Source organism: Hippoglossus hippoglossus, chromosome 20 (genome assembly GCF_009819705.1).
Source record: "Hippoglossus hippoglossus isolate fHipHip1 chromosome 20, fHipHip1.pri, whole genome shotgun sequence".
NCBI classification, from domain to species: Eukaryota; Metazoa; Chordata; class Actinopteri; order Pleuronectiformes; family Pleuronectidae; genus Hippoglossus; species Hippoglossus hippoglossus.
This window is the reverse complement of record NC_047170.1, coordinates 988,882-1,060,970: the sequence shown is the minus strand read 5'-3', so window position 1 is coordinate 1,060,970 and position 72,089 is coordinate 988,882. Positions and strand designations below refer to the sequence as shown.

The window sequence follows — 72,089 nt, the reverse complement described above, 5'->3', positions numbered from 1 at the left end:
CTCGACCTCCCTCCCCACTTAATAAATAATGCAAAGCTTGGTGCCCCCCGGAGTTGTGAAGTGTTTGTTAATGGCCGTACTAATTGCAATAAACAGGAGTGGTGTTTGAGCCCTCTAACAGGCACAACACTCCTAATTAGGTTGGCTTGGCCTGATGTGACATGAGGAAAGAGGAAGGAGAGGACAGAGAAATGGAGCAAAAAAGGGAGGTCAGGCTGAAGGAGGAGGAGAGGGCAGGAAGATTCAGATTGTCCTCACACACAAGCCATTCACAGGAAATAATGCATGATCTACACCGAACCGATAAGCCACACCATTACAGGTCATATATGTAACACATTACACGTTATATTTGTAGTTTGACTTCCATAAGAAAATATATTTTTGTTTTTTAGTACAATGAAAAGCATCAGTGGGGTGATGCATAGACTGTATGGAGTATGGAGCCGATTAAAACATGTTATTTGACCAGGTAGTGATGATCGTATCCATTCCCATTGCAGACAAAAAACAGATAGTGGGTGTTAGTGGGGTTTTTGACCAATGGAAAAGGGGCTTGAGTTGCTCTATTCCACCATAACCCTTTCACCACTACTGGCATCTGGAGTCTGGGAATCCAGTCCTGACATATTCACATGCACATACACTCCAACCTATCACATGTAAAACCTTCATACATACACTAACACACAAAGTCACAGGCCGATCATACACAATTGTCTGAACCTATACAAAGCACATGGTCATACACACAATAACACCCTAACAGTAGTGTGTCTGACACGTGCATACGGTCTACAGAGCTCCAGGCTATTGACGTCTAAAGGCTTCTGCTGTCTTTTGATGAGCACTCTGCTCAGTTGCAAGTACCCGCTCTTTCTAGTGAGTCTGGGCAGGTAACATCACATGGCTTTTTGGCTGAGTGTTTGAACTGTGACTTTTATGTTTAGGGCAGCCTCCAAACTGAAGGCGACACACTAATGTGAGCGGTTGAAAAGCATGGTCCATTTGTCCTGTAGTCATGTAATACTGGATATACCATTAAAAAAAAAGGGTTAGGGTTAGGGTCAGGTTGTAAAATACAATATTCACGAAAGCTTTTTGGAGATTGGATTTAGAATCTCAACACATACAGGTGCACAGATGTGTAGGTGTTTCAAAGTTGGCTGGAGCAGGAAACAATTTGTCGTTACATAATGACTTAATAACTGTGGCTAGCAGTTATAGAATCATGTTGTATCCACAGTTTCTGTTATTCCCGTCTCCTTTACCTTTATCTGTTGTAGTTCTTCATACAATGCAATCATGGGGACATTTGGTCTCTTAATATTAGACTGGTATTCTTGGCTATGGTAAAGTCTGTATTTATATAGCGCTTTTCTAGTCTCGATTGCCACTCAGAGCACTTTACAGTACTATATAGGAAGAGACAGAATTTGTGTTGGAATGACCAGCCAAGGCAAAGGAAATGAGTTCAATCAATGAATTCTATGCAGAAAATTGTGTTTTTACCATTGTTATCAATAAAGTACAGGTAGAAAAAGTGAAAAGTCACTGTTAACATCAGTTCACACAGTTTGAGATGCATTTCTCCCATCATATCTATGTAATCATATCAGGGAGAGTTGTTAATTCGGAGCCTAGACGCCAAACACTAACATGTTCTACTGTTGCAATAAACGTTTGAACGTGAGTTGTCTGACTGAAATAAAATTAAACTGAATTTGCTTTACTACTCTTTAATGTGTGATTTATAAATGAGTCTGAATAATTTAATAATTCTATTGTTAGCGGCTATTTCAGAGGTATGTTGAACAATCAACACATTCTTCACACCCAATTTCACAACCTTTCAAAATAAAATTTCTGTAATTGAGCTCAGTTTAAAACATTGCAGCAACACAACAAACGTGCTTTCACTTTGAAGACAAATTGCCTAACAGGAAAAGATTTCATGAATGTTGTTGCCACGACGGGAGATCTGTACCAGGTATAGTCTGCTTGTGTCTGTGTCTGTGTCAGTCCGATATGTCGAAATAAGAATGATTGAATCCCCAAACGATCTGGCAGTGATTTTGACCCGTGGTTTGATTCAGTCACTACTCACTGCTCTAGTTTATCAGAGGACATGGAGGAAGACATGTTCAACGCGGTCCACAGACTGACGGTCCACTGTCCTGCCCCCACTGACTGCTACAGAGTGCTGGTAACCCTTTTATAAAACTTTTATTCATATTGAAGTTATGGTGTGTCAAAATCGCATCAAACTTGGCACTGCTCTTCCCCAGGACATTCACAATAGACATATGACATAAAGGCGATTAGATGAGTTGTTCGCGAGAGATGTGTTTCACATACAGACTGACTGACAGACAGACCTTTGTGGAATTAGTAGGTAGATGGTTCCATTGGCTCTATCCAGAAAACTGGATTTGATGTTATCAGTCTGAGATGTCCCTGCCTTGTTGGCCCTGGGGTCATCCTGGTATGATTTTCAGTTGTCAATCTGGGATGACGAACTGGATGAAATCTCATGAAATCTCATTCAGCAGACCTGTCTTCCTCACTAATGATTGTTCTTCCTCATAATCTGGACGACATTCTTTGGGTTTCTTTCTTTTTCAATGCATCGTCACCGTCAGTTTCATGCTGCTTACTCTTCACCTCAGGAACCTTATGCAAAATCACTTATTTGTTCACTGTGATGAAACACAATCAAATGTGCACATTGCTCCAGGGAAGCATTATATAACAAAGCAGCAAGACTGAAACTAAGATGTGATTGTTTGTGAGAATGTGAATACAATATTCATATAACATGTTATTATAATAATATGTCTGTAAGATGTGTGGTGAGCTGTATGTTTGTGAGTGTGTGTGTATTAGGCTCTGAGAATGTTCATTTGATGGATACATATTCTAATCCCTGATCTATGCAGAGGACATCATGATGCCTTACCTCGATCTGATGAGATTCAAATTCATTTTCAATCAGAGAGTAAGATTATCTCTGCAGTATATATTTAATGTGCGCCGCTAAAGACGTCTGATCTTTGTCAGATTGCTGGAGGAGAAAGTCTCATTTCTGTCCGGGTTTGTCAGTCATCAAATAATCGGTAGGTTGATCAATGGCTCCCCCAGTACACATGTCAAAGTATCCTTGGGCAAGTCCTACACAGTGAACACATCCCTGCTGGAGTAGAGAGGAAGTTTACAGACAAAATAATGGAGACAGAGCACTACTTTGCTGCTGAAACGAGTTTATAGATACAAATTTTACTGGCAAATATGTTGTATCTGTATTGGATTAGCTCCAATCAGGAGGACGTATGAGTCTGAAATTTAATTAAATAAAGTTTAATTGAATCGACCACTGAAATGATTGGTTTTAGTTTATACATTAAAGTTCATGCAGCTTAAAGTTAAAAATTGTTATATTGAAAATCAATGCTGTTTCAAGAGGATGTGACATTGGCAAATACATTCACTTGAGGGTACTAACTGCTGGAGTGGATCCATCACTTAAATCCATTCAAAATGTTATTACCATCACATACCATCAACGATGAAGTCAAAGGCAGGAAACTGAACCTGTAAATACTAAGGACAGAGAATAAACATCCAAGTAGTTGTTTTGTACTTTCATCAGAAGAAGCTGAAATGGAATTGGTTTTCTGGCATCATCATCATCATCACATCTTTTCAGGATAAATGTTTAAATGCTTAAGTTCTGCCAAAAAAGAGCCCAAAATAATTTTGCCGTTTTTTACAGAAAGAAATGCTGCGAAAGAAAACAGCTCACTCATACTGAACAATACATTTTTATGCAAACAAAATATTACCATTCACTTTCATCTTCTGTGCCGTCCTGGCAGGTCGCTTTTTTTATACACAGTCTCTGTGAAAAGCCTACACAAATATCTACTTAAGAAGGAAATACTCCAAACAAATAGATTGATAATGTTGTGATTGTACCTCTGAAACATTATGGAGATTAAACATAGCTGAGTCCTCTGGAGATGGGACTGCGGCACTTTTTTCCTAAATAATTAACAAGCCTCCTGAAGACATCACTACAGTGTGGTTCTACCAGACTCTGTGTGTGTGTGTGTGTGTGTGTGTGTGCGCCCCTGCAATACAGGACAATAAAAGAGGCTACCATATAATGAGTCCTTGTGGATGAGGAGGAACAGGGACAAGACAAAGAGGGAAGAGTGTGACTGAAAGAAAAACAAAAAGGAAAGGACGAGGAGGAAAGATGGGAATAGCAAAAGCAAGCAAACACAATGAAGGAATTAAGTAAGAAGGGATGTGGCAGAACACGATGGAGGAGAGGTAGAGGTAAGGGAGACAGAGAGAGCAGGAAGGAGGGGAAAAATGTGGAAATTGAGGGAGGGTGGTGGCTAATAATGAAATATAGGAATGAATAGGATAGAGGTTGAGGGGGGATGGAAACAGAAGGTATGAAAAAGTACGTATGACGGGAGGAATAAGACAGCAATTAAAGCAGGAAAAGTGTATATACCAATATTTATTGGCAGGAAGGATGAAAAGAAATGGAGGAAAGGAAACAGTCTGGTTGTCTGCAGTCTTCTCCTGTTTTTGAGGAATTTTAATTTACATGTAGTGAGGGACTGCTGCATCCCGAACCTTGAGCATTCTGCAACATGTTAATCATTACTACTAACATTATTATTAATGATTTAGTCCTACTTCTCCAGTGCTAATTTAGGCACTTCATTTTGATTTACCAGGTTATGTCCATTTGCTATCAGATTGGTCATGCATGTTTAAATTTTGGTTATGGATTTTGAGTCAAGCATTTCTGCAGTCAAGTAACTGCACCGTCTTCATTCCGTACAGATACACAGTTACCATGCTCGTAGGTGTGATTCTTGACTATCATGCAACATTAGTGGATAAGTAGTCTGACTCAGCAGACTCAGTAGACAGTGGGCACAAGCCAGCCATTGGGCTCCTACTTCAGATGTTCCCCTTCCAAGTGGCCTGTTAATGAAGATTTGGATCTTGCAGTGATACTGTCTCTAACATATTTTATGTTTTACAGTATGGTGCTTTCTGGATGGGGAATTAGCCATTTTTCTGACAGAGCTTGCCTCCTCATGTGGAAATGTTCCACTAAAACAAGTTCAATTCAATTCAAGTTTATTTGTACAGCACTAAATGACAACATACAAGGCACTTCTTGGGGTTAGCACTAGCCAGCATCATTTTTTTAAAACTGTGCAGACACATCTGGCTAGTTTGGGTCTCTCTAATATAACAGAATGACTCATCTTAGTAAATCCAGTCATAAACTCATGGTGTACTCATTGTGATTATTTAAACTACAACCTCCAGCTTCAGAAAGACCTGTAGTTCCTGCCAACCTAGCGTTAGCATTAATATGTCAACCACCACCACCAAATATGAACATAATGGAGGTCAATAGCCAGACCCACAATAACAGTCACTTAGTACAATTCCTTCCCTTTTGTCAACAAACAGAAAAAACTAAATAACATTTAAAATGTTTGTCTCAGCAGCAGACAGGGAGCAAATTAGCACTGGAGGAACATTCACTGAGCTAGAAGAGATTAAAGTCATCTTAAACAAACAACAAACCTTCTAATCAGCCCCTTCTTATTTGATTGATGTTGACAATACTTTAAACACAGCAATACTTTTCCCAAATCCCAAATAAAGGCGTGCATGGAACTCCGGAGATCTTCCGGACATAATCCAGAGGGTGTGTACCAGGGGCGTCTGGCCAATAGAGGGCGATAGGGAGCACCCCTCCATAAGGAAAAAAGGAAAAAGATGATAGTGATAAATTTTGTCAATTATCATCGTAATCGTCATTATTATTTTTGAAAAGTATTAAATTATACAAATTCTCAAGACACTGTGTCCTGCCTGCTGCCTCTCAATATCATAGTCCAATCAGCTACAGCGTCAAGCCCTATTCAATAGAGTACGGGCGATTTCAGTCAGGTTGAAAATCGCCCACATCACTCTGATAGACTTTCATACTTAGACGTTTTTTTCAAACTGCAGGCAATGCAATGCAATCTCTATGGCTTCCAGGTGGGCTCGCACTAACGTGTTTTCGTCATTTGTAAGCTGTTGCACTTGCACCTTGGTGGTCCAATCACGCCGTGCCTATGATCTCGCAACTGTCACATTCAAGATCAACATGGCTAACGAGAGGAGCAATGTTGTGCACGCGTCCATATTTGTTGTGAACGATCATATGAAAACTGAATGAATCAGTTTTCATATGATGAACGTGAATGTGAGCGACGTTCACTCCAGTGAGAGTTCATGTTAATTTTTTAAATCATCAACGTATCAGGCCATCGTGTGAAATACCAGGAGGGGGTGGAAATGTGTGTGTGTGTGTGTGTGTGTGTGTGTGTGTGTGTGTGTGTGTGTGTGTGTGTGTGTGTGTGTGTGCTCCCAGACAGCACAAACACACACAGGCCCCACTCACTCACTCAGAGATGAGAGGAGCGTTCACAGTGACCTTGTTGAAGAACAGTGGAAACAGTGAAAACTCAGAGTTTCTCTCTGGTCCACAGCTGCTCAATGATCAGACTTTCTCCCAGTAAAGTCTGATCTTAGTCCCCCAGTAAAAGTCAGCAGAATGTCTGAAGGAGCCAATGTGAGAACACAACTCTAATAACAGGCGAAAGAAAGAATAAAAAAGAAAACAAATACCTCCACACAAAAAGCTGTGCCATACACGTAGAAGATGTCAAGAGAGCATGACACCTGTGTTGCTTTGCTCTAAACAAAAAAACAGTGATTTCTGAAGCAGAATTAATACATCCTGCCTCTGCCTGCTGCACCACCCCTCACCTCTGGAGATACCTGCATCTGAGCGCACCTATAGTCACGTCTATGGTCTCAACTTTAAAAATAAATACATCACTTTTATCCTTACAGGCTAGGTAGGCCTGCCCCCCTCGGTCAGATATGCAGAAAAATGATAAAGGAGAGTCGAGGGATGAAGAAGACGAACTAAAAAGGGAGGAGGATGACTCAGGATAAGATGAGAAGGCAGGAGAGGAAGTGGCGAGAAGAAAAAGAAGTATGAAACAACAAGGAAGGATGGGAAACAAGAAAGTCTCCAAGGAAGATAGGGTTGAGGATTCACAGAGAATAAGGAAGTCAGGAAGATGAAGGAAGAAAAGAACAGGAAGACAACGAGAAGAAGAGGAGGAAAGAGAGGAGAAGAGAGAGAAGAAAAAGTGAATAAAGAGGTAGGCAATAGAGGGATACCATGTGTTAAATATCAGCCCCACTTGGCCATGTTATAGAATGGAGATATCTTTATTACAGTCACTCATTAAATTCATTTGAACTCATCATCTTTATTAATGCCACCCATTCATTTGGCAGATGGAAAATAAATTCTTTGTCTTGGCGCACTGAGCCACGCTGTGCCAAGTCTTATCAGCTGACAACCGATGCGTTCATGCAGAATTTTGTTATTAGGATCTGTGATGGTAAGAAGTGACGCCGAATCGTGGGGATGAATAATTCTCCCTGTTGTTAATTATTTCCAGAGGGGATTCAGAACAAGAGGCTCACAGGTTCGGTAAAAAATCGACAAGCTGACCTGTCAACCTGGTGAAGTCAGCTGCATCATCCCACAGTGTTCTCCCTGCTGCATGAGTGTATTTGGGCCACGGCTGATACTCAGACATTGTCATGCCCATGCTCACACACACTGTCACTAAGCACACCATACATATTCATATCAGTGACAAATATTTATCCCTCACATTTCTACACCTCTAGTGGAGAGAAAATTACAAGTCAAAACAGATAATTACTGTTACATTTATGGTAAATGGTCAAAAGAATGAAGTTGTTTCATGTCTTTTCAAGTCTTAACAGCCACTCAAAGTGCTTTACAGTACAAATCCCTTTCACACACACTTTCATACAACGCTTCCATACACAGCACTTTTCCTATTGCACATCCTTCACACTTTGCACACTCCCAAGATTTATATTCATGATACAGATTTCTGATAAAGATATTACATCACAGATTAGTCCAACTATATTCTTATTTGTTTACGTGTGCAGTTTATATGGGTGGGATTTCTCCAAATGGATTGGCATCACTACAGCCTCCTCTGTGTCCCTACTGGCGAGTCAGCAACACACCAACTGGCAGGAGGAATAATCTTAGGAATTATTTGATATCAACATGTGCACCATTGTGTTTCATACCTTCTTCAGGCATCCTGGGGGGCACACATGAACCATATTTCATGCAAATCTGACTTAATCAATTTCCTTAAAAAAATGTCTCCATGCCCATCAAAGATTGTGCTGCTCACACACACACCAAATAAGGAGGAAAATGACTACTTTTCTTTACTTGGAAGTTAGCGAGCATCGACACAGAGATTGGAGGTCATATTCATGGCAGGAGGTGGGATTTGTCAACAGTGACGCCAGCAGAGTGAAAGCTCTGTCTCACAGCAGACTCATGCCGCTCGCTCTCACTTTCTGCCCTCTATGACATTATTGTTAGATGACAATTAGTGGCCGTAGCAATTATGACAGGAGCAAGGCTGGTGGTCACGGAATCTACACATGACACACAAGATGCTTCCAGACATGCAATGTCTAGAAGCATAGCTAATGTCTGAGCCTGTGGATAGTCTCCACAGTTTCTCCTGCCAGACCACTTGTAAAACTCTGAATAATGTCAGAGTGAGCCCATGTGAGAATACAGCGGGAGATTCTCTGAAATATATTCACAGTGAGCAATTGAGCATGTTGATAAAGTTTGTAATATGCAATGGCCAGAGACAAAAGAATAAAAATATCTCAGCATGAAAAAGAAGAGCGATATACAAGACACCAACGAAGATGTCCACTTGGAAAGACAACGAGATCAAGAGCTTTTGGCGATTTACGACCAAATCCCAAACCGTTTACAAGACCTTATATTGTACTATTGAGGTATTTTACTAAAGGGACTCAAAAAACAGTACCACTAGGCATTGACTACAATGGCCGGAGTGGCAATAAGTGCCATATCTGGTGCTATTATGTGTTGTGTGAGCAGTCTGGGGTTCCAGTCACAGTGGGTGTTTAACCTTTATTGCTCCTATTCATCACATGATACAGTGTGGAACAGAATATAACAATAGCTTCTTTTCTACTGTTAAACTATTGTTGTTCCTGTTGTATTTGTCTGGTGTCGTTGTGCTGTGCCCCATCTAAGAATAGGAGTTGGAGGAACCAGACAACTCAGAAAGAATGGCTTTGTTTGTTGAAGCAGAGAGAATATGAGAAACGGGTACGGAGAGAGGCGCAAGTAGAAAAGCCCATCTCCAGTAGATGACCTCTCTGATTGGACAGATGCTTCAGCAGATGCCTGCCACGCAGTACCCACATCTACCACACACCTGGATATGGGACCCACACTACCACTATGAACAGAGGCAGGGTCTTACTTTCACCCACCTCTGAGGTTTTTTTGCAGTGCTCTATTACACACACTATTCCCCCAAATACAATGGCATAGACGCTTTGCTATGACTGTTCAGTTGTTGTTTGAAACAAAAACTATAATGGTACGTATTTCAAATGAGTATAGCTCATGACGCGATGTTGACTTGTTTGTTTCCTTGCATGTACATTGAACACATGGAAAGTATTCAGCTTATTATGTCCAGTGACCGTGACCTTTCTGGACGTGAACCATTAAATCATCTTCCACGGTTCATAACGTATCAGTCATTATAGATGCACCTTTAACACGGGATGTATATCAAACATATGGACATGACCAAGAAAAGAAAGTGCGTCAAAATAAAATCTCATTGACATTTAGGTTGGATGACTTGTTAGTTGTGTACTTTGCCCATGTCCAACCAACTGGGGGCTGGGGCAGCAGATTTGATCCTCGGACAGATATGCATATATGTCAACTGAGGAATAAGAAGTGTCATAGAAATTCAAGTTTGTCTTCTTCAGTTATTTTTGAGCCAACATCAAGTGATCCTGATGTTTATGTTATGTTTTTTATAAAAAAGAACAAATTTAATATTGACTATGAGTAACATTTTTCGAATCATCGAGTTTAGAAGAACCCAAAGTTAGGTTTAATACTACTACAGTTTCAGGTAAAGACATACAGTATATATTAGAGAGAAACAGAGCTCTAAGATAAAAGGATAAAGATAAAGTGAAGTAGGGTGATGGAGTGTCAAAAGAATTAACTAAGAAAAAGGTCAAGATGACTGGATAGAGTTTATAAATAATGCATTGAAAAATGAATACAATAAATATGTTATTTAATGAAGCTAATACTGATAAATCTTATCTTGTTCCAGCAAAAAGACTTGAGCTGAAGTGAAAAGCGAGCGAGAGAGACAGATGGAGAAAGTGTGTGGGTGGGTGGGGTGAGGGAGTGAATGATAATATGATGGGGTATTGTTGGATACACAGGTAGCTTGTGGACGAGTGGACATACAGCCTCAGATGCTTTCAAGTCCCTGGAAGGACTGAGGCTGGGGACAGTCTCATTATCAGCAGAGGAAACATTTCTAATCCCTGCGTTGTTGTGATACTTCATTAATCCATTCTCTGTAGTTTAAATGCACATAAATTATGACTGTGGGTTTCAGTGTGTAAGCCTTTCTGAAGATTTTTCTATTCATAATTGTGTGTGTTTATATTATGGTTGGTTTCATATTTGTATTTCAACTGGATTCTTTTGTATATTGTGTTTTTATGAGATGTTGTTGGTTGCATTGTATGCTTTTATTTTGAAATTGACTGTTTCATGCTTTTATGTTTACTTTCTGCGACATTCTTAGCAGTGAGATTTACACCTATGATGCCATTTACCATCAACCAATGGGGCAGCTGGAAGTAAGATCAACAGGTGCAAACTGAAGAATAAAAGACTGACAGCACAAGGCAGCTCCAGAATGATGGTATAGTGAGGCAGAGACAAGCAGAATCATACCAGGAGCTACAGACGAGTCTGCCAAGAAAAGAGCGAGCCCACACCCTCCTACTCACCTTTTTTTCTTTTCCCTCATTGTGTCCATAATATTTACATCATAATTCCCCACCAGATAGTCCATCATGTGATATATTTCACTCCTACAAGGTTGGCAAATTGCACAGGAAAAATATCCCTCATTCTGTGTTCACTATTCTGAGTGAGCTGTAGAGACCGTTTTAGTTGAAAATCACAAGATTTTCTTTTTCAGCAGTGGATCAGAAATTTCACAAATACTCAAATCACAGCAAGTCAGGTGTTGAGAAACTGACTTGTGATAATAATGTATTATCTCAATCTGTATTGTAATAGGTGGAAAACTCTACTGACTTGGCTTTGAATTATCTTCTTTTCTATCATATTTGCACATTTGTGGGCCACTAGTTGAATACAACTGTATACCCTATCTATTCTAAAGTTTCTTTCAGACATGAGTCCTGCCTTTCTCAGGAGGGGCTATATGTGTGTGAACGCAAATGTTTGAGTGAGATCCTCCAGAGATTCTGTGGACTTTCTTCACCAGGCCGCCTAGAATAGACTCCGCAGAAAGTCTGGAGGAGCCGCTGTGAGGACACAGTTGGAGATTCACAGTTGGATTCATCACGATTTTGTTGCTGTTGTGAACGCGTCTGATCAGAGAATCTCATGTCGCATCATGCACGTGTGAGAGGAAAACTGCAGAGAAAGTCCGGACCCAATTCTCTGGACCCAATTCTCCGGAGCTCTGGTCTAGTAGCCCTCACATCATCTGATCATCAGCCTGATTGGATATTGGAATGATAATGTCCGACTGTTGTTTCAGGATCAAAAGTCAAATAGATGTGTATCTGCAAACCTATAAAACAACATTCTACATACACACTCACACACTGGACATTAATTATGGACATTTTATTCATTCAAAATACCACCCATGGCTACAGATCACCTTACAGAAAAATGGATCCATAGATTTAATCTAAACATTTGATCAAAACATTTTTCACACAATACACCATACTATATTATTGTTTCCTTAGACCCACACAATTGGAATAATCAGCAACCTTTCACACATTGGAAGCACTTTGGGTCAGATTCATTCTTTTCACCATTAAAATGGAACCAAACCAAGGGGAGAATGCATAGATAAATAAAATGCTAAATGTTACGCATGAATCGGACCAGAGGAAACTGTACCTATTGAGTTTCCATCAAGTCAAAAAATTCTTTCAGGCAGATAAATATGATGTGTGCGTACGTATCAAATCTGGCTCCGACCACATATTTCCAGATAATATTCTAAGGCTGTGATATTTATACATTGTTGCATATTGTTATACTGTATATTGTGATATTGCTTTTAAAATTATGGGAATGCATAAACAAGTGGCTGCAATGCACGCAACGTTATTAAAATACTTTCCTCTGTATTTTGTGTGTACCTGCAAGATTAAAAAAGTATATCTGCAAGAAGGAAAATCATTGCAAATCATATGTGGCTGACACCAGAAGATAATCTTAGTATTATCCAAAAAGTCAACTTAATAAAAAAGGCAACACAGGTTATAACATTGTCAATGTCAACAAGACAGCAAAAATGTTGTCAAAATCTGCCACTAATCTTAGTGCACATAGTGCCCTCAAAGGTCCAGAATTTTAGAATGTAAAACAGACCTTTTCAAGCCCATCCATCCATCCATCCATCCATCCATCCATCCTCTACAGCTCTTACACCCCTGAGTGTTGCAGGGGGCTGGAGCCAATCCCAGCTGACATTAGGCGAGAGGTGAGGTACATTCTGTGGGGTGTTAACCATTGTTCCATCATGCTGCCCTTTCAAACCCGACATATATCAATCTTTTTAACAAAAAAAGCATGTCGTTATTCCTGCTCTTCAAAATCCAACCTCTCCCTCTGCTGGGAAAAAAACACGTAGGTGTTTTAAATTTTTACTCTGAGAATATGTGTTAATGCAAATGTCCGAGTGGGAGCCTCCGGAGTTTCTGGAGGAGTCCATGTGATAAGCCGGCAGGAGATCTTCTGCAGGAGTCATCGCGATCGAGTGGGGGGGGGGGGGTTGATCACGTTTCTAACACACTACAGATGCAAAATTTAAAAAAACTAAAAGAAAAAAGAAAACAAATGTGTCCTTATGAAAAGCGGTGGCACACACGTAGAAGACAGACGAAGATGTCAATAGAGTTTGTGGTGATGAGAGCCAATGCCAGTGTCGACGTACCGTAACCAAAACCTAGTGATCTCCACAGCGGAATTAATGTTACATCGCCTTTGCCTGTGCCCCACTCCTCATCTGAATCCTATAATAGCACAATTTATTGAAGACATGTATGAAATATCCTCTGAAGGATACAGGATGCAGGATGCTCATGCAACTGTTTACTAACTATGTTATACTCTTTTTGGGGTTGCTGCACAAGTGGTTCATTACTGCTACAGACAGATGACCTACTCTGACCGAAATGACAGATCCTCTGCTCAGTGACCTCAGGGTAAAAAACATTACTAAGTGAATCGGTAAGGGCCTTGAAAGCAGCTCTGCATTTTAACCTAATGTTGAGAACTTGTTATATACATGGGCCTACTCAGAAAATCGAGTTTTAAAAGCCATTACTAATTAAATCATGTACAATTGAGTCCATTTGTTTCCAATAAAATTACTACAAACTATCACTTACTTACCAGAGGAACACCTGACAAGGTGGTGTGCTATAGCCTAACCACGTAATAACATATAAATGTTTTTTTGAAAAGTAATAATTAATGTCTGCCTTATCCTTTTAAGTGAGATTATATCAATTTTGAATAAACAGCAGCCAATGTGGCCATTTTGATCAGGATACTGCTACATGTGCAAAAGAGTTTAAAGCTCCTACAAGGAACTTTTCCTTTTCATCAATTTGGGGCCTCTGTGGACAAAAGCGATAGTGTTTCCACTTTCACCCGTCGTAAAAAACCTTGGTCCAGACAGCATGTGTCTGAATTTATCTGCTCTCGGCTTCTCGGGTGGATTAAAAAACACAAATGTCAAGTCGGACACTTTTTACTTCTTGTAGCGTCAGTGAGCGAGGACATTGTGACGTCATAGAGACGACCCCAAGGTGCTGCAGCTGTAGGACAGCAACTGCGATGTTTCAAGGTCACGTGACCTTGTGATGTTTTGCAGTGCTGGATGGAGTCAGACAAAATTTAAAAACAGCATGCGTCACATTTTGGTGATGCTCGTGTTGCTCTTACCAGAAGAGTTAACCCTCTGTGTACAACCTTACTGCACAGTAGGTTCATTGTCAGTGTTTGTCATAGCAACAAGCTTAAACGTGAGGACCAGGTCATATTCTCAGACAGTACACATTCTGTGGAAACACACAGGGAATCTGGTTAGAAACAGATTATCCACTCATTTGCGTTAAGCAATGATTCTGGATTTTGGTCCTCATGTAATCAGACTATAAAGGAATAGCCTCAGGGAGCAAGATTTATTTCCACACACATTTTGAAATGTGAAAATTGTAAGACAGAGTTGAAAAAAGCATTGTCTTTCAACCAGGAGTAAAATCTCCATAAATCCTGGGACACAATGATTATTCTAATGAGATATCATCATTAAACTGTATAAACTGACCGCTGAGTAAAAAACAAAGATCTCGGGTAAGCAAATTATATCGGCTTGTGCAAATCTATCCCATGTCCCTTCTGCACTGTAACATGCAGTAAGTGGGCGGCCATGCTGGCAGCTCAGAAAGAGTCTGTTGTCTTACATATAGACCTCTTCCTCATGGACTGGTTCTCAACGTCTGTGTGGTGGGCAGAGCACAAGCACTGTATAAAGAAAACACTGATGGCTGTGCTCATTGCAGTGTGTTTCATTCATCGTTACAGTGATCACTGTTGAAAGAGGCATGGGGATTGGCTGATCTGATTATTGTGCTGCTGGTGGCTGTGCAGAGATCCTGATTCGGTGCCAGATATCTTGTGAGTGGAGAACATGGAGAGTCTGTTTTAGCAGTGTTACTCCAACAGTCCACCACTGACATGTTGAGGTTCTGCCGTCATATTAGCAGGCAGACAACAATGTTGTTGTAATGTCAGAGATTATAGGACAGGAACCTGCCTCACTCTACCTTCAAGGCCCAGTAATTGCTGTATGTTTCAATGAAAAGAACGAAAGAGACAGACCACACATCGATAAATAAGCATGAATTAATTACACAAGGATAAAGTGCCCCTATTTGCCCTCAGGGCTGCAGCACTCATTATGTAATTAAAAAAAATGGAATAAAGAACATGCTGACGATTGTGCTATTGTAGAGATTCATCACTATAGAGCTCAGCTAAGCATGCTGCAGGCAAGGTCACGGTGTCATCAATTTGAAGGGATTCACCCGTTAGGTATCATAAATGTGCCAAGCTAATTTCATGTTCATATATTTTAAATACAATACTAACATTTAACTAAGGTTGTTTTTTGCGTGCAAGTGTCGTGATTATGGTCAGACGCCAGAAACGTTACATCAACATCCCTTCAGGTTAGTGTGGGCATCACAGGTAAAGCACTGTTGTAACTGTTTTAAATCGTCTGTGTCAGTGGACTTCAGAATTGTTGTTTGATTGTGGAGTTTGGTGATTTCACATGATACATATAGATGCATAAGGTGTAATTGGGAAGAATAAAAATGGATATTAATGGTTTACCAATGATTCCTTTATTATTCTTGTTCACCTATTTCAAACATGTGGGACTAAACGTCATAAATGTTTGCGAATTGACTGCCTTAAATATAATGTTGCTGTAAGTTATTATTTTTTTTCTAATATGAATACAGTGGTTAGTAAGACAGTGGAAACACAGCAGTCTGTCACTGTGACAGAATCAATAACATGGCTCCGATACAACGTCACCAACTGTCAGACAAAGTGCTGGAGCAGCCTTTTAGATCAAAGTTAAAATGCTTTTATTCCCACTGCAACATTTATGTATTTGTTGCTACGAGCTTTATTCCACGCGGGCACATTGGGACACTGTCCTCTCCATCAGAATGAAGAGTGGTCCAAACACTGCACACCTGCTGAGAATCAAAACGCACGCCGCTCCATTTTGGCAGATACATTTAGGCCTATTGTGCTCGTCCGTGTCTAAATAATACACTATTTACTGCTGCATTATCATTATGTGGGCCTGTAAGCAGAGGATGAAAAACAATGAGATAGTTAAGGGGGAGGGAAACATTAACACAAATATGAAATACTGTGTGGGAAAAAAAAAACAGTACCCTTCAACAGAAAAGCCCCTCTGGCCTGCAGGCAGTCCTAATTAGAAGGCAAAGCTTTTTGACGGTAAATTGATTTTTAATTGTTCAGTCCCTGCATTCATCCAGGTGGCCAAGTTCTCTCTGTGTGTGCCTCTCTCTCTCTCCCTCTCCTTAAGTGGAACATGTTTGGAGCTGCCTGCCACTGTTAGCAGCGGTTTCCTGAACAAGAGCAATTCATTCCACATTAGACAGATAGGATGGATGGAGATGAGGGGGAGAAGAAAAAAAAAACGGAAACCGACAATCACAAGAGTTGTGCCATAATTGTCAGTAATGCTTTTCTACTTTAGTCATTTTGGAACGTGGTACAGGGCAAACAGTCACAGTGAATGTTTTCCATTTGCTCAGATTTCTTTCCCTCTCTGTCTTATAGAGAAGCCACTCAGGCCTGTGCAGGCTAATGGCCGTGACAGTGGGTAAAAGCAGTTTGACAACGGTGATCTACTAAAGCCATCGTTGAAAGAGGCATGGGGATTGGCTGATATGATTATTAGGCTGCTGGTGGCTGTACAGAGATCCTGATACTGTGCCAGTTATCTTGTGAGTGGAGAACATGGAGAGTCTGTTTTAGCAGTGTTACACCAACAGTGCTCCATTCAGATGAGGAGGTTCTGCACATCGACAGGTAGACAACAGGATGTTAGTGTTGCTATGTCAAATCAAACCATTTCATCATTGTTCTGTGTCCGGATTAAGCCACAGAAACCTGCCTCACCATACATAAAGACATTTTCTTTTTTGATTCCAGCCTTATGACTTACGACTGAACAAGGCTTAAGCAGTGAGTGGAGGGGAGGTGGAGCGGTTAGATCCCAGTCTCCCCCATTCCGCATGCCGAAGTGTCCTTAGGCAAGACACTGAACCCCAAATTGCCCCTGACGGCTGTGCCAGCAGTGTGTGAATGATGTGTGATAGAAAAAAGTGCTGCACACAGATGCACTGTATGAATGTGTCTGTGAATGGGTCAAGGGCAAAAACTGTAAAGGGCTTTGAGTGGTCATCAAGACTAGGAAAGGGAAGATACAAAATAAAGACGATTTACCATATTAGGAACATAATTCTGCTTGATCATTTCAGAAGGATTAGTATATGGTTAAAGGAATATCCCTTGGGGAACAGGAATATACCCAGCACATTTTATTAACATCTGGCCACTATCGTTGGTGAAAAATGTTTTTGTAAGCATTGTGTGAATGACTGATAAATCCAAGCTTATGTTATCAGATCAAGCAAACTCAAATGATGTCAGCAGATTAATGATGAGCTATCCAATTGACCCACACTTACCATACAGAGACCACATAAAATTAGGTGACAGGTTCTTCTCATAAAATGTAACAATAAAACAACTTAAGCAAAAAATAAGCACTGCGTTTTAAGATTTAGTGTGAAAATGATCAAGTAATAATTATTATACTCAAATCAAAAATTGCATTTATGAAAATTGTCTAATGAACAGATCTTGTCTCGTCCTCTGGGCTGGAGCGCAGCAGAGAGAAGGCAGCACCATGCGCCACACACACAACACCACTTTAAACCCCCATGTTAAAACCAGGGCACTGGCCAAGGTGATGTTTGATCACCTTCTTAAATGTAAGTGCTCATCATCACAGTGAACCACGACAGAACCCCGCCACCCACACAGCACCAAACACTCGCCATCATCATCAGAGGCACGACAACTAGATGTCTCTCTTCAGGTCGAAGACTCAGAAATGCTCTGACAACACACCCTCCCTTCCTCCCAGCCTCTACCCCACCCCCGCCATCCTCCTCCGTTGTCGCTGCTCTCCCTGTGAGAGAAACAGCAGCCAAAATGAGGCTTGGAGGAGGTGAGGCTTTATTTAAAAAAATCAATCAGACAGACTGAACTGGTATGAAATGGCACAGAGATAATGCGATGGTTTGGCGTCGTGACCTTTTAAACACGGCCTACTGCTACATCCCAACCACTGAAAAACCCTGACCTTTGTAGAACCATTACAGAAGCCTCTAATCTGAAAGGTGGGGGACGGGGAAAATATACACACACACAGACACACACACACACACACGCATGCATACACATCACATGCAACCATGTAGATAATATTTTTACACGAGCGCACACTTGCATTTGTGCATAAAAACAATTAACACACACACCCAAGGTTAGGAACATACAATAAGACTGAAACATGCATGCAAACACACTGACGCAAACACTCACTCAGCAGCCTTCCTGTTGGCTGCAAAGGCCATATGTGATAATGGCTTCCTGTATGTTAATGCCGCTGGCCGTAGCGCCTCCTCCTGCTTCTCAGTATTCTGCTCAGGCAGCGCTCACATCATTTTGAATTGCAAAGTGCCAAAAGTGGAACGACGCATTGTTTGTAATGCTATTGGCACTGTGCATTTAGAAAAAACACAAGAAAAATATCCTGTGGAGTGTTTGAATAGATAATTATGTGTGGCGCTGTGTGTGTGTGTGTGTGTGTGTGTGTGTGCGTATGTGAGTGTGTGCATGCGCTGACTGCAAACTGAACAATCTGACTCAGGCAAGTGGAAGACAAGCAGTAATTGTTACTGTAGAGGAGAGAATGGATCAATAAATATAGATTATCTTCTGTCCATTAGGAATAATTGGTGATGTTTCGGTGAGCGATGTGAAGACACATCGACACAAGTGAGCTGGGAATAAAACATAATCGATTTCAAACATAATGCACAGTTTGACAGTTTAGTTTATGTATCACAACTTGATCATCCACAGCTTTGGTTTCTTGGGATTAGTCAATACATTATTTGTCAAATAACTGAATTTGAACCCAAACCTAATTCAATCAATATGATATTATATGTATATATGTATATGTATTATATAGCTATTGTATAGCTATTTATATATTGCTAACAAAACCATTCCATTTTTCATTGGCACAAAACAGCATTGTTTCCTGGATTGATTGCCAGATATGCACAGGAAACCTTCTCGATCTCTTGACCCTATTATTTCCTTACAAACCACTGCAAAAGCAATAATTCCTAAAACAAAGATTTAACAGAAAAAAGAAAGGCTGCAATATCCCCCCAAATCCCCCCCATTTCCTTATATCCATCTACAACTTATCAAACCATTTCCCCCAGCCAGCCAGACGAATAAAGACTGCTTAAGATAAGACAACATGTAAGACGAACAAAGAAAGGAAATCAATATTACCAGCACTGTCAGCAATTACAAGTACATATCATAATGCCATGCTTCAGAAAAAGTAATAAAAATAGGATCAACAAAACAAACAAAACATTGCTTTCCAGGAGACCTATTCTCCTGGAGGGAATAAAATACAAGCAAAGAATGTCTGGCTCCCTCAACCTTGAAAACATTTCTCTCTAAAAATATGTGACAATGGTTAAAAGCACTTTTTTTCCGGTGCAAGATTGTCTTTCTTGTCAGGATGTGTGTTTGCTGCGGAGTGAAGGAATGGTGAATGTGTGGGGTAGCAGCAGATGTGGTGAAGTGCAGCTTGTGATCATTGGCCAGGATGCAGTCTATCAGGGACAAGCTGAGGCGTGACACACAACATGGCTTGTGCAACAGTGACATCTGTAGGTTTGTCCTGTGCTGGTGGAGCAGGCGCGGTGAGTCAGAGCAGCCTGCAGGCCAGCCACACTCCTGTCTATACAGATGAGGATCACATGTGACCACTCTTAAAATTCATACTGGTCTTAAACATTTTCACTTAATGTAAGTTTAGTCAAAGTCTGTTCAATTGTACTTTGAATTTTCAGACTTTAGGCGCAAGTTGTTTCTGAATTGAGGTCCTCTGACTCCAATTGCTAGAAGCATCATTCACTCATTGACACACATTCACACACAATCACAACCGTTCATACAGAGCTGCTGTATGCTGCATTTTTTCTATCACACACCATTCAGACTCTGCCAGTACAGCCATCAGGGGAAATTTAAGGTTCGGTATCTTGCCCATGGACACTTTGGCATGTGGAATGGAGGAGCCCAGGATCGAACCACAGACCTTCTGGTAAGTGTACAACCTGCTCTAGCTCCTTAGCTACATAATGAGTTAATAAAATAATAAATAAATAAACTCTTTATAAAAAATTCAGTAAATGAAGTCTTAAAAGAAAACAAACTGCCACATTAATATGAATGCATTACTTGTGAGTTCAAACTCCAAAGCGAAAGGGAACAGACATGATGCAAGCTTACTGTGTGTGTTAAATACATGTGAAGATGATCATTTTCAATATTAAATTCAGTACGAGATATTTTGTAAATATAATAGCCATTGGAGTTTTTGAACATCATTTTGCAGATACAGAACAACATTCTCTGGGCCTAGAATCAGAAGTCAATCAATTCGCTTATCACTATTTAGATCAATTTTGAGTAAGGAAAAACTGCAAAAAAAACTTTAACAGATATTAGTTAAAATATTAAGTTCAGACCTATTTACAGTGAAGCTAAATCTTTATGGTATCATGAGGATTGGTAGAATACAGCACTCTTGTAGGCAACAATGTTTTTGTGAAGCTTAGTGTAAGACAATGTTGCATTTATTCACAATTCTCTGATATTCTCTTTGCCTCTTCTAATCTGTTTGGTGTTTATAGTAATCCAATCAGTTTTTTATTGTGATCTCAATAAGCCAATAATGTCATTGCTGCCTCACTTCGAATCTGTTCGCCTCTCCTTCACTGTCAGCTGTCCTCCTCCCCAATCATCTCTGGTCTCCAGTGCCCTGGTCCAGCTGAGACTAAGCATCTCAATTCAAATCCTCATTCACTAGATTCCATCAACAACCACCACCCAGTGTCTAGTCCCCCTCATGTATTCATGTTCTGTTGTTCCCTCACAGCTGGTTAGTTTATGCTGTCTTTGGAGACATTTATTCTCTTGGTCTCATCTTCTCTGGTGTATCTCTGTAGCCTAGTGGCAAGAGCTGTGAACTTCTGCTTGGCAGTCTCCAGAGCCTCACATTTTGACATCTTGTTGTACTTGTTTTCCATCCAGGACCTGTCTTTAATGAGACCTTTCTCCCAATTGAGACCCTCTGTTATACCCTCTGCCACATGCTTGCATGTTCCATTCTTGATCTTATCCCCATGCAACACAAGGATTTATGATGTGGGGGTGTATGTTTACTGGTTTCGATGGCGGTGATAGTGGGGAAAGTGAGTTGAGTTGCCTTTACATCTGCTGTTCTAATATCTGTCCATTCATCCTCAACTGAGTGGATGAAGCTGTCATGACTAGTAGTGGGGTACCATCTTATTCTTTAACACTGCTCTCCTCTACTGGGGTTGGCTCAGTATGTCCATGCTGCTTAGTAGTGTTCCTAAGGGGAAATGGGATGGTGTAGTTATACGGTTTAAAAAATGTTTTGTTATGAAAGAGAACTAAATGAAACTGTTTTTTTTTAAATTATAATAAGTTTTTAACCCTTTGTCATTGGTGCCACTTCATATATCCTACACTACATTACAAAAAAGACAATTTTTTTATCGTAATGCACAGTATCCTAACATGGGAATCTAACTTTGAATTTTTAAACTTTTGCATCTAAAACTTTGCAGAGCAGGCTAACTGTACAGGATATATCTGACATAATTTACTAGTGCACATATCAAAAATATTAATTAAATAACTATATTTATGTGTTTTTTCATGTGTAATTCAGTTGGTTTTGAATTTCAGTCAGTCCTCTGTTTGTTTTTTTCCATCTGCCCAGTAACATTCACTTCTGCAATTTTTACACCACACTGGGAAAATGAGGACTTATTATCCCCTCAGAGCAGAGACATGTTGTCTGTCAGTCTGTCTTTGACACAATAGCGACATCTCACTTCGTGACATCTCACTTTCATGTTTATCATTCCTTTTCCATAGTTACTTTACTTTTTCACCCCAGGACACTCTCACAGTGCAGATCATCTCCACCATGGATTCCTCTCAGTGGGTTGACTGCTGTGGAAAACAACAGTACTGCAGCCTGCCGCCGGCCCTGGCCAGTCTCTCCCACATGAATCATACAGGGAGTGAATTCTGCACTGATCCTTCCGCATCTGCGCGCTCAGGCCTGCACATGTATCAAGAGCAATAATATCACCAAAAGTACACCAGAAGTACTTTTTTTTTTTGTGAAAATAAAAGCATTACTTTAAACTACTAATTAAAGAACATGCCTCAAGTTTAACCAAAGATACTCAATAGTTAGCTAGACTGAGTATCCTTTCTTAGGGCAGATCCTCTTAAATCCTACACACTGGGACTGGACAGGTCAATCCCTCAACACACACCAAATTCACTTTTTATCATTTCATCACTTCATATGAACCATTGTTTCACTCTGAAATCACATTAGCCTATCAAATACAATAAAACATTCTAAAAGGAAAATATGTAATTCCTCCTCTACTGAAAATCTTAAATGAACTACTGAATATACAAATTTGAACCCAGAATTCCCTGATGCTGTTTTTTTTTTTATTGGAAATAAAATGCTGTGGAAAACCACCCGATTTCCTGCAATGGTTCTTAAGGTACAACACAAAATATTGTCAAGAGGTAGCTCTGTCAACTGTTGTAGTAAAACATAAACTTTTAAACAGATATTTTTGTCCTGGTATTTTGTTTCAAATTAAAAAAAACGGATACTTTGATTTTCTATTGTTAGAACGTGTGTATACACTAGTAGTATCCCATTACAAGAGCCTGCACGACAAAAACAAACAAACAAGACAAATAATTGAGGTGACTAATGACTCGTTGCACTCGGATTGGCTGTGGCTGGGTGGCTTTTATTTTGAAGTGCATCCGAGGAAGTGCAGCCCCCAGTCGCTCCCCGTGTGCTTCCGCTGCTCCGAAGTTGTGGTAGTTTTCTCTCAGGTCTGTCCGATGAGTTCACTTCATTTAGAAAGTTTGAGAGCGCGATGAGCGGACAGACGGTCCCCGCGGACTTCACCGGTCACATGTTGGACCTGGACGAGGACGAAGACCTGGAGGTTTTCAGCAAGGTAAACACACAGAGCTTCAGCGGAACCCGAGAGCTTCGGACGCTCGGATTGTTCCGCTGGCTTCGCTGCTACGTGGATTCGACTCACCTCATTGACTCGCCGCTTTAACGTCAGCTTGTAGAAGATTACAAGTTACTCCTCTCTTGTGTGTGTGGAGATAGTTTCCGTGTATCGTCACGTAGAGAAAGACGGAAACCACAGGTCCTGGATCAGCTGATGAGCTGACCTTAGGACCCGACTGTCCTGTCTGCTTATTGCTGTGAAGCGCCTTTATGGAGAGACCAACACAAAACTCCATTCGGTTTTTCAACAGTTTTGTGTTTATTTGACATGTAACACAACTTTGCACATGTAGAAACGCACTTAAAAGTACCTTGACCAATGTTTAGGTTCTCCTTTTCATTCCGGCTTTAGTTTTTTTTAACTCCTCGCCCAGCTTTACCTGTTAGGCAAATGGATTTGAACCTGAATCCCCACGGTTGGTTGAATCGGTGGTTGTTGGTAGATGATGTAGCTGCAGAATTTAAATGATGTAATACATCTTCGAAAGGCCAAGAGTAATGTTTTATATGTCAAGTATAATGGATGTAATTGTTGACGTCATTACTGTATTATACTGAATACAGGTACACATGCCATTTCTATATGGAATTTGAAAGTAGCCAGTACTTCACTTAAACAAGTAATAAGCCATTTTTCCACCAGTGGCTTCATATTCATGTATTTTAGGGTCAGTATGTCAGAGACATGGATCAAAAAGTTGTTAAGTAGTTTGAAATTATATCCTAAGAACACATGCCTTGATTTAGATATCTACTATGAATCAATAAATTCCTATAGTGTATTCGATGTGATAATCGCTATGAATGAACATAGTCTGAGGGCTTTAGCAAAGTTGCAGGATAAGGGTGAATGGCTTTATTCAGTGTATTTCTTTGTGTGTGTGTTTCTTCTGAGCTCGATTTACATGAAGGTCAAAATGTGAACAAAGGGAGGTCTCAAACAAATCTTGATCAAAACTTGGTCACAAATCAAAACTCCACTGGCTCCAAGACCAGGTACAGGGTCACAGTCCTCATGAGGGGATCTTATATTTAGTCTGGAAAACAATAGACAAGTAAAACAAGTGTCAAATGTCACCACTGTGAGAAAAGGTTAGTTAGTGTTGTCAGTGGCAAAAGTGATGGTTGGCAGGAAATGTACTGCCGTTTGGTTGACCACCTAATCTGCAAAGCTCAAACTTGTGGCCACTTCTATGTAATAATTAAAAAAGCAGTCAATGTTGTCAACAGATTCTCATCTGTTTACTTCACCAGTTCTCACCGCATTTATCACAGAAGTGCAAAGTCATGATGAATATAGTAGAAAAATAAATACACGCAATATTTCCAGATTTTAGCTGTTCCATGAACCAAATTCTTTTTACACTTCTCATATTAACATAAGACATCTCTAACTTGGTGTATTTAGCGCTATTTGCAGCACTATTTGCCACATGTTCGCGCTGTGGTCCATAATGTTTTTACCTTCCAAGCAGACAGTCAGACCTTATAGCTTCATCTGCAGTTTTGGCATCAGTGCAGTTCTCTCTCTCAAGTAAGAACTCTGTGTACCGTTAAAAAAATGTTATCAAGATACTTTATATTTCAGTTGTTAGCAATAACTATCTGTAAAATGTCACTTTATTATTTCTTATGAGTGATTTTTGCTCCTCAGTCAGGGTTGTGGTTTTAAACCCTTGTTTTTGGGCAGAGAATTACTTGTTAAACAGCAACAAATTTTACCAATCTGAGGTAGATAATTTATGAATTATAACTCCTCACTTCAGTTGCACAATGCATAAGCAATATATCGATATATCATGAAACTTTTTTATATTGCTATTGATGAAAATTATACTGTGATAATTCTGGATATTATTTATTGCCCAGCCCTAGACTAGCATCCTTCAGGTTAGTCACTTCTGGCTGTACACCTATCAGGTCACAGATGAACACCTGTCATTTCACACAAGCACCATGGGGACTGGCCAGTAAAGAAAAGTAGCTGCAGAATATTGGTCTTTCCAAAGAACTGACAAATTATATTTTTTGTAGTAAAAGATAGGGCTGGGTATTGCCTACAACCTCACGATACGATACGTATCACGATACAGAGGCCACGATACGATACGTATCACGAAACACGTTGCTTTTGAATAATGACCATGTCCTGCACAGAATTCACTACAACAGCTGTTCTTTATTATTCCATATAACAACAAAGGCAAAGCCTTAACGATCGCACTACTCAAAACACTTACAATTCTACAATTTAAAAAAAAAAAGCGATGCACAGAAAGGATCTGTCGCTCACGTATCTCTTCCCAAGATCCCCGGAGTGTTTTAATGTCCCTCGTAAGTGCAGAGTCTGTTGCTTGGACATGAGCGCCCGTTGCACAGCTGGGCATGCAGCGGTGCTATAACAGACAGCGTAGGGGTCTTTTCTTCTGTCATTACGAGTGTTGCAACTTTTAGCGGCTTCAGGGCTTTAGGCACATCTTCAGCACAGGCCAGGTCCGCTTCAGTTAAGGTCCACAACTCCTTGGCATTCTTCCGCACCTCAGTGGAGAGTAATGCTGCGCAAATTGCTCTAAGAAGCGCTCCAACATTTCACAGGCGCTGTTCCATCTTGTAGCTGCATCTGTCATGAGCTTGTGCTCGGGGAGATTAAGTAGCTTCTGATTTTCATTCAGGGCATGGCTTGCAATTGTGCTTTTCCTAAAAAAAGCAATGATGCTGCGAATTCTTCCCAGTTTACGGGAAACAGTGGGTGTCTTGAGTGCACTTTGAGCGGCCAAATTCAGACTGTGCGGAATGCATTTCACGTGCAATAACTCTGCCAGTTTTTCACTGTTTCCTTCCATGTTTGTTTTGAATTGAGACGTGTGCTGTTTTTGCCTATGCTGCCACCTATTGGCATTATTGTGCACTGCACCATAGGTGATGTTTTGTTTTCAAGACTGCCGTCACAGCATTTGATGCTGTATCGATACAGTAGCATCTGCATCGATACATGCATCAGCAAGGAGGACGTCACGATATATTGCCATATCGATTTTTTGAGCACAGCCCTAGTAAAAGACAAGTCAGTGTGTCTAGTAATTATGAAAAAGAGAATCCAGAGTGTCAGCACAGCTGGAATCATTCAGCCTTTCTCCCAGTGTCTGGTAAATTAGATGAGGTGGAGGCACAAATGCTCTTGGTTTAAATTAACGCTCTTCAACTGAAATTGGGTGTCCTGCAAGCAGCTTTCACAAGACCACATTCTGAATTCTGATTCTGAGCTAAGATGCTGAAACCTCATTCAGAAGGAGAATTTGTAGGAGCTAAGTTGCTGCTGTGGAGCTACTTTTGCTGTTTAAAATAAAAGTTTACATTATGTGCAAACACTATGCATTTGTCTTACTCTGCAAGAACAGACACCTGCCTTGACATTTGAATATTCAGGTAAAAGTGCAAAACCCCTTCAGGTATTTGGCGATAGGTGTCAGAACATGGAAGGTAAACATAAGACAAGGGAAATATTTGTTAAGCTATCAAATGTGGAAAGAGCTGATGCTCCTTACAACATGAAATCATGAAGCTATAAACAAACAAATTATGCAACATCTCAGGTTCTATAAACTGTATGTATGTAAAGTGTATGTACTAGATGCAAGTAGCATCATCATTGCCATCTGACATCAGATACCTGACAGACAAACAGCAGCAGATTTAGCCATCACATTAGATAGGTTAATGACGTGTCCAATGTGATCCTCAAGGACATGATAAAATTGAAATGCTTTCCTCACCCTGATAGAAAAAAAAAAACTAGTGTTGACAGGATAACTGGAACGGTTAGCTATCCAGCCACATCTCCCATGGCCAAGTTTGTCAAACAGTACCTTCCTCTTTGCCACTGGCAAAAAAGTTAGGGTCAATATTTGCATTCATTTGCATGTTAGCAAAATGGAAATAGGTCTAGCTGATGTAGTGCTGTAACTAATATGCACATTAATTATCAATTTGTTCTTATTTCTATAGTGAATCAATTACAAAATAGTCAAAATGCATCACTGCAAATTACAGTCTTCATAAAACATAAAGAAGACCCAGTGTTAACACCCCAGTCTCATTTTGTCAGACAGCTGTTTTTATAGAAAAGCTTTTAAGATCCTTTGTGCACATACCTGCTCAGCAGTAAACAACAGTTAGTAAGGGAGCAACTGGTGAACATGTAGTAGCTGAAGTGTCAGATATTTTCCTAAGAAGTTTGTGGAAGCATAGAAGAGCCTACCTTGCTTATCTATTGGACTTAGATTCATCAAGTGGATTTAAACACCCGTCCAAATGTTGGAGTTCACCATAACAACTCAAAAGTGCTAATTAGCAGCAACCTCTGCGACGACCCTATTGAAACTCGAGGAATCATTATTTATGTCTCCTCCCAATGATATTTGGCGGTTTAAACATGCATCACATTTGCTGAAACTTTGGACAAAATTCAGATGTTTGAGAGATTTACATGTGAAATGGTTTTCAGGTATTGGAGTGCCCAATTAACACATCAACAGTGCATGAACATTTTGGGTCATATGTATGACGTACCAGATGTACAAAATGTCTAGACATCCCCTTTCCAAACAGGAAGTCAGCTATTTTGGATTAAGTGGTCATGTTTTATATTGTGATGTACTCCTCCTAGCAGGTTGACCAAATCGAGCTGAAATTTGGTCAGAAGACCCTTTAGACATGGTCGATGATAGGTTATGAATATTGTATGAAAATCGGTAGGTATATGTATCATGGCCAGACTTACAAAAAGGCTTCTTGGACCAATACCCTAAATTTACAGGAAGTTGGTGAAGTTGACTAACATATTTGATGACCTGGAGTGAGGACATTAACATGTCAAAATTCAGCATAGTCATTGCACCACCTACTAGCATCAGGATATATGCCTCAACAGTGACATTAAAGTCCTTCATGCAATGTGTAAACGCATAATTCAATACCAAGCCGTGTCAACTAACCTTCAACAACTACACTGCAGCCGCAGCACTGCATGCAGACTGCGAGGGCCTGACCATCGCTGCTTGCAGCTTGTTCATAAGTTCATAAGAATTGCTCCATCGAACGTCAGTCAAAATGTACTCGGACAATACTTCCTCAGACAAAACTTCTTCAAACAAACTTCTTCAGACACAACTTCCTCGGACTAAACTTTCTCACACAATTCGGTTTTTTTCAGTAAAAACAGCATTACACAAAACGTCCTCAGACAAAACTTCTTCGGACAGTACTTCCTCAGACCAAATGGCATCTGACAAAATGGACTCAGACAAACCAGCATTAGACAATTCTCCCTCAGACAAAACCACCTCCGACAAAACTTCTTCAAACAAATCTTCCTCTGATCAAACAGCATTAGACAAAATGGCCTCAGACAAAACTTGCACAGACAAAACTTCCTTAGATAAAATGGACATCATACTGAGGGGAGTAATGTGAGAATTTGTAAACATAACCTCTGCAAAGTTGTAAATTATTGTGTTCTATTAATCATTTTACACCGCTTAATTAACCTTCATAATCCTCACACTCTGTAGAGGTCAGTCCCACCCCTTGCTCAAACTAGCTCAACATTGGAGAGCCTCACTCTTTTGAGTGGTAATTAGCGTTAGGTACTGAAATTCAGTGTCAATCTAGTTCCTAGACAGCCAGTACCGACCGGACCGAATCACAGTGTAGATTTCGGTGCCTCATCTTGGTGTACTTAAATAGTTGCCCATCTTACAGGCAACATAAACAAGTGCCTAGTTAACTTTACATTTAACTGTGGTGGCAACACACTCTCTACATGGCTCTGGCAACACTTAACGTTAGCCTACAGTAGTCACCTTAAACTAGGGTAGTCTAACGTGTGTTAATATAATGTGTGCAGCAGGAAGCTGTAGCTACCAACATTTTTCCACCTGCTCTGGTCACATCTGCCACACATAGCAAACACATCTGTGGTGTCTGAAAACAGGTAAAATCACTCTTTGCCCCTCACCTCAGACTGTTACCATAACAACCACTTAATCCCAAAGACACAGATGTTGGTCATGGTTACTCTTGAATATAATTTGGAAATTTGTTGCTGTTTTCAGTAAAGGTCAACTATACAACATATTTCTGCATTTCCAACAACGCTGATGGGAGACTGTGGTTTTTTCAACAGGAGATAGAGTGAGAGATCCCTGTTGCATATGTATGATCACATGATAACCAAGTTATCAGGGAGAGAAAAGTCATGATGTGTTTGTCGTTGTGGAGCGAGGCATGACTGCTGACCTCAGCAGCTTCTTAGCTGTTGTTACAGGAAACAGGCCTGCAGGCAGCTCACTCTTAATTCACCACTGTTTGCATAAACTGTATCATTTGAGTGTGACAACATAAAGTCCACTGTGAAAAAAGCCTTGTGCTTCCAAGGAAAACTGAATAACGATTATGATTTCATTGATTAATCTAGCAATTATTTTTTTACATTAGTCAATCTTTCAAGTTCTTTTTTCAAAAATTCTTCCTGAGTTAAAAAAGACACATTTTAAATCTTAATTTATGCTATCGCAAAAAGTAAGATTTTGAGTTTATTGTTATTAATAATAGTAGGAAGTACTAAATATTGAGTGAGTGAGTTTCTCTCTGTGTGTGCACATTTCTGTGTCACATTGACCTTAACATTGTATGAAGGCCATGAATGTGTGGGAGTATCCGTACTTCATAATTTATTGTGTTTTTCACAGAAAACAAGCTGATTTCAGGCTGTAGAAATATTTTAAAATTGTGTTTGCTTTAGTCCAAATTTGAAACGGCTCAATTTGACCCATTCATCACACAAAGCACAAGGGTTAAGGTACTGGAGATGGATGCATGCATGAAGTTTTCATCGTGTAAAATGAGTGCTGTCGCTGCTGTCAGCTTTGACCTTGTTACGATTTCTTGCTTGGAACATTCTAATCTTGAATCAATGCTTATTCTCCTGTTGATGTTTCTGTTACAGTGGGTTCAGAGTTAAGGATAGCAACAGTTTCTGTCTGAAGTGAATATAGTCAGTGTGACAGGTAGTAGGTTCAGCATGTGTAGATTAATAGAGTTATACAGTTCATTTGTTACTGAGGTTTTTTTTGCCTCATTCAAATTCTTGCTTCGCACAACATCTGCATAGGTTTACAAATTGAAAAGGGTCCAGATGGCTCGCAGAGTTAGCTGTAAAAAATGAACTGGGTGCACAATCCTCAGTTCTGAAAGTCGGAATAGTCACAGTAATCTAAAATATACTGTAATCAGCCACTTACTTTGACAAGTACCTGACTAGTTATAATTGTGGCCTCCGTGTTCATCTGAGTAGAAATTATCAAATTTACAAAATACAAACATCTGGGGTAGACCAACACTTGGCCTGATTGAGTTTTCAAGATGTGCTTTGGCTGTGGGTTAAACCTGAAGTGCTCATTAAGAATACACCAATCATAGCACAAATATACAAGGACAATATCGATCTATCAATAATATTTAACTGGACGACTTGTCCACAATGTAATGTAGGTGGACAGGTTTCTAATTGCGTCTAACTAATGTGTGCGTTTCAGCAGAGAAAACTTGAGAAACAATAGTTGTGCTGTGAGGAAAAAGTGAAAATTGTATTTCGTTTTGACAAAGAGGCTGAACTATCTAGATTCAACAATGTCCATGAGGCCAGGACCAATAGCCAATCACTGGAGACTGCAGGAAATTATTACATAAGCCAATAAATCATTTTGGACACATCTTTAAAATGATGACTTGTTGTTTGAACACTTATAATGATTAAACAGACAATATGCCATTTGTCAATGAGTGGTGAAGTGTCTGATGCTGTCAGTGTGTGAATGAGATGTGCAAGCAGAGAGATGCTTTATACAGGGTGGTAGCACTGCTCTTCTATCATTCTATTGGTAAGTGAATAAGTTTATTTGGCTGGGTAGATGGAAGAAAAGGAAATAAATAAACATAGTGACCTGCTTAGTGTGAATTCCTTCCCTACATGTAAATATATAGTCAAATCATATAAATGTAATATACGGTAGATCATTTGTTATTCAATTAAATTGTATTTGTATAGCGCCAAATAATAATATACCTTCTGTATTTTGAGACGGAGGAAAAACAGGAACAGTGACACTGCAGCCAAACCTTTTTTGGAAGTCTAATCAAGCTTGCTTTGATGGTGTTTTGGCAGGACAGATCAGATGAAGCCAAATTCTATTTGCTAAAGCAGATGGGAAAGAATAGGTTATTCTGTTGCCTGTATTAATGTCATATTGTTATTACCAGATGATCTGGTCACCTCCAGCAGAGATGCTAGCGACCATAAATACTTACAACATCCCACCAATATTGTGTGAAGGTTTATGAAACTGTCATAACAATGCGTAATAGTCATAATAAAAGACACCCAAATCCTGTTGTGGGGTTAGTGATGTGGTGATCAGCTGCAGCACTTCCTTTCCTCTCTGTCCAGTCAGAAGTGAAGGAAGGAAACCACTTGGTCAGCTCAGTCTTATTTTCTCACATGCTCAACTTTATGAACATTGGTTGGTAATAAGATGTGATATCAGAGCTTCTGTGGCATTTTCCTGGCAAAAAAATGTAAAGCATTTCTACATTTAGTTTTAGAAAAGTTATGTCAAGCACATTTTTAACAGTCAAGAACCATGAATGGCACAGTGAAGGTGGAGCACATGCAGGAAGTGATACATGTGCTGTATACTGGGGTTTGCTGGTATCCTTGTTCATACATGTGTTGTTAGACCAAAAGCAAACTTGTTAAACAGTCAGAGGTAAGTTAAACAGCCAGCTCTCACAGATACACTGTGACTTACACATATGGATAATGCCCTATATGTTGAGTATCTCTTTGAAAACAGTCATGATGTTGCTCTTTGTTGTTCACATGGAAATCAACTGAACACTTACAGTGTCATTGCCTCACTGGTTCAGAACACATCCCTGGCAGATGGAAGCTCCATGCCCAACTCTCCCAGCTCCATGGTCAACCAGTACAGACTGGAGGAGGATGAGGAAGAGCAGCAGGACACTAACACCAAAGACATCTTCATCACTGTCGACAACCCGGAGAGCCATGTCACTGCCATCGAGACCTTCATCATGTACAGGGTCCTGACCAAGGTGAGAATGTCGTAAATGGCCGTGTACATGCAGCATAGTAAAAGGACTGCATCCATCAAGTGACATACAGTCAATGTTCTTACTTGTATAACTCAGAGTAAAAGCAACATTTCTATCAACTTTCTTACTTGAGACAATGACAGTATCTCTGCTGATGTTGAGGACAGATACAGGGGTGTGCTAACCTGTTAGGATTTGCAGGAGATGGAGGTCAGACATGGACATTAGAAGCTACAGATGAGGCAACAAACACTCAGAAGTTCGTGTCTCTATTGGTTGCAAAAGTTTATTAATTACTACACTATATGTCATAATGACATCATGATCATGTCATTCCTACCATATGATCATAAATAATTTATTTGATCTATATTAGGTGTTGGTTAAAAGACTGAGACACTGCTCCCTCTGTTTCCGTCCCTATGTAATCACCACACCAGCACCTTAACATGTTATTACTTTCCTAAGAACAGGAAAAACATCTTATTTCTATGATTTTGTGAAAATCAGAAGATTGACATCAGTCTTGTAGGCTATGCAGTGTGGTGATTGGGTAGTGATTTGACAGCTTCTTTCTGCAGACTACGCGGAGTGAGTTTGACTCCAGTGAGTATGAGGTACTCCGACGCTACCAGGACTTCTTGTGGCTCAGGAGCAGACTGGAGGAAAACCACCCGACACTCATTGTCCACGTATGTATTAGCCCACCGCATCATCTGCTGAACACATCTGTGGGCTACGTCACAAGTCCACTGGGACAAGACCAGAGCTCATTTACCACAAGTCGTGCATACTTGATGTTACTGTCAGCCATTTTCCAAAGCACTCAGGGTTTTTGGAGTTGATCTTTGTCTTACTTTTGTAATTATTTTCTGAATCATTACTTTTGTTTTGGTTACATTAGAAAATGGAGGAGTAACTTAGTTGAGGTAAGATGTGATGTTTTTACACAATTAAAGTCTGTGTGTTACAGAAAAAAAACGTTTCTATCTATTAAGTTGTAGATTTTTTGATATCTTGGGTAGTGTGGTAGGCGGTGTTTTTTATGGGTCTGAGACAGGACCATACTAATTGCATGTCTTTAAAGGTAGATTTGGTAAGTTGTTTCTGAAACAGTTTGTTATTGTATTTGTTGAAATCCCCTTTATGTCCAGATAGTCATCAATTAATGAGATAAAAGAAGAAAGAAAAGGAAAAAAGGCGACGAAGCAGAGGCGACTTAGTGAGTGAGCGAGCGAGTCACGGAAAAGTTGTATTCCTGCAGTTGTTACACAGTGCACGTTCATATGGGCGTAGCTTTGACGAGAGGGTCGATGGAGAGGATGGGATGTATCGGTTGCATTTTTTCAAAGTGTAGTCTGCTCTTGCTAACTTTTCCAGGATTACTAACCCTTGCTTTAAGTGCTTGAGTTTGTGTTGAAGAAATGAGACTGCAGATTTTAATTTTCTGTCAATTTTTCTTTTTCCTTTTATGCAAAGTGTGTCAGAAAATCCAACCATTTGGACCAAAGTAACAATTTATTTAGTCCAAGATTCTCTAATGCAGAAAAAGAGATTATTCTTTGGCTTCAGATTTCTTTATCCTTCTAAGCATGTTTTTTTCTGATATTGCTCTTTTATTTGTATACACTTTTTTACATTTCAAATTATGTAAATCACACATATGTGAATATGGGTGTAAGATTTTTTTGTCTGACATACAATATATATAAAGGGATGTTTACTTAGAGTCATGTTTAACAACTAGTATAAAAGATGAAAAGAGTCAAGATATATCATTATTTATGGCAGTCCTTTTAGAATGTACATATATTGATTGAGTTCACAGTAAAAAAAAAAAATAAGTCAGTTCTAACTGCAACAACACACCATCCAAGTTGAAGTTCCCTATGTGCAGGAGAGCAAATAATGTGCTGGCCATGTGGAAATATGTCACCATCATTACCATCATTGTTTGGCTCTTTGACTTAGGACACAGTTTTGGTCTTTCCACAGCCGCTGCCGGAGAAGTTTGTGATGAAAGGCATGGTGGAACGATTCAACGACGACTTCATCGAGACCAGGAGGAAAGCTCTGCACCGTTTCCTCAACAAGATCTCTGAGCATCCCATCCTGTCCTTCAGCCAGCACTTCAACGTCTTCCTCACCGCACAGGTCACACATGCACACATGCACTAAGAGAGTCTCTGTGCACATTCAACAATTTAATGACAACTATTGTTTTCTGTCATTAATTTAATCAAAAGCAGAGGGCTAAAAGCCGCCAGTTCATTCTTGAACTTTATTGTTTTCAGTGTCTGCATAGACTACTCCCTGTATGGGGTCTATGTTAGCAGCAAACCCAAAGCAGAAAGACTTTAACACCGCATATGTAAGCATTTGTTTATTAATTGCGAGTCATATGATCTTGCAATATTCAACAACGTTATCACATATTGCACGCTTTCCTAATGTCGTGCAGCCCTAATCTCAAGGACCCGGTCAACGCAGAAACGGAAATGAGTCGGTCTGGTGATTTTTATTGCATCACTAGCTTGCATGGACAATAAAGCCCTGGGGTTGATAAAAAATGTTGAAAATATGTTTTTTTTAACAGTTAAAATAAATTCTACATTTGCTGCCATTCTTACCAGTTTGTCACAGAGGCGCAATGACCAAGAAAGCTTCTTACTCAAAGTGCAAATTGACATTGTGACATTGTCCACTAAGCAATTTAAAGGTGTTAGTTGGTGTATTGTTGGGTGACTCAGGTTATGCCTTATTCCCACTGCTTCCACTCTTATGCTAAAACAGACTGACAATCAGACATGAGATTAAACCAGTAGGAACATTTTGAAACTGGTTCAACACTGGTACCCAATTTAATTTAAGCCCTGTGCTATGACCTCCTACAGGAGCTGACGTCCCACAAGAAACAGGGTCCAGGCTTCTTGAGCAGGATGGGAGAAACGGTGAGGTCAGTGGCCAACTCGGTACGAGGCCTGAAGAGCCGCCCAGAGGAGTTCACTTTTATGCAGGAGTATGTGGAGGACTTCAGCAACAAGATCTGTTCTGTGGACAAAGTCACCCAGAGGATTATCAAAGAACAGAGAGGTACTGCAGCATGCTTATTGAGTACTTTATTGAGAAGGTTTTGTGATTATTATATTTTAGTTTCAAGTGTCAAATAATCTTCCTCATATCAGGGAGTTGATCAGGGGCTCTGCACTGATTTGCTAAGTTAGGACCATGGTATCAACACTCAGTCAGTTGAGGAAATAAATAAGGAAGAAAATATATATTTTTTAAAGCAATACCAAAAATGTTCCATATATATATATATTTTACAAGGTAAAGAAGAGAAAAAAAGCTCTGACTGGACACATTTGTGTCTCAGTAACTTTTGATTCCATATATCCATCATTCCGTCCACGTAAATGATAATGTTAAACCCAGTGTGTTTTGAATTTCAACCCAAACAAACAAACACTTTACAAACTCCAAAACACTGTACAAACGTTAACATTGAGATTATAGACAGCCTTTTGTTTTTTGTGATTGCAAATACTCACAGTAATAGAGTTCTGCTCAGCACATAGGGTGGAAGTAGTATTCTAATATCTAATAACTGCTGTGTTGGAGTGTGATCCAGGTAGTACATCACAATGGAAAGAAACCAAAATGAAAGAGGCGCTGGATTTATTAACACAATATTTATATATTTGCATTATTAATACAACATCAAGTTTGTTTAAAAGTCCTCTGTGCTTCCAGAGTATCTGGACGAGCTGAAGCAGTATGGCCCCGTGTATGTCCAGTGGGCAGGGTCAGAGGGGGACTTGGGGGAACCCTTGAAGGCCGTGGCCAGCTGTGTGGAACGCTGCAGTAAGGAAACCGAAGAGAACAACCAGCATCTGTCCGAGGTCCTGGCCCCTGCCCTGCACGAGTACATCCTGTGTGCTGAGACACTGAAGGTGAGCTAAGACCACACTGCTCACATCTGAAACCCAGCCCACGAAGGGAGAGAGGAGACTAATGGCATCATTTATCAAAGGAGGCACAGAAGTTCTTCATGTGCGAGTGGGAGCTGTCTGTACGAATAAGACTTGTCATGCTCATCAAAGCTGGGAATACACAGCTTTATGCAGTGAAGCACGGCAAATCTCACCTGGTCTACATCCATCTGCTTGTGCATGTAAAGGCTCATTTCCGTATAAGGATGATAAATCAACACCTGTCATGTTTAGTTCAGTCGTCAACTTTCCCACTAGTCAAACAAGTCATCATCATTCTGTCATTCTCACACTGACTATGTAAACGTGCTCATGCTTAGTAATTACTCTTATTACCATGATCATTTGCAAATTAGAACTAAGCAAAAACCAGAAGAGTAGCTAATGGGAATGCTATTTGTTTATTAGGTTTTTTTTGTCATAAAGCAAACTACTGAACAGAGTGAAATGGTGATGTGATGATAGTGATGGATGAATGAATGAATCAACAGAAACGGAAAGTGATAACAGTTCATCCTGAAGGAACATGAATTAAGTGATAATCCACTTATTGGATGTAGAAATGTTTCACTGGCCTCGGTAGGATGCACATTTTGTAGCAGTCAATTCAAATCTCTCATCTCTCGCAATTCTTAGAGCCACTTCACTATAGTGACTAGAAAATGTGAGATTTTAATACTCACACATTTTTTAATTATTTGACATTGATGACAGACAAAGCTCTTTTCAGCTTTGCCTGGTTCCCACAAACAACATAACATTACACAATTAACAACACTTGTTTGGCTTTGTTATGCCTCCGGGCCGGCCATAACCAGTGGCCGGATGCATTATGTTTTGGGATTGTCCGTCTGTCCATCTGCCAGTCTGTCTGTCTGTCTGTCCCATTCTCATGAGCACGATATCTCATGAATGCCTTGAGGGAATCTTTTCAAATTTGGTGCAAGTATTCACACAGCACAGTTTTTGCCCTGTGAAGGTGATAACTCTGGAACGCCATTCAGGAGTCCTTTCATTTCATTATTATTACATGTCATTTAGCTGACGCTATTATCCAAAGCGACTTCCAATTTTTGCATTCAACATCTATGAGGGGCCATTCAGGGTTCAGCTTCTTGCCCAAGGACACTTCTGCATGCAGATGGAGCTGCCGACTGACCTTCTGGATGGAGGACGACCGCTCTACCCCTCAGCCACAGTCATTTACATTTGGCACAAACATTTACTCGGACTCGAAGATTAGAACACTTTGGTAGCCAAAGGTCAAAGTTCAAGGTCACAGTGGCCTCAAAAAGTATCTTTATGTTTTTTTCTTGAACGTGATATCTTAAGATTAATTTGAGGGAATTTGTTTAAATTTGGTAAAAACGTCTATTAGACTCAACGATCACCTTAATAGAATTTGGTGTTAAAGGTCGAGGTCACTGTGACCTTACAACGCACATTTTATGCCTTGTGAATGCGATATCTCTGCAAAGCCTTGAGGGAATTTTGTCACCTTTGTGGCCTCACGTCCCTGTGAATGTGATATATTAAGACTACCTGTTGGAAATTTCATTACGTCAGGTACATTTCACTTGGTCTCACTGATTAATTGATTCGATTTCAGTGGTCAAAGGTCGCGGTCATGTTGGCCTCCAAAATCAATTTTTGGGCCTCTTGAATGTGATATCTCTGTGATAAGACTGCCTGAGGGAATTTCTTCAACTTTTGATCAGTTGTCACACTCAAAGATAAAAGATTATGTTTCTGTGGTCGAAGAGAGAAGAGAGAGAGAGACCAGGAACACTTGTGTATCCATCATATTTAAGCTTTGTCAGACTGGTTGTTATAATGAATAACCCTACGATTAGTATTTATGGGTGTAACATGTGTGTAGCATCTATCCTTTTGCTTCTTAGTTCTTTTATTGTTGTAATTTGCTGAATCTTTCAGATCTGATCTAAATGTCAATTTCATTTACTTCCTGGGATAGTTTGGTCAAAAGAAGGTGCTGAAGGTGGTCATATCGTATTAATTCCTCTGCGGAAATCATGTGTTTTTGTTCTCAGCTCGATACCAGCATCTGCTCATCTCACTAAAAGCTTTCTTGACATCCTCCTTAGTGTTTTCTAATTCGGCGCACGTTTTCATCTTGAGATGTTTGCAATCTTTCTTTTTTTTTTCAGTTTTGTTGTCGCCTTTTAAAAGCGTCAACAGCACACCCACTCGATGAGTGAATCTTGCAAAGGATCTCAAACGGGCTCCTTTTTAGTAGAGGTTTTAGTTTTTACTAGAGGACTGTCTGGAAAACTCAGCAGGAAGTCTGGATGCTCTCACCTGGACATTCATGTGCATACATACAACCTCATCCAGAGAATTACTGGAGGTCGGTGCATGTCTGAAAGCAGCTGTAGAGTCACACACTATGATGTCATTGAAAATTTCCTGGAAATATCTTAATAATTTGGATGAGAACAACACTTCCAGGCCGTTCACTGACATTGTCATTGTACAGTTCCTTTTAGCACCCTTGAAAGTGATGTTAGAGAGCGTTTAAAGGATGTTTGTGTAAATATTAGCAATATTCAGACTCACCAAGATAGATTAAATAAAGTGATTTGAGCAAGTTTTATCAGTAACATTTTACCGGTATTTTCTAGACTGTGATGAGACGCAGAGACAACGTCCAGGCTGAGTTTGAAGCCAAGAATGAGGCTCTGGCTTCCAGAAAAGGTGAACAAGAGGAAGTAAGTATGATTTCACATCCGCACACACAGACAATCTGAAGCACCCCCCCCCCCTCTGTGTCCCTCTGAGCCAGCCAAGGTGTTTGTGTGTCCTCCAGTCATTTTCCCAGAGATTAGGTGTAATAAAGTGAAGCATGGAGTGTGGGCTCTCCCACAGGGCCACACTCGCCTCATATTTGGAGGTGGGGAGGCTTCCTGGGAGGATTATCTAAATATCCAGGCTTGTCGACTGGAAGTCAGTCCTCAGCTCAGTGGGAATACGAGCTGTCAATATTATTTTACACTGTAAGCCCAGCAGCTAATCGTGGAGTAATGAAAAATCCCATATCCCTTTTAGAAGATGACGCGCTTTCAAAATGTCAGGAGACAAAGAAAGAAAACAGAAAGTTTGCCAAGCAAAGGACAGAGCTATTTTTAAACACTCTACTAGAGGGGTTTGTCTATGAATGTGTGAGTTTATATTTTATTTTCAATCATTATTTCATGAGACATTCTAATTGAGAGACACACACACACACACACACACACACACACACACACACACACACACAGAACAACAGAAGGCGTATATAAAGGAATGATTCTAGGATTTTGCTAAGAGAGGACGTTTCGATATTGGACTGTAGAAACAGAATAAACATCTGATCTTAGTTTAAAGGTTCTACTACAATGCAAAAAGTTAAAAAGTTAGCATTAAAGGTCAAGTTAAGGATGTGAGCTAAATTATATCTGTATTCAAATGTGTTTTTGGTGATTGGATTGCAGTTTGATAGAGATTGACCACATGACAGTAAAGGTGTTAATGCATCAAAGTCACATTGATGGTGGAAATAATAATTACAGGCAAGAGTTTTAAACCAGCGAGGTAGCAGCAGCTAGCAGCTATTAGTAAACACAGGAAGGAGTCCCCTCCTCAGTCCACAGTCATTCAAGACAGCTGTGGATGGAATGAAGAGGAGACCATTTAAAGCACAGTCTACCATCTTCTTGACCTGGACAGAGTGATCAGATCTTAACACAGATTCAGATCGGGCATCAAAATCCGTCCTGAGATCTGATCACACGCCACATTCAGCGGTGGTCTGAGACGCATGTGGCCACAATCTTTCAATTGTAAGGGCCTGGGGCCTCATTTATAAATCAGAGCATAGGATTCATACTAGAAGTGTACAAGCGCACAAAAGCCGACGCAAAAAAACATCTTTGCGCACAAATCACAGTCCACCTGGAAACACGTGTATGTGGATCTGGCTCATATTCCACCCTATAAATGCCCACATTCAACCATAAATGGTCATATATAAATATAAGTGGAAATATAAGTTTGAAAGTGAATAGTTTTCCTTGTGTATTGTGAGTGATCTCCAGTGCGCTCTGTGCGCAGCGATTTTACACTCACTCATACTTGATGATACATACACCCTGTTAGAAGATATTATTAAAAACTATTAATGACACGGCTGTTTAATGGTATCTGAACGTAATTTGTTTTATATATTTTTCAATTGAAGGTTCGTATGGAACAGTTATGTTGCACGAGCACAATATCAATACTGACCACCTATTTTTTAATCTTTATTTCAAATTGGTAAGATCTTTCGTCATAGTAGATTTTGCATTGTTTCAAGCTGATACAGAGACACACCAAAATATTGTCATAGGACACATTTTTATACTCCGACTGGGTTAAAACACAATCGTTTGGTCTTCACAAACACAAATGACATACTTCACGTATCTCATTTACATATAGAGCGGGGGAAGTGAGATATGATCACAAGGTCTCACAGGAGACAGATTCAGTAATTCAAGGTGTGAACAGTTGAACTCACTACTTGAGTTTTGATCTCTCAGGATAGATCTTAGTACCAGGTCTCAACAGGTTTGCAGTGTGAGCACAGGAGAAACATATGAACACCGGGTGTACATAAAATCTGGTAAAATACCTAATTTAAATACTAGCAGATCATGTAAACATCTGCATTAATGTTCAAACTAAAAGAACATTTACAGTCAGATTGAGTTTGTCGTCTCTCTACTGGACAGATATATAATTGTCTACAATTTACCACAGGCAGGTTTAAATAAAAGACTGGAGGAGAGGAAATGGGGATTCAACGCTTCAATCACTGATGATCTATCAATAATGGTATCATATATTTCTTTGATGGAGGTGGGACAGGGTTTTTGTGACAAGATGTTACAGTTCTTTAAAAGTTCAGCAGAATCATCCTAGGCAGAAAGAACTGACTGATAATAATTAGATCTAGCCTTCCTAATCGTGCTGCTGCAGATGCTTTCTTTGCCACTGCATCTAGCTGTGAACCAGTCTTTGTCTCTGGTGTAGATGTTGATGCAGTGTTGTGTACCGTGCAGGTGTGTGTCCCCTCACCCAGCTGATATCAAAATCCTTCTGTGAAATTTTAATTAAGGAGGACTGAGATATTCCCCCACAGACTTGTATTCTATTCACACTTTAATTAGCTGTGTGTGTGTGTGTGTGTGTGTGTGTGTGTGTGTGTGTGTGTGTGTGTGTGTGTGTGTGTGTGTGTGTGTGTGTGTGTGTGTGTGTGTGTGTGTGTGTGTGTGTGTGTGTGTGTGTGTGTGTGTGTGTGTGGCTTTAATTCAGTCCCTTAGCTTCTAATGCATATCAGTCGTCTTGTGCCTTGAACACATCAGTGCTAATGAGGTGGGAGTAGTGGAATAGATGCCTTTGTTACTGTTTCCGAGAGAGCTTTTTGTCAAAGAAACCATGTGGCCACAAGCAGCGCTGAAGCCATATGAGACAAATTGTGATTTGTGAATATGGGCTATACAAATTAAATTTTATTTATGATTGAAGCAGCGTGTATGAAAATACACCTTCTTTGAAGCAGCAAGGCCACCAGTGTTATTTGTTAAAAAATATATATTTTTATTGACAGAATGACCTGTCAATAAAAATATAAATATATATCCTTTTGCTTCTTAGTTCTTTTGTTGTTGTAATTTGCTGAATCTTTCAGATCTGATCTAAATGTCAATTTCATTTACTTCCTGGGATAGTTTGGTCAAAAGAAGGTGCTGAAGGTGGTCATATCGTATTAATATAAAAAGAAAACTTGTCCGTAGATGAGGTTTTGTCCTTATTTTCTATAAAATTTTAAACCGTAATGCTATGAAAAGAACGCCTCGACCATGATTTTCCCTTAAGACGGGCTAAATGTTTCCGATATGGGGTGGAGCATCATATTAATTCTTTTAAACATTCCACTCCTTTCCATGTCAGCAGATTACATGCCACTACAGCTGATGTTCAGTGACATTTATGAGGTAAAAAAGAAAGTTTTATATTAACAGATATTCCAAGTTGATGATATTGGTACTTGCCTATCATGTCCACAAGTTTTCTGGTGCCCACAGTTTGGCCTGTTACCCTGACTGATGTGGCCACTTATAGTAGTTGACGTTCCCTTCACAAGAGTTGAGAACATGGAGAGAAGGATCAGCTCCAATGCGAGAAAATGGTTAGGAGTCTTAAGATGTCCAAGCAACATCTACCTGTATAGACACGGAATCCTCAACCTGCCTACAGTATCTCAAGTCTTGTAGAGGAGTTTAAATGCACCAAGACAAGACTGGAGATGACCCTCTCCGAGTCCGGAGACACATCCATATGTCACTGACAACAGGACAGAAATAGACACCAAATGAAGCAACTCAACAGGCAAAAGCAGCACCCCAGAATGCTGACATTGTGGGCCACGTTCAGCAGGGAAGAGGAGGTATGGGCGTAGGTCAGAGTAGACCCCTGTGGAACAAGGCATCTCCTGCAGAGCGACGGAAATTGGTTGTCCTGGAAATTCGGGGTCAGGATGAGGCAGCAAGATGTGCAAAGGCTGTCATTCAAGCCAGACAGGGGCAGTGGATGAAATGGGAGAGCACATAGAAAAGGAAGATCAGCTGGACCTGTGAGGAACGGAAGCAAGCAGGATAAGCTTCCTGCTTAGGGCAACCGATGACGTTCTTCCCTGCCCACTATGCTCAACTCAGCTACCCTCAGGCACATCCTTACCTGTTGTAGGTAGGTATACGTGGAGACACAACCAGGTACTCAAATGCCTTGCAGCAACAATTAAAACAAAGAGAACTGCTACCAATGCATAGCCATCCAAAACATCAGACGCAGTTCAAAGGACAACATTTGTCCATGAGGGGGAACAGGGGCAGAGAGGGCCTTCTCCACTGACCAGGAGTTTCAGGTTGCTCAAAGATCTGGGGGATCCACGGACAAGCCCTGCACCAGAACATAAAAGAAACATCACACACTGCAGAATGCTGCAGCCAATGGCGGCAAGTTTGGAATCCAGCCGTTATGGTCCTCCTCTCCATGAAGGTGATCATGGATTTGAACTAAATAATTTTCCACAATCCCAAAACTATGGTGTTGTCTCGAAATATTTGAATACTTGTCTTGTTCTTTCGATGTATTCTCTGTTTCAGTCTGCCTTCAGGCCGAGGAACAGCACTTTATAAACAATATAGTCTTAATACTAGATAACAGAATACACAGCTGCCCTTTCCATTGATATTACAAAAACCTTTGACACAGTTCTTGTTTACTGTTTATAAAAACAACATAACCTCCTCATTGTACACATTTAGGCCCAATCCCATTTCCCCCCTTGGCCCTACCCCTACCCCTTGTTTTCGAGGGTTATCTTGCCCCTTTAAACGGAGTCACAAGGGGTACTGGTTGAAATCTTCCCCTACGAATTGGGACAGCCCTTCAAGAAGCCGTTACATCATCAGTAGTCATTGCGAAAAACCTGACACCTCATCAGTAGTCGTCGATGTAAACAGACGAGACAGTTTTGCCGGGGATGTCATTAATAACATTGTTGAGATCTTAAATAAACCAATGCTATTGTTTGCAGTTACTAAACTGACACACCTATAATATACAAATAACATCCCTACACGTGAACGCACAAAACAAAGGCGGAGGTTTGGGAGGTAGAGCCACGGGGTCAAATGGGATTAGACCTTTAACTAACTTAACGAGATGACATAGTACTTTATTGTTGTGCAGATTCTATTCATACTGCCACTCAAAATGTACAACTATCATTTAACCTTTTTGAAAAACACCTTAAAACTGGTCTTTAGCTCCTTAAATGTTTTACATTGCTAGAAACATGGACCCTGGTAGTTTTGAAATGTGTTCGGTTAATTACCCCATAATAGAGACTGATATTCTAAATATGTCTGTATTTGGGTAAATGAAACAAAACATAAATTTCATATTTATGTGCTGTATTTTTCTTCTCTGCATTGGGATGTTATGTATGAGTGGGCAGCCAGTTCCAACCTCAAACCTGTAGCTGCATTATATCAGTGCATTAATATTCATCAGTTGAAATAGTTATGGGACACACCATTGCCCTCTTCACCAATATACTGGCCTTCCAGCTCAATCAATGGGTAGGGATCAGGATTTATTCTTATTTATTTATAAAGCTATTTTACAAAGTGCCTCAGCTCTTCTTGAAATGCTGGAAACCATTTTACCCATTAGACCTGGCACATCCTGCAGGTGCCAAACATTCATACAGAGTTGGGGAGACCTGCTTTCTGTTACTGTGCATCTTTAAAACGACCTCATTAATACCACTGAGGCAATTACAGCTTTAGTTGCTAATTTAATTAACTGCAATTGTGATTGCATTTAATTCCATGACTTGTATTTCTTCTTTTTGGTTGATTAATGAATTTATTCATCTTATAACATTGTTGTTTTTTACCCAGTTTTACTTGATTTAGCCACATGTTCCTCTTTTTTTTGACATTATTTGTGTCTGTATTTATTTTGCGGCTGTGGCTCAGGAGGTAGAGAGGGTCATCCACTAACTAGAAGGTTGGTGCTTCAATCTCCTGCTCCTCCAGTTTGCATTCCGAAGTGTCTCGCTAATGAATACATATAGTCCTCTAGCCAGCCTAACATGTTTTTTTGCTGATTTAAGGTGTGTCCTCATAGAAAATAGTGAGACACAGCAGTGGGAAGCTGATCAGATAAGTTTGTGAAGTCTGTTCTGTCGTAACTGGACGGCACATTCCATGACTGAGCAGTCTGAGCGTGAAAACAGAACTGTACTGACCAGTTGAATGAGAATGTGAAATTCAAACAGCACAGTATAAAATCGCTCTCTTCTTCAACATTTATTTGGCCTTTTATTGGAGAGGAAATACTAAGCTTTTTTATATGAGTCAACCTTTCCAGAGAGAGAATGTATGTGTCAATGACCCCTTACAGCCAGGAGATGGCAATGTTGCTCTAATTTAGCAGCTCACTGTTAAACCATGTTCCATGCTTGTTTGAATATTATCTGACATCCATGTAGGATGACAAAATGAAAAAAGCAACAGATTTAAAAATGTAATTTGATTTATTTTTGATGAAATGGAGAATCATGATAAATTGTGGTGGGAAGTAATGTTAGTGAAACAAGTTTGTCAATTTACATGATTACATAAATTTATATTAAAATCTTGTAGAGAAATATAACCAAAACATAACTAGGATATTTCAAAACCCAAACTGTGATACTTGTGTGCCTGTAAACTCAGCACCGGTCTGTTAACTGTGAAAATAACATTTATTTATTTTCCGTCATATTAATGCATTGATTTACTGTGCGCTTAATGATGAAACCTCTGTCAGATTACACAGTTGCTGAACCCTTTGGTGTTGAGCTACACTATTGGTGATGCTGCACTTGGTCCATATGTTCCAACTAAAGAATTTTTTACAGAGGAAAAATAATGGAACACACACACGCACACGCACGCGCCTAGATGCACTATGTTATCTGGCCATATCGCCTTTTTGGATCAATATCACTGCAGTAACAAGGAGGCCGCTGAGAAGCCCCCGGCTTGTCTGTCATAATCTGTCTTTGGGGACACATTTAAGAAGAAAGACCAGTTAACTGGGGACAGCTTGTCCACTTGGCACAAAGGCTGTGTCCCCAATCTCATTTTGAATATGTATGAATACTTTAGAGAGAGACAGAGCGTGTATGGGGACGGAATCAAAACGCTCTCACCACTCTAATGTAGTAAAATAACTAAATAGTTTACTGTTTTATAATTGAATTAGTATATTAATGAAGTTAAATCGTGATTAGTATAGTATATTAGTATTTTAATTCATTCGCCCATTAATGATTGAACGCATGGCTCCTCCTGTTCCTTGTGATCTGGTGTGGGTCTCTGGTTCAGTATCTCTTTAATAAAACGTGCTTTATGCTGATTTATGTCGATGCACAGGATCAGTGTGGCTGGCTTGGGATCATTTTATATTCAGGTTAAAACTTGTTTTTAAAAGCAGTATCCATTGCTTTTTATAGCCACTCTGGGGAAGCAGAAGAAAATAAATTATATAACACTCGGCCACGTTCAAAAGCAATTAGTTATAAAAGGTGGAAACACCCTTTTCAGCTGAGAGGAACTGCAGAGTTAGTGACAATTTTCTGTGAGTTCAAACTGTGAACTGGGATTGCTCATGTCGTCATGGATGATAAGTTTTATTCCATTGATATTTTTTCATTAGCAAATTTACGGTGTAAATTTATGGTCTGATTTCTTGGCCTGTGTTAATGCACTGGAGCTACTTCAGAATTGTTCCTGGTCATTCGTGAGTTCTACAATATACTGTCAAGTTTTTATTGTTAGCGTGCTGGATGTTGTGTGCAGAGCTTTTTATAAACAGTCTATGGTACAGAGTGATATAAAATGAAACTGTAATTGCTTTATTACTGTTTATGTATAAGTTTGAATGATTTACTGAACTGGTGATATTTGTTCACACATTGCTTGTCAGTTATTTCAGAGGTCTGTTACGCAACCGTCACAATCTTCAGAGACGAGTTGGCAACTTTTCAAAATAAAAGCTTTGTAATTCTAGTCAGTATAAAGCATTGCAGCAACAAAACGAACGGTATGATTCTACTTTGAAGACAAATTGCCAAACAGGAAAGGATTCTGTGAATGTTGTTGACTTGACAGAGATCCACGCCTGTGCTGTGTGTCTGTGTGGTGTCAGTCAGATATGTTGCAATAAAAATAATCAAAATATCAAAAATGATCTGGTGGTGATTTTGACTCGTGGTTGACCCAGTTACTGACCACTGCTGTCGTTTATCTAAGGACATAAGAAAAATGCAGGTTCAACTCGGTCCACAGACCGACTGATAGCATGCTGCTCCTCGCCACTCCAACACACTGTGACTGCTACAGAGTGTTGGTCGCCTGTTGAATCTTTTTTTATTAATATTGAATGTATCACATGTCCAATTGCACCAAACTCTGCCCTTCACTTTCTCTGGCAATTTACAATACACATGCAAAGTGTGATGCTGCTTAGATGAACGGTTTGCAAGATATGCATTCCACAGACAGACAGACAGAGTTCTGTGAAAGTAGTAGGTAGATGGCCATCTAGGAATGGACATAGCATACTTATTTTGGCTGTAAATGCTGTTTGAAGAAGCACTGGTCCACAAACACATTTAATATTTAACACTTACTCTTGCCGTGTTTTGATTAATATCTAAAATTTACACACACATTATTGTAAAAAACCTTCAACAGTTCTTAAGCTGGTTTCACTGAGGTTCTGGGCTAGAGACTGAGAAGACATGGGGGGGGGGGTCTGAAAGCAGGCAGGTTGGAGAGCGGGACAGACAAATGTTTATACAGGCAGACACTCGTCAGGTAGATGAAGTGTAGGTTGGATTTGGCTGGTAACTGACAAAGTATAACACAAATTGACAGGCAAAACATCAAAAGCAAAGGGTAGTATGGCCATTAGATTTGAAGCCCTCTAGGTAAGTAGATTAGTGTTTGTCTTGACGTTAGATGTAACGTTAGGTTTGACTCTGAATTCCACAGCCAAGACTTATTTGGGCAAACAGTGATACCTATGCACAAACCTCATATGAACTGATTTGCTTTAGCTCTCACAAGTCAGTACAAGAACAATCCAAGTATACAAGAGTCAGTGTCTTTCTCTACAGGAGAAAAAAATCACTGATTTGTTTTGACCTAATTCCATAAAACCTTTATATGCATACATTAGTCATTTGAATATGATGCTAAATAAAGCCCTAAAAGTTCGCCATAATGATCATCATAATCCTTTTACCTCTTTATCTTCATCTTTTTTGTTTTCTATTTGGCACATCCTGTGATGCATGTTCTCTGAACCTTCAGTCATTGCTCTGTGTGTTTGACCGGCAGCTGCAGGATGAGGTGGATGGTCTGTCCGACCGGATGGAGATGGCTAATGATGCCTTGAAGGGAGACTGGTTCCGCTGGAAGAACAGCATGAGAACTGACCTCAGATCAGCCTTTATTTCCACCGCAGAGAAGAACGTGGACTACTATGAGAAGGTGAGATGGGTTCTATTGATCATCAAAAGGTTTTGGATTAAGTGCATTTGGAGCTAATTACTAATTAAAGAGGACCATCATTAATCTAGGCAACCTCTGTCTTTACTGAGACAGTTTATATACACACAGAGAAGGTGGCAGCATACAAACTCAGCAAGGAGACTCTGATCCAGCTGAGTGGATACATCAAGAGGTCCTCACAGTTCATCAGACATGGGGAATGAAGAAGGAAATAACATTGACTAAATTTAAAGTTAAATAGTAAAATTTCTAAATATTCACTTAATAACTTACTTAAAACTCTAATATTCTGCTACCTGCAGAGAAGTCTTGTTTTAGCAGTGTGTTATGTTTAAAGCTGGATATACACTGTTCAATTTTAGAATTGTTGTTGTTAAGTAAATGGTCTGCAATGAAAAGCCAAAGCTCACGATTTTTGTGGTCACACAATAAGTGGCCTGATCCTCAACTCCTGACCTGACAGCTCACACTGTCTGTCACCTGCTGGCCCCTCTGGACCAGTCTGACTATTGTCAAAGAGGAAGAAGTCAAAGTTTGTTTTCACAGCGCTAACAAGGAAGAGAAGCGCTGTCTTGACCAGATGTGTCATTCAGTGTTTCCCAAAACAGCAAAAAAAAAGACATTTCTCTCTGGGATGTCGGTTGTTATAGGAAGAGGAGAAAACATTGAATAGGCAGGTCTGTTGTTGCCACAACTCAACCACTCGTGCCTCGGTGTTTTCTGTCCAAATGATGCATTGTGACAATCATGTCCTGGTTTCACTTTCACTTTGTTTTGACATTGTGCGCAGACACAGTGAGAAAAAAATGGGCTAGGTTTGGGGAATTGCCTCAAGGCTGTAGTATAAGAGCCTGAAGATGGCAGACCAAAATTTCTGACATGTCAACAATTCCACTGACGTCCATTTGGGAGCGTCTGATAGCTCCTCACTCCCCCTTGTATATTTCACAACAAATGACAAAGCTGAAATTTGGTCAGTGCAAGAGCAGGCTGTGCAAAGTTTGTGGTTAATAAGATTGAAAGTAGGGTTTAGTCAGAAGTACACAGAAGTTTACATGTAATATTACAGTTCAACCATGAGTTCCCTCAGCTGCCAGATAAATCACCATTTAACTTCAGAAATCTGAGATGAGAAGATGTGTTATTTTATCCCGCATGAAGAATCGAAACGTGACATAGGTGGGAATTGCTGTCAGAAAACCTCTTCAGGAACATCAAGAATACAAAGATCCAACCAGTTTAAGATCCTTATTTGTCACAACCAATGTAGAACAATGTAGAATCCATACATTAGTTAAAATCCACCCTGCCTGCTTCCAGGATATTTGCTTTCTTGTTCACTCTTTTACTATGAGGACACTTTACTCAGTGAGCATTGAATATACATTGTTCACAAAATTAGTTTTTGCGAGGAGCTGTGTAACAGCAGAGCATTGGATTCTGGGATTGTTGACAAAAAAGTTGTTTACATTATATAGTCAGGTTTGGGCACCTCTGTTTAGAATACATATTTTGTTGATATTTGCACAAAAGAGAAGTGAATACAACCAGTGCAACTTATAGACCATGAAATGAGCTTCTTCAAATGTTAATGCCATTGGCAGTTTCTACAAGTTTCCTGCCATAAAGGCTTCATATTTTTAAATGGCAACTGCTTTAAAGTCTTTCAGCTCCATCTAATTGGTTTATTCATCTGTGATATTTACACTCGTTTGGGTTGGTCACAGGGTCTAATCAAACTTACTGTAGCTTTTTCACCGAGCAATGAATCTCCTTTGTTTGGACACTGACGGCTCATAATTGTGAAAATCGGCGCACAATTCTTGTATGAAATAACTATTTGGAGGGAGAGGATGTAACCTGAAAGAAGAGCATTGAGATATCAATAGAGGATGGAGGAGAGTAAAACAGAAAGAGAGAGAGAGAGAGAGAGAGAGAGAGAGAGAGAGAGAGAGAGAGAGAGAGAGAGAGAGAGAGAATATGCAAGTTGCCGTGTAGAAGAGACCATCCAGATTAAGGACCAGGCAGCTCAGCAGAGACAGCAGGGAGCTAAATGTTGGGAAAAGAACAATGGAGTGAGCTAGAACGAGAAAGCATTACAGCAGAAGGAGAACGAGACAATGAAGTTGTTATGGCAACAGTTGTTTAGTCTATTATAGCTTTTGTTAGTCATGATGTTGTCTAAGAAAGCAGTGCGCACACAAATATGCTTCCACTTTTGATGTATTTTGGTCATGGAGACTGGAGCTCAGTCAGCAGAGGGTGGCAGCGATGTGTTTCTCACAGGGATCAGAGGATTTGAAGGTTTGATACATGGCTCTTCTTTTGAAGTGCTCCTATAAATGACTCAGCAGATTGTAAAGATCTTGGTTGAGGTCGGATAATGGTTGGTAGCTAGGGGATTACGCATTTGAAAATGAACTAATAAATACCTAACATTGAAACATTATAGAAAAGAAAAACTAGTGTGCTTAACTTCGTGCCAAAGATTGTGTTTTGTCCGTTCTTCCTTCAACACGACAATGTCTTAATGCACAAAGCCAGCTGCATAGAGGAATGGCTCCTCACTTTGCTGTGGGAAAACTTAGCCTCGAAGGTGAGCTTCATTACCCAACATCAGTGTTGGACCTCACACATGATCTTGTGTCTGAAGAGTGGAGCCTGCTGTAGCTGCAGACTAATGCTGGAATGCCCGGGCATAGATTTAGTTTGAGTTACTATGTACTTTAGACTATTTTGTCTTATAAAAGGTAGATGTTTTATCAAAGCTGAAGAAAACATTAATATTCCAGAAAGGGGAGCTAAACAGGGTGTTGCTAAGAATCTGATTTCTTCCTGCTATTGTTATTTCTGAAGAAGATGTTATTTGATGTGACAATAGTGTTAGTGTGTGTGTGTGTGCGTGCGTGCTTGTGTGCATGTGTTGGTGCATGCATGCGTGTGTGTCTGTGATTGTCCTTGTCATATTTGGGCTTTCTCTCCAGTGTCTCTGTCTGCAGGGGCAGGCCAACTCTGCTGGCCTCTCCCTGCAGCAGGAATGACAAAAACACTCATCACCCAGCACACTGCCCTGCAGCAACCAAATGCAATACATCAAATGAGTGCTGGTGTGTGTGTACTTGTATTCATATCTTTGTGAAGACCATTTTGAGTAGAGACCTTATGGAGTGAGGACATTTTGGGTAATTGAGGACATTTTGGGTAATTGAGGACATTTTGGCCAAGGGCTGCTAGAGGTTTAAGATTTGGTTTTAGGGTTAGGTTTAGAATTAGATTCAAGCTAGGGTTTATCTAAGGTTCAGGGTTATGTATTTAGTTGTGATGGTTAATGCACGAGGGAATGCATTATGCCAATGACTGTCCTCACTAAGATGGAAGTGCAGGACTGTGTGTGTGGGAATGTGGAAAGTGTATAGAAGCCGCCAAAGGGCACACTGCCACTGAATATGAAGGCATTTTTAATATAGTCAGTAAAAGTATTTGTTAAAAAGGGAGCCTTAAAACCGTGATTTTGCCTGAATAATGCATACAGCCATGGATATAATAATAATAATGGGAAATGAGACTGCCTGCTTTGTACTTGAGTTATACCACATATATTAATTCCTACGTTTGAATTTTTGAAAAATGAAGCCTCAAAGGTTCTTCACCTACACATCACTTTTTAAAGGTTTTTGATTAAAAGGCAGGAAGTCCAATAGCACACAATTGGGGCTGGGTGATATGTCTTCAAATCAGTGTCACGATTATTTAAAGCTTACCTCGTTTATGATTAATGAACGATTATTTGATGATGAGGGCTGTATCGTGGTCTTCGCCGGTCTGGCTTTTACCAGGTGTCTGATCACTATTTGCTTCTCTGTGATGCAAAATACGTGTTTGTGCTCTTGTTTAAGCAGCAGATGTTTGTGTATTATTTGAGCCTTCTTGTATGTTCGGCAAACTTTATACATGAAGTTATTTCTTTCTTTATGTAAAAAACATTTATGTGCGTTTGTCCAAGTGTGTTAGCTCAGTAGTCGGTTAAAATGCAATGCATTTCTTCTTCTTTTTATTAAGCCATTTAATCTTTGCAGGCTGATGAACGTGTTTATTTGCATATATAGCGGGGGATTCTATCACGAGCGGTCTGTCTACTGCGGTCAGCTGTGTATGACTCCCAGGTGAGAGCCTGTCACAGCCCGGCAGGACAGACGCTGCACGGTGCGAACAGGATGCACATTTCTCCTTTCTCTGGTATTAATGCCTTTCTTCGTCATCTATCTGTGATATGAAAACATTAGATTTCCACACAGTCAGAGAAAGTTAAAGTATGTGTCCTGCTCATATAGTTCCATTATAAAATCCAGCACAGCGTCACTCCTGCAGCTGCTGACAGCACAGGTGAAACAAGTGACACATACACAGGAGTTTAATGTGGCGATGAATTGAAAAAAAGTAACAACTTCACAGTAATAATGGACATTTAGTGACAAAAGTCTGAGTAGGATTCAGTCCTGCAGTGTTTATTTGCATATAGAGCGGGAAAGAGAAATCAAATCATAATTGGTCACTTGGATCACCCAAGACGCATGTTATTCAGAGGTAAACAGGGCCACAGACCCCGTGATCTGTATCGGTATCGGCCAATACTACTTCAAACGATAGACGATCGACCGCAAATATCCTGAACACCGGAACACCCTTAATTTATCGTTCTGGTCACTTCAACCCTGATGTCCTGGCTGTGCGAGTCACATTACGTCTTGAGTTTTTTGTTTAAACAGCCTTCATGCAAAAATGTTGGAGTTTTTTTCAATGTGTTTAAATACTCTCTCATAAACTCGAGAGCGAATCAAACTTCAATAATGTTCAGATCCTAATAACTTTGGACTAATTAGTGTTGGTGTTAATTAGGTACATGTAAAGTGAGCGCAGGGAGGACATGCGGCAGGGTAATACAGCATGGAATCTAGCAGAAACCACTTTTTGAGTGTATGCATTGGGGAAAGTATTAACAGAATTAACCGACATGAGCAAAATTACGTCGGTTAGAGATTGTTAATGTCTGTTTCGATACATTTTTGGTTAATTGCCCTGCGCTAGCACACATAGCTGCTCTTTAAGCTCTGCTTTTGAGACATGTATGAGTAAAATATAACAATAAGTTGTATGCAAAGGTCGTTAAAAGGAAAATGGAATACAAAATCCTCAACTGCTCGTTTATCTCAACAGTGGTGGGTTGAATTGACTGTAAGCTAATCCGTTCAGTGACTGTCCAGAGAAGGCTTAGCATAAGAGTTAGGCAGTACAATAACTGGGTGAGGCAGGTCTGTCAAGCTTTGGATTTGTCCACATATTGAAGCTGGGTGCATGGGGCTGAGGAAGGCAGGATCCTCAGTATACCAAGACTTTTAAGCACTGTGACACTTGTGCTGGTTGTGGCAGAGCTGGGTATTTGTCGATGCCTTCATTGCAGAATGAGGTGCAGCACACACACACACACACACACACACACACACACACACACACACACACACACACACACACACACACACACACACACACACACACACACACACACACACACACACACACACACAAGTCAAAAACTGCGAAGGCAGAGATGGAGGGATTGAAAGTTATGATGGTGCTAGCAAACAGCAGACCATATGCTATATAATTTGGAGTGGTATTTGTGTCTTAATACTTCTAAGTCCCTTATTGACTCTACTTTTAGCTTTGCTTTAGCCTCTTGCAAATTCTGAGAAGCTGCAAAATGCTCCGCTATGTTCATCAGTTGATTTGATGTTTGGTGCTGACGATGTATCAAAGCTCTTTTTCTCCGCTGCTGCTGCTGCTGGAAACGAGGTTATTAAGTGCAGAAAGACAGAAGAAGAATAAGTAAGAACAAAAGCTAAAACGTAGTTTGATAATTCTATTTTGTGCACATTTGTGTGTAAATGTAAGATGAAGGTTGGTTGAATTTATCATTTCTAGCTTTAGTGTTGTCGTGCCTGGTCCTGTCTTGTTTGTGTATGGGCTATTAGTGAATAGTAAAATCAACACTCAGTGACTCTTACCATAGCTACTTGGAAACCTCACCTCTTACTCTTATTGTGTGCATCTTTGATGAAGCAGAGCTGAAAGACCAGCTTGTCTTGAAAACATCTTGAAGAGTTGGCAGGATCCATTGTACACAATGAATGTCCCTCAACAGTACATCGAAATAATACAGCTCAGCCACACATTTATCTTGTTAGCACTGTGTTCTTTATTATTTATTAAGCGGCAGTGGCCTCTCCAAGATAATTGCTGTGACAGAAGACAGGGACACCATTACAATACATGAGGTGATTAAGCAAACTCAGCAGTAAATATCAACAGGCACAACATGTACTTTCTTGTGTTTTCTTTTGTTACAGTCTTCAGCAATCATTTGTTTTATGATTTGAGCTAACATTCCCTGAATTTTATAATGGACTGCAGTGACACTGGCTAAGAGCTATGATAAAGTCAGCACTTCTGAATTTTATATGCCTCTCTAGAAAGATGTTTTATATTAATTTATTTATTACAAAAAATGCTCACAGCTTTTTATTTTTAATGTTATACCCTTAGTCTTTAAGTTTTGGGCATTGGTTTTGATTTTATGAATATCATTGAAGTTTAACTTGTTGAAGGCATTTCTCACTTCGTAAAACAGAAAGATAATGTTTAAACCTCATTATTAACATCCCTGTTTACTTGCCTCCTATTTTCACATCAGTGGAACAACATGAAATGTGTCTGTATTGTTGTGAATATTTTTTTTACACATTTCAGACTTTGAAAACCCTCTAAGTCAATACTTGGTGGTTACAAGTGATAACCACATCAAATTAATTTTATCTTTGTGACTAATTTGGCAGAACTCCTGGATTCCAAGCTACTCAGCAAACCAACTGCAGTGATTTTAAAATCTGTTTGACACAAATGTTTTCCATACATTCCATAGATACATTGAGATCAAACAATAACTCGTGGTGCCCTCGTGACAATGATCCAAAAGAATAAGATAACTCATTCCCATTTGCTGATATTGGTATTCAGATGCAGATGTGGGCTATTGTAGCCATGGGGCCTGTGAATGATTTATTGGAGCGGAGCACAGAGAGACGGCCTATGAGAATCTAATAAGACACCTGCACCTAGGAGGGTTTTATACCACCTAGTTTGGGTGGAAGGGAAATAGAGAGGGAGGATGAATGAGCGCACAAAGAAACTAGATTGGGGAGGAGTGTTGTGGAGGGTGGGGGAGAATGAAAGACTTTTAAAAACACAAAAAGCAAGATGGAGGAAGTAAGAGAATTTGAATATCGATTAAGATTAACCTAGGAAATAATCGCACATTAGTGTATAATGAAAATGGTTATCTGCAGCCCTTTTGTCAGCTAAAAACTTGACATCTTCAGGGATTTAAACATTTGAACACCACCAAATCATCCCTTTAACTGTCAAGTCCTCCTGACAGGTATTCTCATATGACATGCTTGTAGCATTAACGCTGAGTGACAGAGGAGCAGGAAGGGGACGGTTGGTATGAAGTGGATAGCAGGACAAACTTACCCGTACCTTAGATAACCACTTTCGTTCTGTTGTTGCGCGGGCTCTCTGTCACATCACATTAGATATGAATTGAAACAATGGGTTCACCCATTTCCCTGACTGTAGCTTGTCCATGAATCATTTGATCAGATCACCCTGACAAAGGCTTCAAACCCTTTAACCAAACTGCACTGCTTTTGTATCTCGTCATTCAAAAGATACAAAACAAAAAATCTCACATTGAGTTCACTTGTGAACAGGAAGAGGATGGCAAGCTGCTGTTCCCAGACACCTGTGTTCATGTGAAGTCTACAGTGACATCAGTAAAGCAAACTCACACAGACCAATATCTCAGTGTTATTTCTAACCTCCACTTACACCAGTCAGTGGTGAGAAGTGTCATAGATCATGTATTCCTCTTGTTAAGGGGATAAAGAGAGGGAGGCGCAAACGATCCTGAGGGCACTCAGCAGTGTACTGTTCATATGTGGGTGATCAGATTATAAGTGGACTTCTTTTCAGTCTGTCATTTCTCACAGACATTAGACTGCATCTCCTCATGTGTCTTTGAGTGACCACTTGTCATCAGCTCTCACTTCAATTATATTTTATTGGTATAGCACAAAATCGTAATATACAGTATCTCAAGGCACTTAACATAGAAGGTCAGGGCCTTAAAATTATACAGTGCATCAATTTGCTGGTCAAAGCTCTTCAAGATTTCACTCATTTTAAATAGTAATGGGGAAAAAAACTGAAAATCAATATGTGGCAGTCAATGTTGATATTGTTGCGGGGCACCACAAATAAATCAGTGCTTGTGAAACAGTGAGAAGTGTACAAATATTTTAAAATATAAAACTTTGGTGAGCCAGAGTATGTCATTGAGGTGGTTCTTAGAATTAAAAGAGATCAGCAGCTGGATTTATGCTGTATCACCAGTAACACAGGTGGTAACTGGACTGTCATGGTGACAAGAGAGCTAAACTAAAAGGTGGAGCTCTTGATTTACAAGTCAATCAACTGTAAACATGCTCATAATTTTTTATTATATATATATATGCATATGGATGTTCAGAACAAGTGGAATACCTTGCAGAGACGGCTGCCTGTGTGATAAATCAGATGATCGATGGACCTAGCATAAAGACCCAGTAATTACAGTAAAATGTTTTCTACGACTTAATTGTGTGTGTGTGTGTGTGCGTGTGCGTGTGTGCGTGCGTGCGTGCGTGCGTGCGTGCGTGCGTGCGTGCGCGTTAATGCTCAGGCTCGCTATGTGCTTCCACTGTTTTGTTGCCCTCGAGACACTTTTCTTCACTGTATTAAATGATGTATAAGAAGATCTTAATGATTATTAAGTGGCACTGCACCAGTTTATTTTAAACTGAAAACGGCACTTTCTGTTTCCATGGTAACCATATTTTCTTTAGAATTAAGACCAATGACTGTATATGAAGATGAATCACGAATGACGTCACAACTTCCGCCCACTGTACAAAAACAAGTCATTACGCTTTGTCATTTTAGTTGTGCAGACTACAAAGTGTAGTTTGATATTTTAGTTTAGCTCATGGCCCATCTGCTAACTTGGAGGGGGCGGGGGTGTCGTCCATCACAACCCAACCCTTTGATGCCACTGATGACATTAGATAAGTCCATGCCCCAGCTTGACATGCACTGCACAAGTGCTTCTAAAGACTACAATAACCAGCAGATATTCAACCCACTCAGTTAATACATCTGAGAACCCAAGAACATTATAGATCTGAATTTGAAAAGGATGTAATAATTTGAGAGACAGCATCATTTCATGTTAGCCGCTGCACTGATAAAACATTTTTTATATTTAATATTGGAGTGATGGTAAAAGCAACCAAATAAGCTTTCTAAAATCACCATGACTGGCAAAGGTAGTCTTGGCAGTATTACCATGGTGACCTCTGCTAGACAATGGGATTGATAGAAATGTGAGGATGTTCGTTATATTTCAAGATTATTTGACTTTCCTCATAAAGTTGGAATATCTGTTGAAGCCCTGTACTGGACAGCTGTTACAGTATAATGCAGCATTTGATCACAAATAAAGTATCTCAGATTTTGGAGGCTTATAAGATGGAAAATTCCCAGATTCAACAAACCACTGACAGCTTGACTGAAATGTAAATTTTAATTAGTTTAGTCTGTATTTTTGTTTTTTTTGCTGAGTTGTAAGACTCACATTAGCTAACGTGACTGATTTGTGCAAGTGCTGAAGAGGCTAACTGGAACACCTCAACTGAAAGTATGCTTGTCCAGACACCACTAAGACAAACAGGCACAGGGATCGTTTAGCTGCATTAAAGAGGCAGTTCCTTTTGTAGTTATGGGTACAACTTCTTACCAAAATTGAATCTAATGATCAGATTTGTTGAAGCACAGGCTCTGACAACGATTACCTTTTTAGAAGGTTTGCACATTTCTCTCCCAGTGCGCCGACCCATGAAATCCTTCTCTGCACAGAACCACTCAGATGTATCTTCAGAGAGCATAAGTTGACCGTGAGTCATTTTCACCTGCTGTGAGAGGGTCGATGCCCTGCTGTTTCCAAGTGATGTTACTGCCTCGGATCAAATGGCCTGCGATTCTAGCATGCTTGGGGCCAATTTTGTTCACCTTTATAGTTTTACATCATATAATCTACAACCGATTGGATACTTTCTTATACATGGACCTAAGTTCAGAATGTGTCACAGAGAGTTCTACAGTCTGAGTTCTACAGTCTGAGACCACTGTCCCATACACTTGAATAGGAATATACAGTATATGGGCCTGAGTACAAAATGACAGAGTCACACTGAGTCTTGTTGTTCTAGAGGCTTGTCCCTGTAGAGGGAGTTATTGTCTCTCCACAGTCGCCGAGTGTTAGCTCATTGTGGGAACTGTTGGGTTTCTCTGTAATACTGTAAGGTTGTGACCTTACTATATAAAGGGTCTTGAGATAAGGTATATTGTGATTTGGCGCTATACAAATGAACACTAATTGAACTGAATTAGTAGAATGCTCACCAGAAAGAGCAGTGCAGTGAATTTGCCAAAGACTGAAAAATATGTAACAAACTTTATTTTGAGCATTCGCCAAGGGATTGAACAGTTAGTATTTGACTGTGTGTAAAAAGACTCCAACCAATCAGAAGCTTCAGCACAAGACCATTCATTATTCTACTGTGTTACCTGGAAGTGAATCAATCCTATTTCCCTGTCCAACTCTTTTTGTTGTTGTCAGATTAATGTGCCACACTTTCCTTGTGTCTTGGCTTTCTCTGTAGCTTTCCATAAAGAAGACTGTGCTGAGTCAACAGCCTGTTAAATCCAGGCTCCATGGACAGATTTAGTTCTCCGCTGGAAAATCTAAATCTGCTTTGTTAGAAACACCCTCCGTCTGTGCTGCCAAAAGCACCACTTCTTAGAATTTAAAGTTATGCTGCGACGGAAAGAATTGTTACTAACTTTTAATCACATTATTTTGTAGATAAGCAGTTTCTATCCATTATTTTGAACATTATCTGCACCGCTAGAAATTGAAATGTGCCCTGAAAGGCTTCTTATGAGAACTTCCAAGTGTAGTGCTACACTCGGTAACAGAGGTATTGTCTGTTTTGTCATCTCATTTGCAGTTGCCGGTGTGAAATGAATACGTATTTCCAGCACTTGAAATAACTTGTTTCTTCTCTTACAACAATTCCGTTGACAGACAAACATTTCAGTGCAGAAACTTTTTAGAGTTTAGAATTCTAGAGCAGTGTGGACTTGAGAGCAACATGTTAAAAAAATGTGCGGTCCGTCGCCAACCAGAAGGTCTGTGGTTCGATACCAATCTTCCATCTGCATGTTGAAGTTTCCTTGGGCAAGATACTGAACCCCAAATTGCCCCTCATAGAAACAAATTGCTGCCCATAGATGCACTGTATGAAAGTATGGGTGAATGGGTGAATGGCAAAAACTGTACTGTAAAGAGGTTTGAGTAGTCAAGACTAGAAAAGTGCTATATAAATACAGACCTTAAGATCAAATCCTGCTGCTGCAGTCGTGATTGTTTGTAGGGAAGTGAGAACCTGTGGAGATCATGAGAACCATAAAAACCTGACTGATGATTCTGTGTGTATCACATTAGAGATGTGAAGGAATGCACCATTGTCATGTCAGCATACATTTATCATTAGCTAACTTAAATTCAAGGTTAAATGTTAAAAGAGTTTGTTCTTCCTACTTTCTTTATTGTTACCCTACGGATAGAGCAGGGCCGAGCTCTACCTGCGTGAATGAGCACAGTGAAAGCAGCATCTCCAGAGTTCATGCAGAATTTTACATTGCTACCAAGGATGGTAAAAACTTAACAGATGTTTGCAATGGGCCACCAAAGATTTGTCCTGGTGCTGCAGTGAGTCTTGCTCTGACAGATGGTCAATTTGAGAAACGGTGAGAGAAACAGCATGGAAAACCATTAAACACCAAAATAGAGAGGCTTCATTTGGTTTAAAAAAATGTTAGTATCAATATAAATTTGCGGTGGAACAACTGTAGTATATAGTGTGTATGTGTATCTATATACAGCATATATATAGCATATACATTTTCATTCTAGGCCTGACACTGTCTTACCTCTCCCTCCATTTCCCCGGAGGTGTTTACTTTTAATAAAGCCAAATGTCACCAGTGACATTTCTGCCTCCTCTTCATTTCTATGACCAAAACTCCAGCCTGCACTTCCACAGTGCCACCAAGGTTCTGTGGATGCTATTGAGAGAAATTGGCTGTTAAATAGAGAGCTGACGGGCCAAGGATCTGACTTATTGCAACCTCTAAACGAACTGCTATTACCTTGGAAAAACTGACTGCACTATTGATGTGTGCTGACAGAGTGGAACCCAAGTTCTTAGATTGGCTTTTCAGTGTGTCTGTGCTCTAGGTGAGTGCTTGTCATTTTCACTTTCTGTTTGCATGGCTTCCTGCCTCTCCTGTTATCTAGATAACGGCTTCTTTGCAATAAACGTGATTTGCTTTGTCAAGTTATCTGCCACACATCGACAAATACACACATGCAAACACACACAATGGCACTCAATGCCTCCGTCAGTGCAATAATGTGCTTTCACTGCTGTTACGGCAATGGAGTGAGAGATACTAAGGAGAGGCTGATTAAAAGAGAACTTGGAGAGAAGGAGTCGGGTAGTCGTGTGAGAACCTTCCTCAGACTGTGACAGAACCCTGATGATACTTTGTCTGGTCCCAGCTGCTCCCCAGCATCATCAGGCTACTTCACAAATTCTCCTTTTAAACAACTTATCTGTTTCTTAGCTATTAGTTTGCTGACTGCAAAAACACTTCTGTTTAATATTGTCCCAGTCAGAATGTGGTCTTGTGAAAAGTGCTTGTTGGACACTGCTTGTTTAAATCATCCAGTTAAGCTGCATGTTTCCAGCTGTAATGTTGCTGCAGAATTGCCTTTTGTCTCATTGCAGACAAGGTACACTGGTTTTTCTTTTACCTCAAGAAAGCCCCAAATGTTTATTTCTCTTGTAAAGCACGACATACTTGATCTGTTTTTCTTTTCTTGAGAGTTCCCGCGATGCTTGTCAGCAATGTCACATATCTGCTATTTTCATGTTGCATTCCCTCTCGGATCATTGTGTCGACGACGATCTGACAGGCATAGAGCGGTAAAGGACCACCTCGGAGGACATGTTTATCTTTGAAATGAATGGCTGTCATGAGATTTCTTTTTTTATGTCTGAGTTGCTTTTTTACATTCATGACTTGCCTTGGGAGCTGGTTCAAGCTGCATATACTCTACTGCGATTCCCCACCTGTGACTTTAATTTATATTTTTATTCTCTTATGTAAGATGTAAGATCATGCCTTGAATAGACTGGACAAAAAAGACATCTTGTACAGCAATACAGACTTGTATAATTTATTTCTGCCACACTTTTAATTGACTAAATGAACGGCCAATATACTGTACATGAAATAAGATACAAGCCCACACTGCAGTTTTACAACTTCAGACTGTCTGACTGATCAGAGGAAAGCCCTGCACACAAGGGGAACCACCATGATTACCAAATGATTTGTGTCACTCAAGCGTTATTTGTCTGTATTTATAATTTGTACATTTTCATAGCATTCACCTTTCATACAGTTAAATACAATTTAAAGTGTTTCACAGATGAGTAAAACAAAATTTGCTAAAACGTATACATCAATACTGAACGCTTATTGAAGTCGGGATAATGTTATTTTCTATTTCAGCACATCATAATGTGCATAGAATGCTAGACAAATAACTCTAATGTGTATGAGGTATCACTTGTAAAGTAATTTGGATTTATTTCCTGCTGTCATCTTCAGTCATTTTGGTTAAAGGAAAATCCAAATGTATCAAAGGGAAGTAACAGCATGTAGCAACCACCCTAACTCAATACCGAACATTAGGCTTGGGTAGAGGTGGGACTTATGTCAATTTCATGATTGACATGTCTTAAGTTTAGTTAGGTTCAGGGTTAGGGGTTAGCTAACCCTAACCCTTAGGTTGAGATGAGTTCTTTTTGAGAGACAGAGTTTGGCCTATGTGCTCTGGAGTTTTGCAGTTTTGCTGTTGTCAACTTTATCAACAGAGCTGAGAATGTAATGTAATGAGTCCTGTAAGTCTGAGTAGGTTTTTTAGATGATATTGGGATGATGATATTGAATAGAGAAGTGCAAAAACATTGGATTCTCAGCCTCTGAAATGTTTTTCATCGATATGTGTAAAAGTCTCCGAATGATTCAAACTAAATAGGTCGAAAGGACATGTCATCACAACAAGTTTAAGGCTAAAGTTTATGCAGATTCCTGTTTTCTTTTTTAGAAATCTATGAGCATTTTTCAGAAGCAGCCCCAGCAATCACTTTCTGCTGACAAGCACTTAATCTCAATCATATTCAGGACCTCAGCTTTAAAATATATATTATATATTATGATAATGATGCTGATGGGGATGTGTCTTCTCTTCTCTTTCAGTGCCTGGCTGTGTGGGAGTCATTCCTCCTGTCTCAGAGAGTGGAACCTAGTGAGCAGCGAGATGGGGAAGATGTTTCCTAAAGTGTGGAAGAAAATCTAGTTCCTGTCCTGTTTATCCACCAGAACCTCCAAAGTACAGACTTTGAACCAATGTCCACTTATGCAAATATGCATCATGTACGAAACAAGCACTCTCTCTCTCTTTCTCTCTCTCTCTTTCTCTCTGGCCAAAGAGTTAAATCCTAGTTTAACCATTCCAGTGATAATTGGACATCACAAAAAAACAAAAAATACACACTGTGATCTAAAGTACCAAACATATTCCTGTTTACAATGTGTATGGCCAAAAATTAAAAGAAGACTCTTGGCTCTTCTGACTCCACTTTGCTGTGTTTGTGGTGATGCATCTTTGATACAAACTACAAACAACATAGTGCCACTTTGAAACATTTCCCTCCAATGTGGAAGATGAAGAACTGTGTCTCATTGATGTCTCCTTTCTTCTGCTTCTTTTTTGGGCACAAGCCAAAAGATCTGAACGTGAAATTAAGAAGTCCCACTCTCAACCTAAAAGAGCGTGCTTTAGGTAAACTATGGTGCAAGTTCCATCACAGAAGAGTCTAAAAGTTCCAAAGTAATGTGAAATGTGTGGGTTTGAAAACCATAGATAGAAGTGAGGCTGTTTGAAGTATGAATAAACAGAATGTGAGTTCAACAATATAATTTACCATTATGTTACATTGGTTGGGTTGAAATTTTAAGTTTGTGCTCATTTGTTCAAACTTGGTTTTAATGACGAATTGACAGCACTAATGTACTCATTCTAAAATCCAGGCTTCAAAAGAAAGCCCCAATAATTGTGACACAGCTATTGATACAATTGTACTGCATCAATAATACCAATGAAACCGAACCACGTGACTGATCATGATCTTTCTAACAATATTATAGCATTTTTTTTAGACACAACCACCGTGTTTTCTTAAAGTCTTAAACGGGTTACTCTCATGGAGTTAGTGCCATAGTTCCAGGGGACTTGTCTGTGTTCTCGATCTTGGGAACAACAACTTCATTCAATGTCCCCTTTTCTTGATTTTTCACCATTGAAATCGAGTTGCGATGTTTTTGTCTGTGAACTGTTCTCCAGACAGTAGCTTCATTAAACCAGAATTCTGTGCGTCTTTGAAACTTGATTCTAGCGAGACTCACGGCGTATAGACGCATCACATGTCAAGATCAGACAGCATTGTATCGGTCCAACCTGACAGACTGTCAAGGATGAAAATGAGCGTCAGACATGGCAGTTTGTCATTTTATCCAGTGCGGAGTGTCACAGTGGAAAACAGTCAACGCAGCATGAGAGACAAGGCACGACAACCTAACAAAAAACCAGCATGTCAGAATTTCCTACCTTTTCAAATTATTTTGACAACCCCTATGACAGTTTCTATGACATCAACCAACAGGTGGAATAATGTGACAGCCTTACACATGTCCCCATGTGTTTGCGCTGGAAAACCACTAATAGAAACTACTGGAGATGGAAAAACTGCACAGGGATATAGTCTGGGTGTGCAAGTGCTTATGTTTATACTGCACGGCATGTGTTCACATACTGTATGTTGGCCCAAACAGTCTTGCCGTCATGTGCAGATGACAGTATCTACATCACACAGACCCTCATTGCCATGCAGAGGCAGGAGATTTGAGTTTGGTTAGTGTTCTACGTGAAGTCTGCCATGTCTTTCATCCACAGCAACTATTTAGCATCCCATAATCTGCCACAGTGACCAAGTAAAATCAAACCTTCAATGAACACGCTGGTCAGTGACTGAATGGTCTTGGGCTGTTATGTGGGTTTTTCAATTATCATGGCCTCTAAAGCGGATCCAGCCAGTGCAGATTCATGCACCAAAAGATATAATAGCATCACTCGTAGTGCAGGTGACATCAGTTACTCTTCCTTTTAGGTTAACATGTGAGATCAGAATGGTATAAATAACACACAGTACTACTGATCTGCTCCATTCTAACAGAAGCTGTAAGTGCCTAATGAAATTCTTACATGAATGTTTGCTTGTTTGTGCCAATTGAGATTTCACGTTTACATGTCTGATGAAGACTGTGGCTTTTTGCAATGTCGTTGTAATAGAATGATCTGTTTTATACTTTTATTTTTGTCTTATCTCTTTTTCTCTCACTCTTCTTTTGCTTTTATCATCGAATATGTGAAAAAGTATTTTATGAGATGTTGACATAATAATAAAGACTGATCACACCCTGTGTTTGTAGACTGTATCAGCATGGACTTGATGTGAAAAACAAAGATGAATAATGTCTGTCCCAGGTATTTAGTCTTTTAGTTGGCGGTGAATAATCCCAAATGAAGCAGCTCGTCATTATACCTCAGGGATGACAGAATATTGATTGAAACGTCTGGAAAGAAAATGTCTTTGGAGAACATGTCATGATTATCGCTTCAGGGCTGAACTGAACGACTGCTTATCTTCTAAAACAGGTTTAAGCTGTTGAAACAAATCACTCTGCTTTGACTTCTGCAGCACTGACAAAGTGAGGATTTATTATTATTAGTTATCAGGTACCAAGGAACATTGTGCTCAACCCATTTCCACAACTGCAATCCCCAAAAAAACGGTATTGCTAAGAGGAAAACCAAATTGTTTTGATGTAGTTTTGCTCAGAGGGGATAGATGGGTGAATGCAACGCTTCAGTAAGACATGGCATACAAAGAGCCTTGTCTCCATGTTTCTGGTCGTGTAATTAATGTTTAATAGATGTGAAGAACATGTACAAACAAATCTCTAAAGGCACAGACACAATGAAGGATGATTGAGCAAACTATAAATATGGTTTGGTCATGAAAATGGGTGAGTTGTTGAGTGGGCAGATAAAACAATGTTGTGTGATTTGTAAAGATTCTTCAGATCGTATTACTGCACAATGATGTCACTCAAAAGAAATACTGATAAATAAGCAGCTTTACCTGATGTTGGCTCATCTTTTGGCCTTTTCATCATATGTCACTGCATATAGGCCATTAGTGTAAAACAACACATGGATCTGCAAACTGTAAAGCACAAGTAGGATTGAACCTAATGTGAGGATGATGTATAAGGCTTCTGCCACTTAAACAATTAGCACATGACATGACACATAACACTATTCACAAACCTGCAAACTTTGCCAAATTTCCCTGGACTGGAACAGGCCTGTAAGTGATGCCAGAGACGATGATCTTTGTGTGAGGATCTCAGACTGGCTGCAGCAGGTTGAGGTGGTGCAGGTGCTTCCTTAATGCTGCGATGACGTGCAGCTGACCACAGTGCCCCAGACCGTGGCTGTGTGGAAAAAACATTTGTATAGTGAGAAAATCACTATCATATCAAAATCATATTGTAGCTATAGATGGGAAAAAGACAAGAAACAACACTCTTAATAAATTAGCTCCTCGAATTTTGTGAAAATACATAACCCTCTCTCAGCTAAGTTGTAAACGTTAAATGGGAGAATACATAATAATCAATGCAGTCCAACCCCACGCCCAAGCTATTGGAAAAGAGCTTGTCTTCATTCATCGCAGTGTGGACACAAGAAGCAAACAGCTTGGGTGCACTCAAGTCTGTAATCAAAAATCCACCCTGGACCCGGAGGTTTTAGCCAACTACAAACTGATATCCAACCTCCCCTTCCTGTCTAAAATCCTTGAAAAGGTTGTAGCCAATCAGCTGTGTGAGTTTCTCCAGGAAAGTAATTTATATGAAGACTTTCAGTCGGGGTTTAGAGCCAATCACAGGACGGAGACAGCCCTGGCAAAAGTCACTAATGACCTTCTAATAGCTTCAGATCAGGGATTTGTGTCTGTCCTCGTTCTGTTAGATCTTAGTGCAGCATGCAACACTATTGACCATCACATTTTATTACAGAGACTAGAACAGTTAATTAGCATTAAAGGAACCGCCCTAAACTGGTTTAAATCCTATTTTTCAAATCGATTCCAATTTGTGCAAATTAATGATGAGTCATCTGTGCGCACCAAAGTTAACCACGGTGTTCCACAGGGCTCTGTGCTCGGCCCAATTTTATTCTCATAACATATGCTTCCACTAGGAAACATTATCAGGACACACTGTTAATTTCCACTGCAATGCGGATGACACCCACTTATACTTGTCAATAAAACCAGAACAGTGTAATCAATTAACTAAACTCCAAGCATGTCTCAAGGACATACAGACCTGGATGACCCGCAATTTTCTCTTATTAAACTCAGATAAAACAGAGGTTCTAATACTTGGCCCTAAACACCTTAGAGATACATTATCTAATGATATAGCTGCGCTAGACGACATTGCCCTTGAACAGTCAGGAACTTGGGAGTGATCTTCAATCCCGATTTATCCTTTAATTCTCACTTAAAACAAATTTATTTTCTTGCGTAACATCTAAAAAATCAGACATGTCCTTTCTCAAAAAGATGCAGAAAAACTAGTCCACGCCTTTGTTACATCCAGACTTGATTATTTTAATTCCTTATTATCAGGCTCCAGCAGTAAGTCGTTAAAGACTCTGCAGCTTGTCCAAAATGCTGCAGCACGTGTCCTGACAAGAACCAAGAAAAGAGACCACATTTCTCCAGTATTAGCTTCACTACACTGGCTTCTGGTTAAATCTAGAATAAAATTTAAAATTGTCCTCCTCACCTTCAAGGCCCTTAATAATATGGCACCATTATACCTCAAAGAGCTGATAGTACCTTATCAACCCACTAGAGCACTGCGCTGCCAGAATTCAGGCTTCCTGTATCGTGTTGGCATCTGATAGTGATGGTGGACCATGATCTTGGTGGCTGCTGACCATAGACTATGATTACAACAAGCTTGATATACAATATGTCTCCTCAGATACTCAACCATTACTGACAATAATCCATCAATTCATTGACCTTCAGTTATGCTACAAAGTGTTTATTCTAATCAATGCTGCAAATACCCTTTCTGATGTTCTCCATTACACGTGGCATCTATTGCACTTCTGTCCGTCCTGGGAGAGGGATCCCTCACATGTGGCTCTCTCTGAGGTTTCTACGTTCTTTTTACCCTGTTAAAGGGTTTTTTAATAGTTTAATTTCTTACTCTTGTTGATGGTTAAGGACAGAGGGTGTCACACCTTGTTAAAGCCCTATGAGACAAATTGTCATTGTGAATATGAGCTATACAAATAAAATTTGATTGATTGATTGAAGTCTCCAAAGGTGAAGAAAAAGATCCAGCATGTGACATGGCCCTGACCTCTGACCCCTCTTCTCACAGACCTGATTAAAGCTCAGGCTCTGGAGGACAGATTGCTCCCCTCCCGTCACTCAACACCCAAATGAGGTTGCTCACTACCTTCTTGTTGCATGGTGTGGTGCAAGAAGCAGGTGGATGTTGGCGTGCAAAGATGTGGCTCTGATGTTGTAATGTAATGTTTTACACAATAAAACACTGGGTGCAAATAATTCAGCTCTAAATCAAGAAATGTACATTTCCTTCTCTCTACAGGGAACAGGGAGGAGTACACACAGCAGTCGTCAGCACACTTAACACCAGTGTAGTGCTCTCTTGCATGTAATCACGCTCTCTCCTTCCCCCTCTTTCCATTTTCTTCTCGCTTGTTTTTATTCCCTTCTGCATTTGGAAAAAGCGCATGTGGAGGGTCTAATTTTCAAGGCACTAGTTTATTTAAAGAACCCTCTTTAATATTTAATGTGATTAAGTGTGTAGGATAACCTACTTAGTAGTAGCTTGTGCAGCTGCACGGTCTTCACCATGCATGCAGAAAGACAGGAATAGACATTTTGTTCTTGCTAAAAGCGAAGCTGTAAGTTCCCTGCACATATATTGTACAGTTTGTACTTCACACGCCTTCTAGTGACAACAACTCTTACCAAAGCTATTTGGTTATTAACTCTAACTATGAGTTTGGACAGATATGGCTTTTCAAATACTTTTTTAAAAGATAAGCACCATACTCTGTTATGTTATCACACTGATAAATTGACCAGTTTAATTTTACTGCATTTATTTTCCCTACCCTTAATTGTTAACAAAGTATCAAATCACTATAATGTCAAGGGAGTGATCACAGTGGATGGTCCAACCTCTATAGTGCAAACTGTTCACATACGATAGCAACTGTTGGCCTAACCGTGTCAGCAAAATGACATTTTTTACCAGTTTGTCGCCTGGTGCATTTGACAAGAAAGAATATTGCATGGTAACAAAAATTAAATAACAGAGTTTTCCTTATCTGCAGCTGCTATGTTTACGTTTCTGCACGGGAAGCATTTGGTTGAGGTCAGAATTGTACACAAAGTTATGGTTTAAAGAAACCAGTGTGAATTGTTCATTGTAAAACATGCTCGATGACTTATTGCCTAAAGTGAAAGTTGGGCATTAGCCATATGACTGCAATCAACGGCATCCACCGAATTATGAAAAAAATAGGGTATTTATTGATTCGAAATATGCTGTACACCCAGAGATGTATAAGCAATATAACTTCTGTGCTCCAGTGCTTCAGTTCAATCCAGTCACAACACACATTATCTCAAGGCACTTTATGGTCAAGACCTTACATTATTATAGAAAAAAAGGTTTTGTATCTTTTATAGTGCTTTTCTAGTCTCATTGACCAACTAAAGCACTTTACAGTTCAGTTTTAGAGTGCATCTATTAGCAGCACTTTATTTTTTATATGATCGGCAATTTGGGGTTCAGCATCTTGCCCAAAAACACTTTGGCATGCAGTTGGGAAGACTGGGATCGAACTACCGACCTACTGGTTGGAGGACGACCGCTCTACCCCTTAGCCACAGCCGCCCAACAGTTCCGGCACTGAGCAAACTCTTGCTCCCAGAATTCAGGCTTACTTGTCAACCCTAAAGTCTCTAACTTATCATCAAAGCTTCAGGTTGTCTTGGACCAGCTCTTAGTTATGCTGCTATCGGTCTCGATTGTCGGGGGAAACATGACATGTGACAGCTTCTCTTTCCTCTTCTCCCTCCTCATCACATTAACGTCACATCAATACATGTTACTGACTTGACTTCTCTCCCAGAGTCCTTGTGCTTTCTCCTTGCGGATCGTTGATTGTCTTCATGGTGGCATATGATTGTTAAGAATAAGTAACACATCTTAGAGATTGCCGAGTGTTTGAATCAAAATATAATTAAAGGACTCTGATAGAAATTAGTGCTCCAATAAAACATGCATTAGTACATATCTAACACTTTTCTTTATTATTTAACTGGTACAGAATTTAGCACATTTCACACCAGTTAAAAAAAGGAGGACTTAAATTACCCAGAACCTTCCTCTTTTATGAGGAACATGGTATCTCCCTTGCTAACCTCATTTCTTGGAGACTTTGGCACATACGGACTAATGGAGCATCCCTCAGGTGGCGAGAGGATTCATAATTCACCAGGAGAGACTACTCTACAGCGTTGGCCTGGCATCGAATGAATGTTCCATCAGCATCGATGAACAAAAGCCAAGTATTCTAGTGTATGACATGCTCAGTGTGATGGAATCAATCCAAGTATGGCAGCACTGAAAGACCTCTTGGGGCCCTGCAGGCGTGGCTGTGTGTGTGCATGTTCAATAAATGTACATGTGCACAAGTCTGTATGTGTCCATCACACACACACACACACACACACACACACACACACACACACAAACAAACACATAATTAATGTATTTAACCATGCATGTCCTACTTCTTCCGTTTGCGCCGCCAAAATATGGGCAGGCAATATGGTTTGTGACAATACTTCAATGAGACATAAGATAAGATAAGATAATCCTTTATTCGTGCCACAGTGGGTCAATTTGCACCAATAAAACAGCAAGAGGGCAGTCAAAAATAGACATATAAATATAAATGTGGTAGATATAAAACATATAAATGGAATAAAGACTAATATATACAGTTGTTAACAGAATATGTACAGTGTGAACATGTGAACAGTGGAATGGATTGCACATTGCACATTAGTCATTAAGTTCATTGCTCTTTGAAAGGCTGTACTATAATAGTACCATTGTACCAGTGGTTTAAAATGGTTTCACAATTGTCATGACTTTGAACTATTTTCTTGTGGACTGTTTAGTTTTTGGACTTCTGCCTCTTTTATGAAGAGTGTTTTCATTTCGATTTTGGAATCCTTGTTTTCCATATTTTTGGATTTGTGTTCTCTGAGTTTTCAGTCTCCTGTTTTTTGTTGTAGTTTGGCCCCTGGTGTGTTTCCTTGTTTTCAGATTTGGTTCATTCTGTGTCCCACTCTGTGTTTAGATTTGTGTTCCACTCTGTGTTTTCTGCTTTATTTTGAAAGCCTGATCTCCCTTGTGTTTCTGTTTTTATTAATTTATTTCCTGCCTTGATTAGTTTGACCTGTTTGCCCTGTGCCACCTGTCTCGAGTTGGTCATCAGTTCAGTGTGTATATAAGTCTCTGTGCTTCCCTTTGTCGCTTTGTCGTTGTTTCATGGTTATCATTCCTCGTCGTCTTCATGCCGCCTCACGTCATCACCCTCTTTCCTTCACTCGTGAGTTCCTAGTGTTTCCGCAGTGTTTTCGATGTTTTGCAGTTTAGATTTTGGTATCTTTCATCTTTGCTTCATGGTTTCCTGTGCT

At 39.9% G+C, this 72,089-nt stretch overlaps 1 protein-coding gene across 1 annotated transcript; it reads left to right on the top strand.

The window, feature by feature from the left end:
- The first annotated feature begins 23,186 nt into the window (after positions 1 to 23,186).
- On the top strand, positions 23,187 to 65,686 carry snx7 (sorting nexin 7). The gene is made up of 9 exons (XM_034571826.1): positions 23,187 to 23,373; positions 32,421 to 32,609; positions 33,191 to 33,301; positions 34,605 to 34,763; positions 35,504 to 35,702; positions 36,363 to 36,562; positions 39,244 to 39,330; positions 48,610 to 48,762; positions 63,391 to 65,686. Exons 1-9 carry the CDS (start codon positions 23,290 to 23,292, stop codon positions 63,469 to 63,471), a joined length of 1,263 nt encoding a protein of 420 aa, XP_034427717.1. The 5' UTR covers positions 23,187 to 23,289; the 3' UTR covers positions 63,472 to 65,686.
- Positions 65,687 to 72,089: the final 6,403 nt, after the last annotated feature.

Excerpts from the sequence above, each read along its gene's own strand:
- snx7 (XM_034571826.1), top strand. The coding sequence starts at position 23,290 with ATGAGCGGACAGACGGTCCCCGCGGACTTCACCGGTCACATGTTGGAC. Across the intron at positions 35,703-36,362 it reads GATTATCAAAGAACAGAGAG|AGTATCTGGACGAGCTGAAG; the intron begins GTACTGCAGCAT and ends CTGTGCTTCCAG. Across the intron at positions 39,331-48,609 it reads GAAAAGGTGAACAAGAGGAA|CTGCAGGATGAGGTGGATGG; the intron begins GTAAGTATGATT and ends TTTGACCGGCAG.